Below are 72089 nucleotides of genomic sequence, written 5' to 3' on the forward strand. Positions count from 1 at the left end.
AGTAAACATCCTTCGCATGTTAGTCTCAATTTATTTCTTATTATCTATCCAACTTCATTCAACTTTTTCTTAAAGACCCACTAGGTACCAATGACACTCTTTTCTTTTGGTATAGGGACCGATTCCCAAGTGTTACTTTTTCTCTATCTAATCTAGCTCTTCATCCATTTCCTTAATCCAATGTTTATCTTCACTAGCTTGATTAAAATTTTTAGGTTCTACTTGAGATAGTAGTGCCAAATTTGCATGTATGAAGGTGCCTATGAATTTCCTTATAGTTTGAAGATCTAATTTTTTATCTATAATTATTTCACTTTTAGGATGTTGCTTGTGTGCATACCTAGATGGAATTTTGTACTTCTAAGGGGCATTTTATTCTTCTTCTTCTTCTTCATTTTTCTCTTATTTTTCTTCGCACTCTTTAAAAACACTTATTGGATCACCTAGATGTTCCTTTTGTTGATATTTTGGTGAGGATAAAGCTTCATCTACCCTTATATCAATGCATTCCACTATCTTCTTCGATCGTTTGTTGTATAATTTGTAACCTTTGCTTCTAATTGAATAGCCAATAAATAGAGCTTCATTTTCTCTAGTTTTAAATTTCCCCAAATTGTCATCATTTCTCTTTATGTAGCACTTACTTCCAAAATCACTTAGGTGTTTTATTGACATTTTTCTACCTTTCCATAACTCAGGGTGCTTTATCACTATTTGGTTGAGCTAAAGATTGTTTGACAAATATACAACTCTTTGAGTTGCTTCTCCCTAGAAGGCATTTCCAACCTTTGCTTCATCCATCATTGCTCTTTCCATTTCTTGAACTGATTTGTTCTTTCTTTCCACAACTCCATTCTATTGAGGGTTTTTTTCTATTGAGTATTATCCTTTGATCATATGATCTTCACATAATTCCTAAAATCATTAGAGGTGAATTATCCTCCTCTGCCTGATATTAAACATTTGGTTTTCAGGTCCTTTTCATTTTTGACTTGATATTTGAACACTTTGAACTTGATGAGAGCTGCTGATATTTGTTTAGGAAACATTATCCAAGTTTCCCTTATATAGTCATCAATAAATAGAGTAAAATATCTCTCTCTTCTTGGGATTTCAGTTCTTGTAAGACCACACATATTAGTGTGGACTAGCTTCAAGGGTTTGGATGATGAATGCTCTTTTATCTTGAAATGGATCTTTGCATACCTTCGAAATTGGCATGATCTAAATATGGAACCATTTAGCTTTGAAAACTTTAGCATGCTTCTTACTGCTTTTGTATTGTTGATTTTTACCAGATTTCTAAAATTTACATGTCCCATTCTTCTACGTCATAACTAGGTTTCATACAATTTTCCTATGCAACGCTTTAATCATGGATCATCAACTACATACACATTATTGGGAGTTCTAATTACTTTCTAATATTTTTCATAATCAGTTTTCCGTATTTCACAATCATTAGAATGAAATGTTACATCATATCCTTTATCACACATTTGGCTCACACTTAGTAGATTATGCTTCATACCATCCACATATAATATATTCTTAGCCTTGGTATTATCCTCTAAGCTAGCAGTTCCTCTTCATTTTAATTGAAGTGCCACATTATTCCCAATTGTGGTACTTCCTCTTCTATATTCTCTTAGAATGGGAATTTTTGTTGTTGTCCTTGATCATGTTCTTTGAGCACCCATAGTTAGGAATATACTTCCTTGGAGGATTAAAGAATTGTCTTCGAAATTCACTATATTTGTTTCCAAAATTTTTATAGGTAAGGCATTTAATCTCATTCACAAGTGAAGAAAATGTATTGTTCTTAAAAACATAGAAGTTCCCAGATCTAGAATTTGGAAAATAACTAGATCTAACATCTTCATTTATATGAAAGTTATTGACTTTGCAGTTAATAGCCTTATGTCCAAAGTTATGACATGAGTGACAATTTCCATAAAATAAATTTGGGTTCCTGAAATTATATTTCCATTGTGTAGGGGTGGATCTATTGTAACTTTTCTACCTTTCTTTTTGATGCTTCAATATGTGTTGAATATTATTAATGGAAATGATAGGATCAAAACTTTTCTAGTTCTTTCTTTTTTCACCACCTCCCTATTCTTCGTGTTCCTTTCCTTTGAGCACATTTGCATAGCTTAGAGAATTTGCATTTCATATGGACCTAGTTCTTGGCTCACCACTTAAGATACGATGAGCATTTTTATAACACATTGTTGTAGCGGCTATAACCACCCTCCAAAATTTTTCCTTAGCTTCATTTTGGAGCCTCCCTACCAACCTTTCACAACACCTTATCTTGCTTCATCAAGTACACAAGCTTTAGTGTTTTTCTTTCACAAAGGCAGCTTGTCGATCACATATTGATGCATTACCCTCACAATCTAATCACCCGGACTTGGTCCAGCTACAAGCTGGGCAGATCCCCTAGGAAATTGTGCATTTCTAGAGGGCAAACAATGTTCCCTCCAGAAATTGCGCAATCTTGTCTAGCAGCCTGCTGGGCTCCAGAATTGTGAAATTCTGCCAGTCAACACTCACAATGAAAATTGCACAATTTTCCCCATCAGGGTTGCTCAGCCCATAATTTGCACAAATCTGGGGAGAAAACATCTTCTCTGCCCAGAAATTGCGCAAATCTCCTGGGAAGCCAGCCCAGATCCTAGCCAGAAATGCGCATTTTTCTCTAGCAGTTGAGAAGCTTCATGCATGAGTAGTTGGGTTGACCAATTCCACCCGGGACCAAGGAAACTTGACTTGCATGCATGGCTTTCTTTTCCTGGAATAGAAAAAGACAACATGAAAAAGGCATCCCATGATTCAGGGAGCTATTTTTAGCAACTGGAGGTTACATGCAAAGTTGTTTTAGAAACTTTCCTCTAAGTGTCGCTTTTTCCTAGATTTGTGGCATGTGCGTCATGAGCCCAAACTTATCTATTCGACACATCAAAGCTCATTATTTCACTTCAATCTTGGAGCTCTGACATCCCACAACACATCCAGGACTCTTCAACACATCCGACTCAGCTATTCATGGGTAGGTGGCCTTAACTTGTCTTTTTTAGCATTTCTGTCACTTTTTATGTTTTCACTCGTGTGAGTGTTGTTTGTTTGATTTATTTGAATGCTTGCTATCGTTTACGTGTACGTTATCTTGTCCTAGCAATGTTTCAATTTTCGTTTCTATCTCACTGCTATTGCATGCATGAAACTGTTTTGCACGAACTGCCGTTGATTCGACAACTTGCTTCACCCACATGCATGTTGATCTATTTACTGAATCTTTCTTTAATGTTTGTATGCACTGTCAATCACTTCTACTTTCACTTAGTGTCCCCATGCATTCACTGTCATATTTTCTTTGAGTTGCCCATCTGCGAGTCTAGCCAACCTTGGCCCAGACTCTGCCTTCATTGAGATAACATTGCATAATCTGGGGAAGGAAGGCTCTGTTTTCCTCTCCAGAAATTCTCATTTCTTCCCAGCGCTGTACTGTAGGATTGTTTTGTGCATTTCTGAGGAACAATGACTGCTGGCCCAGAAAATTACGCAATGCAGTCCCTGATCCTGTAGTCACTCCTAGCTGGTATTGCACATTGCACAATCCCAACAGCTAGACTTGCCTCCCAGATAGTCAAGACTACCTTTTGTATAGTTCTGGCAGCCAGTCACCCAACCTCCCAGAAGAAATTGCGCAATCTTGCCTATCAGTTCCCTAGGTATGTGTTATGTCAATCTCCAAATTTGCTTTGGTTTTCGCTGACAGATTTCTTGTCATACATGATTACTTGTCTCCAGATATTTTAGGTGTTCATTCACCTCTTAGAATTACAAGATCAATGGATTCCAAGAGAGCGGGATCACAGGACATTGAAGGAAATTCAGTTGGAGCAGGAGTTGGGTGAGTGCCCTCTTGTCTACCGATATATGAAGATACAAAGTTGTTTCTAGATAAGGACATGAAACTGAAGTGGCAAGAGGTCAATGAAGCATTTGCAGGCACTTTTGAGGAAGACCTCGAAGACCGTCAGGTGTATGTGAACATTTGCATGTCCAACTTGTACTGGATTGCATGTACATACCCTACATTTCCATGCGTGGACATGATACACTAGATCGTCTCTCACACTGGTCCAAAGATGATGACCTTAAGCGGTGTCAGTGGGATGAAACTTGCAACCTTCTGGGCATGAGATTATGATGAGATGTATCAGATGTCAGAGCTCATGACTGTCATGAAGGCTCCCTTTAGCTTACCCAATAACAATGCTAACTCCAGAGACATTTAGAAGAAATGGGTAAAGGAGCCGACTCAATTCGGGTTGACACCCAACCAGATCTATAAGATGAATATACTGTGGAAGGCATATCAATACTTGGTCATATTTTTATGTCGACTGTATAGCCAAGCTAGCACAGAAACCTTCCAACAGAGTTGGGTGATCGCACTGGACCAACTAGATAGAGAAGGAAAACCATGTAACTGGTCTGGCATGTTGGCTCATCAGTTGAAGGAACAAGTAGAAAGGGCTTGATAGTCACCCGGAGGTATGAATGTAGATATTTACATGTTCACCTACATCTTAGATGCAACCTGTGCCCAAAAGGAGTTCCCGAGCTTGGAGTGGGCATGGTCACCAGCGAAGACTGTTGTGAACACATATTTCAAGTTGTTGTTTGAATGCAGCTTTAGAGGAGTAATCACATGGTTTCTTGATCATTTTTTCACCCCATTTTACAAGATGATATTTGAACAAGATCCACCCTGAATGTTGAAGGAAGAAATTGAGGCACTGATAGGCATTGTTGATTCAATGCCTCACTGTCCGACACCTTCATCTGTATGTCATCGTAGAGAAGCCTCTGCATGTTCTACCGAAGTTTTCCTTGGACGTACTTGTCTTGTAGGAAGTAGCATATCACATCTTGACAGCATTGACAACTAAACGACATCAGAAGAAGAAGGCACCTTGGCTTGCTCTTCCATTGTCGATTAGGTTATGCGAGATCCAAAGTGTCAAGAAACTAGATGTCGAAGCAGAATATATGAGGAAGTACCCACTAGACCTCCGAAGGTACAATCTGTATGACCCACATTTCATTGTGAAATATCACTACACAAGATTTTAGTTCAACTGGATCCACGGGGAATTTCATTGGGCCGAGGAGGACTCATGGAGGTATTGCTATAGTTCCTCCAGACCCAATAAACAGGTCGGCTTCGTTGTGGAGTGTTTAGCGAAGCAACATGAAGCACCATCATGAAGAGCACTAGCACCAGCAGCTGTGGCAGTAGAGGAAAGCATAACATTACGCGATAAAGGTAAGAGGAAGATTTTTGAATGCATGGAGGAAGAGAAAAGCTGCAAGTTTCAATCAGATCCATTGGTAGACAAAAAAACTATGGCTATTGAGGCAAAGAGGCACCAGTGCGACAAGAAAATTGCACAAAGGAAGAGGGATAAGAAGAGAATGGAAGAAAAAGAGGATTTGCATGAGCTAAAAGAGCAACTCCGAAAGGAACAAGAGCAACGCAACAAGGAGAGGGAAGCACAATAGCATCATATACAACAGGGGGTGCAACATGTGCAAACAGATGAAGTAGGGCCCGTACAACTATTTGATTTATTAGATCAGTTGGCATCAAAGGAACAGGGTGAACCATCGCAGGAGCAAGACTTCACTCATGAGATAGAACAAGCACTTCAACAGTTGGATGTAGACATGGAGCAGCAGGTGTTGGAATAGAAAACCAGCCTCATGCCTCACCACAAAGAGGTTGACTCACCCACTTCAATGCATCCAAATTATGAGAAAGTATTGAGTGACCAAGGAGGCACTGAGATCCTTGGTGATTAGCTGGAAGGAGAGATGCACAACATCTTGTTCGACAAATCTCAACATGGATTTGTGTAGTTTCGCAGGGTGTCAACTCTAGAGGATCATACATCACCTACACAAGTTGAGGAATGAGTGATCATGACTGATGTGCGCAAAAATCCAATAGCCTTGGCTGATGCAACTAGAGTGTATGCTGAAGCCACTAGCTCAAGTGTTTGCTTTCTGATAGTTGAGAACGAGTGAATGGTGAAGGACTGCAAATGGCCAAGCAAGGAGGAGACTTGGTGACAATGTCCACACGAGCTGAACTAAAGAAGGAAATATTAGATGAAGTATTGTCCCTTGGCACAGTTATGTGAGCATTGTACTTCGAGTTTCGTACTGTGCATAAGGCAATCATCCATCTCAATGGATGGCAGTAGCAATGTTCTAGAAGAGCATGTAACTTGATGAACTTGCATGTTGTTATTGATGACATGCAAACATGGACGATGAAATACAAGGGAACCTTGCTTCACTTGACTAAGATGATGAGGGCCAATGCTTTCAAGTTGAAATCACATATCTGGAGTCAGATCCATAACTCTGAAGAGCTCCCACAGCTCATCAACATAAAATATTCCCATGCACGAGTATCCAAGAGTATGGATGTTGTGGTACACACACATGCGATCCCATCTATTGGGACTCTCACCCAAGCGAAGACAAAGAAGAAGGTCAGACTAGAGCTTGACTCATACTTCGATGATTTAATGTGCATTGCCACCAGCTGAGACTCGCCCATCAGTGCAGACATCATGCACAAGTATTTTGTTGCTCTGGCCGCATTGAAGACAATCATGCACATGATTTCAGACGAGTTGGATAGAGGATCCCGAGCGGTGTACTCGAATGCTATGGAGGCAAGAATCAGGTTTCAAACAGATGTCACTACATAGCACACAGACACCATCAAGAACTATTGATATTGGCATCAGTATGTTACTGTTGATCAGCATGAGGATGTTGAGGAGTTGGACTTCCATGGTTGTCTAAGTCAGAGTGATGTCTAGCATGGCTTGCTCAAGCCAATTTGTCTCACATGGGTACATGTGCATTGTAATGTAATGTCATGTTAAGTCATAGAATAGATGAAGATTCATGAGGGTAGTTAAACTGTCACAAAGGGGAATGTCAAGGGTCACCCCACCCTTTGCTATAAATAGTCCCTGATAACTCATTGTAGATGCTTTTGGTCAGCCAAGATTTCGATAAGACTATCTTAGAGAGAGCTTGGACAATATTGTAACGAGCCTTGTCTTGTCCACTACACAGATCTAGTACATCTCTTTGGAGGAGCAGGCGTATGTGGCTGTAACGTTCCACTATTGGGACTAATGGTTGGAAATGGATGTATTGTATGACTGGAACTTACACTTCTTTATATAATAAGAGCCAGCATGTTTCATGCATATGTTGTATTGTATTCTATGCTATCTGGTTTACTCTAAATGATATATGTATTTTATTTCTTATGCATGCATGTATAGACTATTATGTATGAGTATGTATGAATCTTTTTGAAATGTGATGTTGGTTTAACGATCACTTTGGATTTCTCACTAACTTTCCTTCCATGCTGTGTTGTATCTTCACTCATGTGTTCCCTTCCAAGCCGAGTACTATTACAGGTCACCAAGGGGCGCACTCATCTCAACCCCCGTGTGTTAGAACCTCTCATGCACCTTCCTTGACTCACTGTAGTTGTCACACCCTTGCTACCAACAGAGTTATCTTACTTCCCTCTATGCGAAATCGCAGTCAAGGGATTGCTATAAGACCCACTGCTGGGACTCCTACACCAAATAGTCTGAGGTCTAATTGGGACTTCTTATTGGGTAGATCTCCTGACATGTTGGCAGGTCCAACACCTTCAACATATCTGGCACTAGAAGGAGGGCCAAATGAAAAGTTGTGTCCTCTCATCCAGTTTTGAACCTTTTCATATCTTTCATGGATTCTTGCACTCTTCTCCCTCTGTAATGTTTTTTGAATCATGAAGATGTCACCATTGCGAGAGAGTTCTTCGATCACTTGTCCACTTACACGTATGATGGTGAAGGTGAAGTGACCTGACCTGAGTACTTACATGAATTTATTTCCATGCTTCATGAGGAAGATGTGTGTTCTGACGAACAGGCCAATTTCTTGCTTTCGTACACACTTCGCGAATCTCCACTTCGATGGTTGTTCAGCTTGCCGGCCAATAGCGTGCACTCACTTGAGAACTTCTGTGATCTCATTGAAGACACTTTCTATCATTTTGATCCAGGCCATCTTGACCAAAAATTGTTACAACAATGGAAGGATCCACATGAATCGATCATGGATTTTTAGTAGGAGCCAGATGAAATTTTCCTATCTTTGGGATTGATTCAAATATTACCTTAAGAAATATAATCATCCCAAGAAGAATTTTGAAATCAAGCCTCGCTCAACATTCTTCACTGATGGAGCTGCGCAATCTCAGCCGGATGCGACCATTGTCACAACTGACTGTCCGCCATCCCTTCATCAAACAACACCACCACTACCGAGTGATGTTGAGGATCATGCTCACACACTTGTTCAACTTTCACATCCTCCCAACATCACTTCACTTAATTTTCACGTAGATTTGGTTGTTAGTCCTTCGAATTCCCATATGCGTACTGTTCCACAACCTCCGTCTTCGCACTCGGTTGTTCCTCTGGATGATAATGTCTTGCGTTCTTCCATTCTGGACTCTACACTTGTTGTGAACAAGGAAAAAACCGCTAATGGATTTGGTGTTGAACAACCAACATGTGTTGTCATTCATGAAGAGTATGAGTGGGAGCTTGAACATCAACACTCGATGAAGGATGAGTCCCTTTCATCCGAGCCTCCTCTGTTATTTCCTAGCATCTTTGGTGAACCTGCCATCCTTGATTTTGCATGTGTATCCCCATCAATGGATGCACCCATTGTTGATCACTCGCAGGACACACGGGATGTTGGTCCATCATTTAATAATGGAGAGGATAAGTTATTCATTGAAAATCCACTTGATCTTTCATCTGTCTTTTCTGAAAACACAGAGGATGAGTTTGTTTGCTTTTCATCTACCCCTCTATTTAATTCATCTGATCATGAGGATGCTGATGAAATCATTGATTTTCCTGATCATGGCTGTCATGATCCATTTGTTTCCATATTTGATCATGATCATGACTCTATCACAGTTGATCTTTCGAAGCCACCAGTATATGATGATCTATCTGACGATGAAATTGAAACTCCCAAGACTATCGAGGTACTTCTGCACGAGCTGATGGTTATGTCAAGCCCTCGCTATCTTGGGGTTAGTCTCACTTCCGATCAGGAAACTGTTCAATCACCCAAGGTTCCTCATCACTCATCTGTATGCATTGAAGATCAATCTCACACATAGATCATACTTCCTCCACTCGAACTACATGATACCATCGCTGATGAATTGGAGGAAACTTACATTGCAAGTACACATGCACAACCCAAGTTATCATTGTTTCTTTCGTTTTCTTGCATGTCACAGTCAAGAGTGTGCTTATGCTTCAAAGTTTCATGTAGTGTCACACAACACTATTATAAGTCCACGAACTGCTCGTCATACACTTTCACTGACTTATGTCTTGTGGGCACTTTGAAACACAAAGTGTGGTTGTCTTCATGGTTATATCTTTCTTGCTTACGGGTTCGCACAACTGGGTTGCTCGCGGACCAAGCCTTCACCAACATGGGTCAACTAATGTGTTGGTGGCTGCATTGGAAATATCACTTCATGTGACCAGACCCATGCACCGTTAGCTTAGGAGTATAAGTAGTTTTTGCTTTCAGTCAGTTTTCTTGCATGATTATTTTCTTACTTGCTTTGTTTTTCAGTTTGTCTATTTGCTTGTTTGTTTACTTGCTTTGCTTTCAATTTTTCTTCTACTCTTGCTTTTCTTTTCTGTTGGTCAGTTTGATTGTTTTGTTCGTAGGTTAGTTCACATGAAACCATGTATGACTCTTGAAATAATATGGGTGAAGTACAAGAGGACTTGTACAAATATCACTACTTAGTTATCTATCATCTTTCCTCTCTATGATGAGCTTGTTACTTTTAGTCCATGATACGTTGAATGAAAATACGTACTGTTCGAAGTGAACCTTGGTGAAAACACAATGCTTGCACACTAACTAGTGTCACCTTCTCTAGTTGGTTGTTTTTGGGTTAACCCTTGTCAGATCAGTTAAGTAGAGTAAGGTGAGGGGGAAAACCTTAACAAGAATGTCAGAGATTTAATAAACTACTTCTCTATTGGAAAAACCTCTTCTTCTCTCAATAAGTCAGGATCCCTCTTCTGCCTCTGAAATGAATAAGTGTTATGCACAATCATGAAAAAAAAAATGAAAGTGAAAAATTCAAAATGAAAAATGAATAAGGCGAAAGAAGAGAAAGTATTCTTGCGTAGGGAGGTTATGAAAGTAACTTCGCCGAGGTACTGACCATGCTTGCTAGCAGCAGAGCCATGCTTGTGTTCCTATGTGACTCCATTGGGGTACTGTCCAGGCCTGCTGGTAGTGGAGCAACACCAAAGATGAAACTAAGACTTTGAGGACTACACTTCTTTTGCACCAATATATTGCTCAACCCTAATCGAAACAACTATGTTTCCTTGGCTTGGAATATGTGTCAATAGACCAAGATCTTGGTAGATGCTACATCTTACAATCAAGCTAGTGTGAAACCAAGATGAGCTGAGAACTAAACAATACTTCCGTAGTTGTTAGACTTGCTTTTCACGAACAAGGTCCATTCAGAGAGTTGGAGTTCTACCAGTGTGTCACCAAGGGTTGTAGCAGCTAAAACCACCCTCCAAAATTTTTCCTTAGCTTTGTTTTGGATCCTCCCTACCAACCTTTCACAACACCTTGTCTTGCTTCATCAAGTACACAAGCTTCAATGTTTTTCTTGCACAAAGGCAGTATGTCGATCATAGCTTGATGCATTCCGCTCACAAGCTGATCACCCAGAGTTGGTCCAGTTATGGGCTGATCAAATCCCCCAAGAAATTGCACATTTCTAGAGGGAAATGAGCCTTCCCTCCAGAAATTGTGCAATCCTTTCTGGCAGCTTGCTAGGCTCCAAAATTGTGTAATTCTTCCAATCAGCACTCACAGTGAAAATTACGCAATTTTCCCCAGTAGGGTTGCTCAGCCTAGAATTTGCACAAATCTGGGCAGTATTTAGCTGCTCTGCCTAGAAATTTTTCAAAAATCCTGGGAAGCTAGCCCAACTTCTAGCCATAAATGCACATTTTTCTCCAGCAGTTGAGCAGCTTCATGCATGAGCAGTTGGGTTGACCAGTTCCACCCGGGACCAAGGAAAGTTGACTTGCTTGCATGCATGGCTTGATTTTCCCAGAATAGTAAAAGGAAACATGAAAAAAGGATCCCATGATTCAGGGATCTATTTTTAGGAGTTGGAGGTTACATGCAAAGTTGTTTTAGAAACTTTCCTCTGAGTGTCTCTTTTTCCTAGATTTGTGGCATGTGCATCATGTCTAGCGCAAAATTATTTATTCGATGCATTATAGCTCATTCTTTCACATCAATCTTGGAGCTATGACATCCCACAACACATCCAAGACTCTTTGACACATCTAACTCAGCTATTTGTCTTTTTTTTTTTTTTTAGTATTTTTGTCACTTTTTGTGTTTTCGCTTGTGTGAGTATTGTTTGCTTTATTTATTTGAACACTTGCTTTTGTTTACATGTATCCTAGCTTGTCTTGGTAGAGTGTAAGGTTTTTGTTTCTATCTCACTGCTATCGCATGCATGAAACTGTTTTGCACGAACTTTCACTGATTCAACGACTCGCTTCACCCACATGCATGTTGATTTGTTTACTGAATCTTTCATTCATGTTTGCATGCACTATCAATCACTTCTACTTTCACTTAGTGTCCTCATGCATTCACTGTCATATTTACTTTAAGTTGCTCGTCGGTGATTCTGGCCGACCTTGGCGCAGACTCAGCCTTCACTGAGAGAGCATTGCACAATCTGGGGAAGTAAGGCTCTGTCTTCCTCTCCAGAAATGCACATTTTTTCCCAGCACTATCCTCCATGGTTGTTTTGCGTATTTCTGAGGGACAATGACTGCTAGCCCAGAAAATTACGCAATGCAGTCCCTAAGCCTGTAGTCACTCCCAGCTGGAATTGCGCATTGCACAATCCCAACAGCCAGCCTTAACTCCCAAATAGGCTAGACTTCCTTTTGGGCAATTCTGGAAGCCAATCACCAAGCCTCCTAGAAGAAAGTGCGCAATCTTGCATATCAGTTCCCTATGTATGTGATGTGTCATTCCCCGAATTTGCTTTGTTTTTCGCTAACAGATTTCTTGCCATGCATGATTTATTGTCTCTAGATCTTTCAGGTGTTCATTTGCCTCTTAGTAATACTATATCAATGGCTTCCATGAGAGCGGGATCACAGGACACTGATAGAAATGCAGCTAGAGCAGCAGTTGAGCAAGTTTCCTCTTGTCTACCGAACTATGAAGATATAAAGTTGTTTCTAGACAGGGACATCAAACTGAAGTGGCAAGAGGTCAATGAAGCATTTGCAGGCACTTTTGAGGAAGACCTCAAAGACCGTTAGGTGTACGTGAACATTCAAAAGTTCGGCTTGTATTGAATTGCATGTAAATACCTGTGTTCCCATGCGCGGACATGATACACTGGATCATCTCTCACACTAATCCCGAGACGATGAACCTGAGTAGTGTCAGTGGGATGGAGCTTACAACCTTCTGGGCAGGACATTGTGATGAGATGTATCAGATGTCAGAGCCTATGGCTGTCATGGATACTCCCTTCAGCTTACCCAACAACAATGCTAACTCCAGAGACATTCCGAAGAATTGGGTAAAGGGGTCGGCTCGATTCAGTTTGACACCAAACCAGATCTATAAGACGAAGATACTGTAGAAAGCGTATCAATACTTGGTCATATTTGCATGTCAACAGTATCATAAAGCAAGCACCGAAACCTTCCCACAGAGTTGAGTGATCGCACTGGACCAACTGGATAGAGAAGGAAAACCATGTAACTGGTCCGGCATGTTGGCTCATCAGCTAAAGGAATAAGTAATGTAGGCTCAAAAGTCTCCTGGAGGTATGCATGTAGAGATTTACATGTCCGCCTACATCTTAGATGCAATATGTGCTCGACAGGAGTTCCTGCGCTTAGAGTGGGCATGGTCACCGACAGAGATTGCTGTGAACACATATTTCAAGTTGTTTTCCGAATTCAGCTTTAGAGGAGTAATCACATGGCTATCTGATCATTTTTTCACCCTAGTTTACAATATTATATTCGAACAGGATCCACTCTACATGTTGAAGGAAGAAATGGAGGCACTAATAGGAATTGCTTATTGCTATGCCTCATCATCCGACACCTTCATCTGAATTTTCAATGCAAAGAAGTATCCACATGTTCTACTGAATTTTGCCTTGGACATACTTGTCATGCAAAAAGTAGAATATCACATCTCGGCAGGATTGACAGCTAGACTGCACCTTGGCCTGCTCTTCCATTGTGGATTGGGTTATACAAGATCTAGAGTATCAAGAAAGTGAATTTTGAAGCAGAACAGATGAATAAGTACCCACTCAACCTCCGAAGTTACAATTCGTATGACCCACATTGCATTGTGAAATATCATTGCACAAGAGTTCGATTCAATTGGATCCACGAGGCATTTCATTGGGCCGGGGAGGACTCATGGAGGTATTGCTACATTTACTCTAGACCCAATGAACAGGTCAACTTTGCAGTGGAGTGGTTAGCAAAGAAACATGAGGCATCATCACAGAGAGCACCAACAACAGTAGTAGTAGTGGCAGTAGAGGCAAGCATACCAGTGTGCGATAAAGGTAAGAGGAAGATTTTCGACCACATGGAGGAAGAGAAGAGCTGCAAGTTTAGAGAAAATACATTAGTAGAGAAAGAAGCTATGGCTATAGAGGCAAAGGGGCACTAGCGCAACAAGTGAATTGTGCGAATGGAGAGGGATAAGAAGAGAATGGAAGAAGAATAGAAGGAGTTGCATGAGCTGAAAGAGGAACTCCGAAAGGAACAAGAGCTGTGCAAATAGGAGAGGGAAGCATAATAGCAGTAGATATAGCAGGGGTGTAACATATGAAAATAGATGAATTAGCTCCCATACAGGTAGTTGATTTATCATATCAGCTGGTGTTAGGCGAATAGGGTGAACCATCCCAGGAGCAAGACTTCGCTCATGAGATAGAACAAGCACTTCAACAGTTGGATGTAGACATGGTCTAGCGACAGGAGTTGGAACAGGACACTGACCTCATGCCTCACCACAAAGAGGTTGACTCACCCACTTTAATGCATCCAGATGATGAGAAAGTCTCGAGTGACTAAGGAGGCACTGAGATCCTTGGTGATCAGTCAGAAAGAGAGATGCACAACGTCTTGTTCGACGAATCTCAACATAGAGTTGTCGAGTCTCGCAGGGTGTCAACTCCAGAGGATCATACATCTCCTACGCAAGTTGAGGAATGAGTGATCGTGACTGATGTGCACAAACATCCAACAGCCTTGGCCGATGCAACCAGAGTGTATGCCAAAGCTACTAGCTCAATTGTTCACTTTCTGATAGATGAGAATGAGCGAATGGTGAAGGAACTATAGACGACCAAGCAACGAGGAGACTTGCTGACAATGTCTGCTTGAGCTAAAATGAAGAAGGAAATACTAGATGAATTATTGTCCCTTGACATAGTTATACGAGCATTGTACTCTGAATTTGATATCGTGCATAAGGCAGTCGTCCATCTCAACGGATAGCAGTAATGATGTGATAAAAGAGCACATATCTTGAGGAACTTGCATCCTGTTGTTGATGACATGCAAACATGGATGATGAAATACAAGGGAGCCCCACTTCACTTGCTTAAGATGATGAGGGCCAATGTGATTGAGTTGAAAGCACGTATCCGGAGTCATATTTGGAACTATGAAGAGCTCCTGTAGATCATCACTAGCATACAGGCTTCCCATGCATGAGTATTCAAGAGTATGGATATTGTGGTATGCACACATGTGATCCCATCTATTGGGACTCTCACCTAGGCAAAGACAAAGAAGTAGGTCCAGCTAGAGCTTGACTCGTACTTTGACGAGTTAATGTGCATTTCCACTAGCCCATAATTTCCAATCAGTGCAGACTTCATGCATAAGTGTGTTGCTGGTCCTGTCTCATTGAAGACAATGATGTGCATGCTTTTAGATGAGTTGGACAGAGGAGCCTAAGCAGTGTACTCGGATGCTATGGAGGCAAGAGTCAGGTTTCAGAAAGATGTGATTGTGGAGCACACGGACACCATCAAGGACTACCAATATTGGCATCAGTATGTTGCTATTAATCAACATGATGATGTTGAGGAGTTGGACTTCCATGGTTGTCTAAGTTAGAGTGATGTATAACATGGTTTGCTCAAGTTAGTTTGTCTCACATGGGTACATGTGCATTGTAATGTAATGTAATATCAAGTGTAATTCAAGTGTCAATAGTTGGATGTAATAGTCATAGAGTAGATGAAGAGTTATGAGGGTAGTTAAATTGTCACAAAGGGGAATGTCAAGGGTCACCCCACCCTTTTCTATAAATAGTCCCTCATAACTCATTGTAGAGGCTTTTGGTCAGCCAAGCTTCTGATAACACTATCTTGGAGAGAGCTTGGAGAGTATTGTAACGAGCCTTGGCTTATCCACTACACAAAGCTAGTACATATCTTTGGGGGAGCAGGTGGATGTGGTTGTAATGTTCCACTATTGGGACTAGTGGTTGGACATGTATGTATTGTATGAATAGAACTTACACTTCTTTATATAATAAGAGCCAACACATTTCATGCATATGTTGTATTGTATTCTATGCTATCTAGTTTACTCTAAATGATATATGTATTTTATTTCTTATGCATGCATATATAGACTATTCTGTATGAGTATGTATGAATCTTTTTGAAATTTGTTGTTGGTTTAACCATCAATTTTTATTGCTCGCTAACTTGCCTTCCATTTTGTGATGTATCTTTGCTCATGTGTTCCCTTCCAAGACAATTACTATTATAAGTTGCCAAGGGGCGCACTCATCTCAACCCCCATGTGTTAGAACCTCTCTTCCACCTTCCTTGACTCACTGCAGCTATCACACCCTTGCTATCAACATAGTTATCTCACTTGCCTCTATGCAAAATCGTGGTCAAGGCATTGCTATAAGACCCACTGCTAGGACTCCTAAATCAAATGGTCTGAGGTCTAATTGGGAATTCTTACCTGGGAGATCCCCTAACATGTTGGCGGGTCTAGTACTGTCAACAAACATATATGTTTTGATTTCTTGATGCCTATTAATGTTGAGAATGTTATCTAATGTTTTAGATCCTTTAGCAAACCTAAGTTTAAATCCATATTATCTTTTTATTTCTCTATATATACCCTTAAGGAAACAACCTCTGCTTCTAGCTTTTGACAACTCTTTTCCTGTTTTGTCAACTAATTTGTGAGAATTTCCTCTTTTCTCTTTACCTCTTAAATTCAAGTTTTCAAGGATATAATATCTTTTACATATGCATTTGAACGTATTTTCTTGATTCTTGGATAATTCTTTATGAAGAGATGCATTCTCATATTCTAATTTATCATGACTCTTTTTTTTATATTTTAGTTGTTGTACAAGAATTTATTTAACTCAATTTGTTCCTTCTAATCACATATTTTGAATGTTAAATGTTTCTTCATCAGAATGATAATTAACTTCTTCCACTCTTAACAATTGTTTATTCTTCCTCCTTTTCTGATTTAGTGCAGTCAAAGCACTAATAAGATCTTCTTTGAGATTAACTACTCCTCCAACTTCTTCCTTTATCTCTAAATTATCTTTCTATTTGAAATTAGAATCTAAATCCATGAGAAAAAAATTAATCATGCTCTCTATCAAATTATTTTTCATTTATTTCTTTAGATGAGCTACTGCCTTATTTAGTTTAGAAACTCTTCTTTCTTTTATTCTTCCCCTTCTAATATTTATTAGGTTTACTTCCATTCTTTTGGTTTTTTTCTTACTTCTCAGCTTTAGCGTAAGGACATTTCGAAGCAAAGTGACCAATTCTACCATAATCTAAGAATTTAAGGGGTAAATTACCTTTATACTTTCTAGATTCTATTTTTAACCTTCTCTGAAATTGAGCCATCTCCTAATCTAACTCATGACTTGAGAAATATTGATGTTCTTTAGACTTCTTTGAAGATTTGAAGACAACCTCCTTTGGTTTTGATTTCTCCTTTCCAATTCTCATTTCGTAAGCTATAAGAATTCAATGAATTTGTTTGATCAAGAGAGCTTTCAGGTTCTTCATCTCTTCAATGGAAGATATTTTGGCGTTGAATTCATAGGAAGATATATTAATACATTTTGAGCCATTACATATTGATTAAGTTTCTCATTAATGCCTTTAATCATGTTATTTACCTCATCAACTCTAAGAAATTATTTTGGAATACTTTCATCCTCATTCATCTTTAAAATTTGAAACCTCATTATATGAGTTTGAATTTTGGCTTTCTTTACTTTAGCATCTCCTTCATAATTATTCTTAAGTTTATCTCATACCTCCTTAGCAAATTTGCAATGCATCACTTTGACTAGCTCAAATTGGTTAAGACTGAACAATATTGCATTTCTAGCCTTTGCATTATTTGAGTAGGCTCTTCTTTTATTTGGATCTATAGGGGTAATTATTGTAACTATGTATCCAACTTGTAAATATGCCCATACATCAAAACCAAGAGAGAATAGGCAGGCTTCCATTCTTATCTTCCATAATACATAATTGGCTCCATCAAAGATTAGTGATATGTTTGTAAAGAATCCATCCTAAATGCCTATGATTCACTAAATATCTACCTTCAAATTGTTAAATTATTTCTAAAGGAACCCACTTTGATACCAATTGTTGGGAATCAAATAATATTGATAAGGGGTTGGGTGAATCAATATTATACAATTTTTTACACTCAATTATTCAAGCAAATGAAATCAACAACTAATGAAACATCATCCACATGAATTGTTGAACATAGTAAGTAAATTGGTGATCCAGATTGGATCATTATAATGATTTTCATCCATCTCGATGATTTTAGAGTGGAAAAAGTGGAGGAGTTAGCTCATGGGACCATTTTTACTAGTGGTACCCAAATTGGAAAAACATGGTTCGAAACATTTCGGGAGTGTTTTGAGGCATCAAAAAAAAATTGGGGGTAAAAAATTATCTCCTTAGCATAGAACCTTTTCATGTTATTTTACACACATATTCCTTTCCAAGGGTGCAATAATCACGTCAGTCAGAGTCTATATGCGAAAGTTATGCCACTCAGAAGTCGACCTTCTTGTTTTCACCATCATAATTGGAGAGGATGCCATGTCAGCCCCATTAAATATTCATGGAAAGGGGTTAGCCACGTGATTATGATGTATAATACTCTAGAAGAATAATATTGTAACTCTGGTTAAGAGTTGATGTATTCAAACCTAACCATGGGTAGGCTATTAGGCAGTGTTATAATCGAACCACTAGGAGGAAAAGAGATTTCATTATTTCGAGTGCATTTTTTCCATAGATGAGAAAAGGTAGCAAAGAGGGATATGAGGTATATCACATAGAGATGAATTTTGCACTGTACTAGCCCATGGGCTAGGGATCATACTTCTTGTACTCCCAACCATATTTCCATCTAAAGAAAGAGAGTGGAGCAGCCTCACCTTCCTACTAGGTTTCCTCCCAAAAGGGTTTTCCAGAGAATATCTTTTGTCAAACGTGTGTGTGAGATTTTATTTTTTTGTTCTCTATTTTGTACATAATGTTTAGTGCATACACTAACTATTAACAATAAATATATATATCCCAAAATATAATAAAACTATAATAGTGTAGAATTTCAGATTTTAAATATAATTTTATTAGATTTGTTGTGATAAATTGTCCATAGGAATATCCATGGTAGCTTAAGGATCACATGGAAACCCATATGGGAGAAAATGAAAAATATTTCTCTATTATTGTGTAAATTCAAGCTTGAACCTAATATTTCTCTGCAATCCACAATTTGCTAGAGGAACCAACCTAAAACATCCAATCATTTATATTACTTCATCTCATTTTCAAACTAAGATCTTTGAAAATTAATGTACCTCTAAATCACTAATTTATATCAAAATTAATCTCTCTTTATTTAAAAACATTCTCTCTTCTTTCAACCAAAAAGTTTCACACATGCACATTCTATCATAGCATCCCCTCTTCCTTTAATTACAAATATCATCACTGACTTCCAATATACATCTTGATTCCCCTCATATGTTTCTTGTACAAATTGAACTAGCTGATCAACTCTACATGGACAATGGCTCGGTCTCTCTATGTTTACGTTAGTAGTTATCATTCTTGGTTGTGCATGGGAACCTCACCTTTCTCATGTTGTCTTACTATTTATTTATATATCTTTCTTCCTTTTCTACACTCTTGTAAACTTTAATCTTTGACCAAATTTAGCACCAAAATACCAAATTTTTGTCTTAGCCTTTATTGCTTATCTTTCGATTACATGTGACCATAACCTAGAACCACAATATTCAACCTTTAGGAGCTTAGCACTAATTGGTTAAACCACTGAACACTTCCATTGATACTCCATGCATTTAGATTTGATCAACGAATGAGAAACCATTTCGAGCCCCCTACCTAATTGATTGTTAACAAATGGACGGGGGGGTGGGATTTGTCATTTGTACAACTTAAACAATGATAACTTCTTCGATCACACCAAACAATAACTTGTTTACTTTTCATAGAAAATGAAAATCAATGTACTTCAACCCTAATCCAACTCATCTCCACATACATTCCACGATTCTACTAGATTGTCACCTATGCTCCACCTATTGTCACACATCTACCTATCATGCAGACACCTACGCACCAATTTCTAGGCAAGAGACTAAAATTTCATCTAACTTACCTACCATGTCACTAACACATTTATCCAATGTCATCTTTCCACATGGAATCCTCTGGGTGGTGCTACATTTCACAAGTAAATAGCTCACTTGGCCACCCAAAAGGGATAATTCTACTTGCCACCTGTCACGCTAATGGTATTTTACTTCTTTTGCTCATACACGTAACTTATGTGCCACATCCCTCGAGGCCATTTCAATAGTTGAACTTCACATAAACTTAATGCCACATTATTTGGATTAACCTCAAATTGGTAGGGTGCATCTTACAAGGGTGCTTGGAAGCAATGGTGGGAGAGAAAAAAAATCTAAAATTAAATGGAGTTTAGCACCAGTTATTTGTTGGGAAATATGGTTCACAAGGAATAATGAAATATTTCAAGCCAAGGCTTCCACTCCTGACATGGTGGTTACACAGGTCATTGCTACTTTTTCTCTACTTTGTGATGTTATGACTATACACCACCCCCACAACATCATTACTGAAGAAGTAGACTACTCTTATCCCTGTGATTTTTTTTTTTAGGGCTTCAATTCTTGGGGGTGAATGTTGGGGGGGTGGGGGGGGGTGTTGTTTTATATCTTTAGGGAAATTAGTGTGTCGAGCTTCATATTGGGCTAGGAAGAGGCACAAATAATTATGATGTGTTATTCAGCCTCAAGCTTCTCCTCTTCTTCTTTTTTACGAGAAGGTATGTCATCATTTACAGATCTTTGGTGACTCAAAGATTGCTCAAAATAGGTTTAATGAGATTTTATGTCACATGCACACAATACACCCAATCCTTGAAGAGATCTTACAATTAAAACTCTAGTGCAGACACACTATCTAAACTAGGTGCTACACAAATGACCAAATTTCAGCCAAAAATAATCATCCGAGTGAAATTTGCACTTTGGTAGACAATGATGATATTTTGTTCATTGAGATCTTTATAAGGAATGATTTAGCTCATTTTTGAGATTTAGGCACCAAGATATGGCCCTCAAAAGATTTCTTCAATCCTTACAAAATGTTGTTTGTACCTTGCACACATGCCACATGACTTACCATTCATGTGTATCACACCAATTACTCATTACATTTAATACACATAAATAGGTAATAGAACCATTACTAAAAATTTCCCCTAAAGGTGAAAATATACACTGAAGGAATATAAGATTTGGGAATATCATCTTAGAAAACTAAATCACTAAATATAAAAACTCTTATTTCAATTAGATTAAATATTAGATAAATATTATTTGAAAAAAAAAATTTAGAAAACTATATTATGAAGAGATATCGTCTACTTCAATGGAATTTTTTTTTATATGATCTCTCTTGGAATTTGGTATACCAGGAGTTAAGATCAGTCTAGGTTAGTTATATATCAGTAACCATCATATGCATTGGTCAACTAAATATCAATTGTTTTTTATATAAAACATTTCTTAGGTAATTGTGTAGTTTGAGGTTTCATATTTTTTGTTTTAGAACTGAATTGCTTCTCAATGTGTGTCATCTAGAACAAGAAAACCAATTTTAACAAATGTTGGGGTTTTCATCTAGGGTTTTATTAACATTTATATAAATTTGTCAACCAAGGGGTTCTCGATGTGAAGTCCCAATTAGACCTCACACTCTTTCGAGTGGGAGCCCCATCCAGAGTATCAGCCCAACCACTATAACTCTAATGTTTTCCTTGGTTTCCATGAATAACATAAGAGAGAATGCACATAAACTTTGAAATAATCAAGTAAGTTGACATTGTGAACACCAATTGCAATGTGTAAAAGGAGGCTTTCATGATAGGGAAGAAAAGAGTGAGTCTTTAGAAGGCCAGTAATAGTACTATCCTAAGAATGGCACATGAGAACAAGGAAAGATTTATTAATTATCTAGTGAAGTAGTTCACATAGAAACAATGACCATCAAAGAAAGTAAAACACACATTCAATGCAATGAGCACCAAATTGAGTGAAAGAAACAGCTACACAATTACAATGGTGAGACACTAGCTCCAATAGTGGAACATTAAGTCACTACTTTCTCCTCCAAAGAATGATCTTCTCTCCTATGCCAAACTAGAGGAGCCAAGGATAGCTCTTAAAAGTCCAAGCCTCCCAAAAGCACTTTTTTTTAGTTATGAGGATGTATATATAACAAAAGGAGTGACCTTTTATATCCCCATAACTCTTGAGCTTCCCTCATGACTCATGGACTTCCAACTGACCTTTGAATTTCTACAAGACTCTTGGACTTTTTCTAGTCACACTTTTGTCCACTTGTGACTCTTAGACTTCCTTATACTTACATTTTATCATTTTTTTGAAAATATATAATTTCATTCCACATCATGTGGCAAGGCCCATTGACACATATGGAATTGTGATGAAACTTTTATAAATCATAACTTGACAACGAAAACATGGAATTTCATGATGGTGTGGCAACGCCAAGCTATTATCTTTTTTGTTATTTCTTTCTTTGTTCATAATAGATATGATGTGTATATCATATTCACCCTCCAAAGGGTCTAGATTAGAGCTAGAACCTTCCAAGGAAACATGAGATGTCATCTCTCTCTCATGGTTCAATATTTATTTAGGCCTTCATGATGGTTATTCTTTCTACTTCTTCTCTGCAAGTTCCTCCTTGTATCTTTTCCTTGACATGTTCCATGAGCATCACCTTTCCATGTTGATATGATACACCTACAAATGAAGTTTACTCATGACAAGGAAAGATATGTCCATAAAAATTCTATTCTAACTCTACTTTTCTCATGGAAGAGGTTGATTGTGATGGTTCTGTGCAAGAGATGAGAGGGATACCCATAGTTGCAGGAGGTAAGTAGGGAGTGAATGTGCACTAGAAATGTGCATTGTGCTAGGGCAAGAGAAAGAGTTAAGCATATGTGTGCCATTCCAGAGGCAGAAACTAGGAGGATAGGTAGTGAAGTTTCCCAAGAAATAAAGAGGGAGAGAATAACACATTTTGTAGTTGTAGTGGTCTAGGGGTGTAATACTATTGACTAGAAGTCTGCATTGTGTAGTAGAGAGGGAGTTTGAGTGGATGATCTATCTAGTGGGAAAGTCTAATGGACAAGATTTGATGAATTTTTTTATTAAAACTATGCAATGCACTATGAATGAGAGGCAAGCTCAAGTTTGTGCATAATTTTATTTTAGTAGGTGTAAGGAGGCTCCACTACTGAATATAAGTGCACACTATGCAATGGAGGAGCGATATGAGCAAGTATCCTTCTTAGTACGAAATTTTAGCAACCAAGGGTTGAGAAGTTGTTGATTGAGACTGCATAATGCACAATGAAGGAAGGGAAGGCTTAGTGTATTGCATAGTTCTCTTTAGCATTGATCTAGGAGAGATTTCACTATCCACTAGAAATGTGACATGTGGTATGGAGTCAAGTAGGGGTCATGCTTGCGCATAATTTTCAAGGATAAGTAGGGAGAGACTGAGAGATTGTAATTCAAGATTTTGCAATGTGTTTGTGGAAGAGGCTTCCCTTAGTATGATGTAGTGTGTGTTTGCAAAAAGGTAAGGTATGTGCCTCTATTAACTAGAAATTTACTATGTGATCATCCACTAACTCGGATTCTAAGTGTGCAAGATACTACTAAGGTAAGGGAAAGCCTCAAAATGGCTAAGTGTGGGATCAGTGAAACAAGAGAGGAGAGAACATGCAAACAAGTTCCAAAAAAGGATCACACACATTAATTCTATCAAATAAAATCTAGGAGGATGCATAGTACTTGAAATCATCATGTTTATCTTGAAACGACAACAAATTGACACTTATTTCTAAGTGCAATAGATAAACCATAGCTTTGCGACACCTAGAATACAAGTTGGAAAACAAGTGTCGATTGTAGTTAGAAAATGTGTTAAGTTGTGAGAGAGAGTCTAGAACATATTATTATGACATATAATATCAAAAAATGTGGAAGATTGTGCTAGATGTTTCTCTAGTAGTATGCCAAAGTGTGACACATGTAGGAGTGGAAACAATCAAAATGGCACCTACGACAATGAGAGTAAGTGAAAATGACAGTTGTAAAAGGTAAAGAAAGTGAAAGTGGTTGATTTTAGAGAAAAGATAAAGAAAAAACACTTGATAAATTGAAAGAAAGAAAAAATAACAATTGTGAAAGTGAAAGTGACACTTGTGAAAACCAAATCGCGCAAAAGCGACAATTGAGAAAACTCACCCGAATGATGGTACAATTGCAACTTAAATTGAGAGAGACTATCAACTAAAGCTATGCATTGATTGTCTATTAGGATTTTGCAGTGCACTATCTCTATGGATTGCATAGGCACTATCATCAGGGACTGCGCAAACACTATCTTCAAATGCTTTGTAAAATCTATTTCTATATACTGTGTAAGCATTGTTTCTAAGGACTACACAATGTCTGTCTTCAAGGATATACATTGATTACTAATATTTCTTGGAAGAGGTGCACTTGTGAATGTTTCAAAAGTTACGCATCTTTAAGTAAATGGTTTCAATAGTTTGGATTATAGGAAGAAGAATTAAATAATTTTAAAACATGAACTGAACATGAAGCAATTATGATCAATTTGGAATGACATATTGTAAGATCATAAGGAGGCTCCAAAATTCAAGTGTAGGAAAAATTTTGGAGGGTGGTTGTCACAATGATAACACTTGATGACACACTAGTAGAACTCTAGCTTCTTTCTTTTAGGTCTTATATTTAAGTAAAATGTCTCATTCTATCAATAAGTATTGATTCTCCATGTAGATTATGCCATATTTTCCACTTATCCTGGATAAAATTATATTCTTATATTCATTGCTCAGCTTAAAACACATCAACATGAGACTAGTCACACCTCAATTGTTTCGATAGGGTGGAAGGATAATAAGTATATTGAGCTTTTTATATTCAAAGTTAAGAATATTTCCTGATGTTGCTCTGCTTCTAGTGAGCCTATTAAATACCTCGACAGAGTCACCTCAAGGAATCACAAGCATTGCTTCGCTTCCAGTAACTATGTTCAGTACCCTGATGAAGTTGCTTGCTTCACCTATCTACGCATGAAGCATTTATCTTATTCACCCTTTTATTTTACTTTTCAAAATATATGTTTGAATCATTAATTAAACATTTATAATACATGGGTGCAAGAGTGATATCAACTTATTTAATTTGCAAGAGAGGTTGTTCCTTACTTAAAGGATTTGAAAGATAACTAAATTTAATATACTTGTTTTAAGTTTCCTCCTTTCCCTTATCTACTCTGTTGAGTCGAAAGGTAAAAAATACATTCAAAACAAGTATGATTTAGGAATAAAGGTTTTCTTAAAGATATAGGCTTGATGGTTTTGTCAAAGGTTTTTTGTTTGGAACAAATTGTATTTTCCATTCAGACATCATTGTCTTTAAATAAATTTAAACCAAGACAAAACAAGGGATTATAGATTAGCCAAGCATTGTTTGTCATCACAATTTCCCTTTTCAAGTTTTGCCACATTATCTTTTGAGCCAAGCAAGATAATTTTCATGTCGAGTCTTATTAAACAAAAAAAAGAGAGAGAACAAAAGGCATAATAGGAAAAAAGCAAAAGTAGAGTAGAAGTAAACCTTAATCGAAAAGTAGCATGGGAAATAGACAAAGAAAACAAACCAAATGCAAGGACTAGATAAGGGTAAAATCCAGGGTCATGCAATGCAACTAGAGAGTTGAAATGCACTTAGACCTACTCCTAACCTAATACACTAGAAGGTTAGGGATAAGTGTAATGGAATTTCCAACGTAACCATCGTAAGTTGTAACAACCCCTCCTCCCACATCTACCCAACTAACCAGCCAACTAGGGTAAGCATGTGACAAGAGAGACCACTATAAGGGATTCAACCTCCTTGGTGACCTTAAGAAAATGTAATCAATGGAACACATTAGCCAAACCTTCTACATTAGAAACCACACACCAAGGAGACATGTTATCCACTCAGGCATCCTATCCCTGGGTCCTACCGCTGTTTTAAGCCTCCCAACCTTTGGTTTCTCTCATGTTATAGGCATTCCAGTATCTAGAGACCTCTAATCGCTCTCATAGGCTTGTGTGCGAGTTTCTGATGACTTTTCCTAACAGACCTGTGCCAATGTCCACGAAATTCAAGGCACTTTTTTAGTCTTGAATTTCGACCACTGCCCAGAACTTGTAACAACTTCCAAAATCCATAAAAGACATGATGACAAGACTAACAAATCAAAAATCAACCTCAGGACTAGGCTTGATCATCCCCAACCAAGATTGACATTCTGTCAAAAACTTGGCATCAATGCAACCTACATGTCTAAGATACAAGATAGAGCATGAATGAATGAAAACACCTATGAAACATAACAAGAAGGATCACCACCTTCTCCATTGAACTATTATAATATCAACAAGGTCTTTGAGCCATCATTTTAACAATTACAAGTAAATGCATGAAATAACCATGACATGAACCAGTTATATAACCATGTTTATAAACAACATTAAACCATGAAAATAATACATATATAAAAACCATTAAATCCACTTATAAACAAGTGTAAAATCAAGAGAACATAGATTTCATTAATCATAGGAAAATCCGACCAGGTTTGGGACTTCCATGTACCACCCGACCATAGACGTGGTTGAACCAAATCTTTCTTTCAGCCAGTCACCCCCATGTCATATTCCAAGCATGAATGTGGGATCTCATGGAAAAAACAATCCAAGAACAACCAAGGGAATCTAGAGGTTAAACCACCTCCACCCTCACCAAACTGTGATCACACCAAAACCGATGTTATGATCACAACCAAACTAAACTTGGAATTCCATCTGGAAAACATCATTATTGTTGAGGAATGTTCTGTCTGCTTGTCTCTCAGGCTTTACCACAATCCAATCTCAGATCAATAGGTCATAAGTTGAGACCATTATCTCAGGCTTTATCACATTCCAAACCTGGATCACTAGGCCCTAAACTCACACTCCTCCCTCAGGATTTACCGTGTATCCTGCCAAAACTAGTTGAGAGACTCCTAGGCCTTTTGGAATGAAACTTGAGATCACCTCCACACTAGATTTTGAAATCCATACGGAAAACAAAAGCTCAAAATAGAGATAAACATCCCAACACACCATGGCATCTGGAAAAAGGAAAGGCTAGGCTGAAAGCCACTGTCATAACCCAACAAACCCATGCCACCGATAGCAAGATAACCATACACCAACATGAAAATCCATGCATTCCAAAACTAGCTAGGAAATAACACATGCAAATCCATGCATGCCAAAACTAGCTAGGAAATAACACATGCAATATGTACCTGCAAGTCTTCCTACTGAAGTTTCCTGGTCCTTCTCTTCCTCGATCCTTACTTTCCTTCCTTTCCCTTTGCTTTTTTTTCCTTCCTTCATCCACATCTAGAGTGCTCTAAGAAAACTCTAAGTGATCAAGATGAGAGAGAGAGAGACAAAATAATGAGAGAGCTCCAAACTTGAACTGAAAAAAGGTTACCAACTCATCCTCAGAAGCCTTTTTATTAATGAGGCCTCTATTTTCTTCATTTTCCATTATTTTCCTTCAATTTCCTCCTCACATGCAAATTGTGACCTTTCACCTTACTTTTCTCCTAATTTCCTTTATTTTCATAAATAAATGTGCCAAAATGCCTGTTTTCCTTAGCCTTTGCCAATTTTCCTTAGCCAAAAACACATTCAGTGATGCCCACTAGGATATTTTTGTCCAACATTCATCTTGGAATAAGTATCCCTTAACCGTGGTCTTATTTTTCCTTTATTAACTTTTATTACACGAAATTTTCACAAGGGTTGTTACATAAGTGCTCCTTACCTGCGAAAATAAAGATACGAGAAATTAAAACCATATAATGAAATGTGAAAAAGTAAATATAACATATTAAATACCTTGCACAAGAAAATGAAGATCATGGCTAATGCGAGAAAGATTTGCCATAACAACTAGTTTTAACCAGTTCATAACTTTACCTTTTTGCTTAGAACAATAATAATGCAAACCTGGAAAGCTTCTTGTGAATGTGCCTTCATCCATGTTTTCAATTCTAGCAAGCATCAAGAAAGATTGAAACGTTTTACTAACTATGGATCTTTCTAATTAAAATTTCTCTAATCATTCAATGATTGGATCATGGTATTTAGAACAATGGATTTGAAACCCCTGGAATTCTTGAGAGAGTGAACTTTCAATGAACTCTGTCGGGTTATAAAGAGAATTTTGTGAGGACAATTCAATCTAATCTCATCCAAAAAAAATTTCAAGATGGGGAGAACCTCACATAACCATCTGTGAAAGTCGGTGTGCCTCAACTATCCAACGAGTATCTAAATAGTGAAATAATGAATGGTAAGAATTATTGATCTCCAACGACGTAAAAAAAATATCATCACATGAACCAATGGGAAAATGATTAATTGAATGACAATTATTAGGGCCAATGTTATGATGATATTGGTGAGTATAATATCCTCAATTCTCCATTGGTTCCCTTTGTATCTAATTAGATACCATCCCAACAATATGAAAGATTAAGTTATTAAAGACCATTGCTAACATTATAAATCTAGGAAACCCAATAAGATATGGGACTTGTTGGAAAATATTTCACTACTGAGAGAGGGGTGAATCATTAGTGATGGAACTTAATAATTTTTCACTAATTAATTAATTGTTAAACCATGCATAACTGAAACACATAAAGAGATATCATAGCATCAAATATAAACAAAAAACCATGAAAAAATTCAACATAAGGGACATAAGTATTTAGGGTGGAAAACCCTCCTCCTGAAAAGAAAAGAAAAAACATCCTTACTATTGTTGCGTTGCTCAAAATATTTTATTACGTTAAGAAAAATCTTTACATAGAGATTTAGCTAGCTACTATTAAATGATATCTCTTTCTCATGCAAGTCTATGTTCAACCATCTGTTGGAAGCCACCACGACCAACAATCCTTACATGGTTATTGCTGAACCATCAAACAACTTTATAGACTCCTATTTGTTGGAATCCACCACGACCAACGAGCCTCACCCAATTTATTTTGAACTATCCAACTAACATTGGATTGAGAAAACTATTCACTTATATTTATTTCGATGGAGTCCTCCAACTCCACTCCTCTATGTGGTTCTCGTTTCATAAATTTTGATACTGGAACTAAAAACTTCTCAACATGATCACCACAAAAACAATCTCTTCAAGGCACACAATCAAAACCCAAAACTACACCACAAACTACAACATAATCTCACCAAACACTACATAAAATAATTTGATCAACTCATCATCTAAAATCCTCTCTACAACTAGTAAAACTGATCACAACTAAATGTTGCACTAAAACAATAATTTGGAAAATATAATAGGAGAAAACAATCTCCAAATACACCTACAATCAAACTCTATTTCATCTCCTCACTCACTATACAATATGTTAGTTGAAACATACTTATGATATCTATTGCAACACTTGCAAACTACTTTAGAAAATTCACATCATAACTCTCACAACTTGCACACTTTTCTCCACTCTCAAACTCACTCAACACATAACACCTCCAACTAAACTATCATTGTTCTCTCTCCAGTATATAGATGAACTAAGGTTCTCAACTCAATAATTACCATGAATTATTGAGCTCCACAAACTCTATTCATGAACTTGATTTGCTTCAGATTCACCTCCTTTACTAGATATTACCACTAACTTCATTTCATGAAGGATATTCTTCAATTTAATCATCTTCTAGAATCTCAATAACCTTTTTCCGACCTTTACACAATGAGTCTTGAACAAGGCAAGCCAAAAAAAAAATAAACACTCAACGTTTGCGAGGAATGCAGAGAAAAACTCACTTTAGGCCTCAACTGCATCCACAAAACTGTTGAATCTAGGTTGTAACCATAATCACACCATTGTCTCCCAGTGGTTAGAGCCTTTTGACCACATGCATGAGATTGTCTCCATGCAGTTGGGGTAGAGGATGGATAAAACTCAATAAAATCAGCTCAAAGCTATTTCAAACTTTAGAGACAACTTCATCAACTCAAAAATACACCTCCAAACCTTTGTGACAAGTCTAAAACTGATGACATATGCTAAGAACCTTTGTAACAATTCAGTGACATGTAAGCCCTAGTCTTCCAAACTCCTCATCATGACCAACACCTCCATCTCCTCAAGTAGCAACAACAACATGGAGGGGCATAATGAGCCGCAATGATTGGAATATGAGAGGTAGATGAAATTGTAGTTGTGCCTAATGTTGGAGGTGGCAAAGGTGGTGGGGTTCTAACCTGTTGAGTTGTTATAAAAGGAGTATGGATAATAGTCATAATAGGGATAGTAGAAAAAATAGGAATCAAAGGGGAGGTCAATCATGGAGTAGAAGAAGAAATGAAAATTTGCTAAACTATGAATGGTATTTTAGCAGCTTGACTCAACTGAGTTACCAAATTTTTAAGATTTTCAAACTATTGTAAGATGTCTTTATCAGATTTTGAAATAATAGGCCTTTCTATTGAGATGTATAGTTTGAAGTTGGTTTCATCAATGATAGTTTTAGATACAAGGCTTTCGGATCTGGTTCTAAAAATACTATGTTCGAAAGGCAATTAAAATTCAATACCCTCACTTGTTAGAAGGCTTTCAGGGAGTGAGTGAGATATAGGCAGAGGGCTATTGCTTGATTGACTTTCTTCAAGGTTCTTTTTCCTAATCAACCTCTCAAGATCATTCACAACTTTAAAAGGATCAAGATCTAGATGCGATCTTGTGTAAATTTTTCTAGAAGCCATATTTCCAAGGGAACTTGTCACAACTAATTTTAAACATGAATTTTGGGTGAAAATTCAGCCTAATGATTTCTACCTCACTGTCACCCACAGGAAATAGGTTTAAGCCTTTGAAATCAATCTTTACCAATGAATATTTATCTTTTATGTCCCTAGTATGGTCGCCATAATGTTAGCACTCTGTAGTGTTCCTAGGTTGAACAGGAAACTATAGAGGTAACCACAAACCACTTTTAAAGTTGGGATCTATCCCTTCTAGCTTCATAGAGGGTTCTCTCTATATGATTTTCATTTGTTGTTTAAATCATAGGCAATAGATGAAAGGTAAAACATAAGTTTTTTCAAAGTTTTGGTTGTAGGATGAAAGAAAATTCTATTGGGCATGGAGTCATGAAAATCTTCCGTAATCAATCACAAATAAATAAAGTAGTTGAAATAGGGCGAGGTAGGAAAACTCATGGATCTCATGAATTGTGTTTGGTATGGATAATATGAATATGTCGTGAGGGTCAATTAAATATAAAGCATACTTTAATAAATTTTTTATTTAATCTGAGAAAGAAAACATTAAGATTGTTTAAATAAGCTGGAGCATAGTACTGTAAGTAAATTCAAATTGTAATCTTCTTGTAACAATCAAGAAAGAACATCGATGTGAAAACTTAGAAGAAAAAACAATTTGACAGAGAGGAAAACATCACCATTTATCTGATAAAAGTATCGTGAAACAATATTGCCTCTATATTTTTGAATTGATTACTTCAAAATAAAGTCCACAACTTATAATCAAATAAAGATCTTCTCTTTTTCCATAATCTGACCCTTTCTAATTATTTTTACAAAATACTTATAGAGTCTATTTCGAACTGATTCAGACTTCAAATAAAATTTCATTACAAAATAACATCTACGAGAAGATGTAGATATTTCAAAAAAAGAACTAAATGATAGCAATCTTGAACTGATTCAGATGTTCTATTCACACTTTGAGGAGTGTTGTTGATGATTGCAGCTATATTTTTTCTTCTTCTATTTGACTACTCCTAATCTATAGGATTTCTATTTTATTTCCCTCAACGAGATCCAACAGTTTATCCCATCCCTTTTCACTACGAATAGAGAAATTTACCATATTTTGAAATCTTTCGTCCACTTCTGTGTATCTTTGAAAAGTTGGTTTATTGAGAAGCATATGATGAATTTCATGCTGAATGAAGAGGTTATATTTTAGGCCTTCCATGAAATATTCTCCACTTATTATTCCTCTCACTTTGATGAATTTGATGTATTTTCAGCTATATTACACAATTGGTCCTGGTAGTTCTCTAATGGAATCAATTTTCCATTAGAAGCTTTCAAAGGTGGAAGCCCTTTCTCCTACAACAAATTATTTTTTTTGTTAAATCACTTTACTTGTAGTACTAACTCTTTACACTTGTTTTCAAGATGTATCATCAGGTTTTTCTTTGTTAGAATTTTTTTTCACTTCCATGGTTGTGCCTATTTTTTCTTGAATTTGAATTTCTTCGACCTCGTCCTTAGTCTTAGAGTTCAACATCTTGATAATTTTGTGTGCTTCTGTGGGCCTGTGTTCAATTTCAACCTTTGTTTGTCCAATTGTTGCTTTGATATTTTGTACTAGTTCCTCCTACTCAAATATAATTTGGAATGATGACAACAACTCTGTGATATTTTCATTTATATTATTCCATATGTTTTACTTAGTCCCTACCAACATTTGTTTTGTTAATGACTAATTTTCATACTCTCCAAGTTGCTTAGTAAGCTTGAATTTTTTCTACACTTCTGCTAAATATGCATTGTCATATTTAATATTATTTCCCTCCATTCTTTTCAATAATGCTAACAATATTTCATTTTCTTGGTTAGTCAATGATAAACATCCCAGATATTTCACTACATTTTAGAAGAATATGTGGTGGATGTTTCTACCCTTTTTTTTGAGGTTGTTGCTACTATTTTTTGTACTATTTGTTGCGTTGATGTACCTGTAGTTACCAACAGTTACTTTTGTTTCAAAAGTTCTTCCATGTTTATCTCCATTTTCTAAATTTGAATGTTTTGTTCAGGTACCAACTTGAACAAATTTTCTTTCTCTACTTCCCGCTGAGTGATTTCTTTGGTCTCTAGGTGCTCTGTGGTTGGAAGCTTGAGAAAAAAAGAATATTTTTTTAATTATAAAATGGCAAGGTGTCCAAGAAACATAACTTTTTTTTATTAATTTGAAATGGTCCCTTACAAGTGGTGAACTTCTCTTAGTAATAAATCATGGAAGGATGTATTAAAATATGAATAGCTCCTTGTAACTTGTAAGGTGTGGGAAAAACGTAAGTTTTTTAATTATAAATTGGTTAGGTGTGATAAACACAACCTTTTTAATTAATTTGAAATGGTCATTTACAAGTGATGAACTTTTGGTAAGTAATAAAGCATGAAAAAATGAATTAAATTATGAATAGCTCGTTGTGACTTATAAGGTGTGGGAAACAAATAAGTTTTTGAATTATAAAATGGCTAGTTGTGAGAAACACTTACCTTTTTTTAGTTAATTTGAAATTGTCACTTACAAGTGTTAAACGTCTGGTGAGAAATAAATCATGAAGGGATGAATTAAAATATGAATCTCTCGTAAATTGTAAGGTGAAAGAAACGCATAAGTTTTCTAATTATAAAATGATGAGGTGTGAGAAACACATACCTTTTTTAATTAATTTGATACTGTCACTTACAAGTGGTAAAATTCTCATTAGTAATAAATCATGAAAGGGTGAATTAAAATATGAATGATTCCTTGTAACTTGTAAGCTGCGGGAAACACATAAGTGTTTTAACTATAAAATGGTCAGGTGTGAGAAACACAACTTTTTAAATTAATTTCAATTGGTCACTTACAACTGGTGAACTTATCTTGAGTAATAAATCATGAAAGGATGAATTAAAATATGAATGACTCCTTGTAACTTGTAAGGTGTGTGAAACACATCATTTTTTTAATTATAAATTGGTTAGATGTGAAAAACACATAACTTTTTTAATTAATTTGAAATTGCCACTTACAAGTTGTGAACTTCTCGTGAGTAATAAATCATGAAAGGATGAATTAAAATATTAATAGCTCCTTAAAACTTGAAAGGTGTGGGAAACACATAAGTTTTTTAATTATCAAATGGTCAGATTTGAGAAAGATATAATTTTTTTAATTAATTTGAAAATTTCACTTAGAAGTAGTGGACTTTTGGTGAGTAACAAATCATGAAATGATGGATTAAAATATGAATTGTTCCTTGTAACTTGGTGATTAATAAATCATGAAAGGATGAATTCAAATATTAATTTCTCCTTGTAACTTGTAAAGTGTTAGAAACACATAAGTTTTTTAATTACAAACTGGTGAGGTGTGAGAAACACAATGTTTTTAATTAATTTGAAATGGTCCCTAACAAATGGTGAACTTCTCTTGAGTAATAAATCATGAAATGATGAATTAAAATATGAATCTCTTCTTGTAACTTGTAAGGTATGGGAAACACTTAAGTTTTTTTAACTATAAAATGGTTAGGTGTGAGAAACACATAACGTCTTTAATTCATTTGAAATGATCACTTACAAGTGGTGAACTTCTCATGAGCAATAAATCATGAAAGGATGAATTAAAAAATGAATTGTTCCTTGTAACTTGTAAGGTGTGTGAAACAAATGAGTTTTTTAATTATAAAATGGTGAGGTGTGAGAACACATGCCTTTTTTAGTTAATTTGAAATTGTCTCTTACAAGTAGGTGAGCAATAAATCATGAAGGATGAATTAAAATATGAATCTCTCCTTGTAAATTGTACGGTGCAAGAAACACATAAGTTTTTTAATTATAAAATGATGAGGTGTGAGAACACATATTTTTTTTAATTAATTTGAAATTATCACTTAAAAGTGGTGATTTTTTAATAATTAATTTGAAATTGTCACTTACAAGTGGTGAACTTCATGTGAGTAATAAACAATGAAAGGCTGAATTAAAATATGAATCAATCCTTGTAACTTGTAAGGTGTGGGAGTAACTTGTAAGGTGTGACAAAGACATAATTTTTTAATTAGAAAATGGTACAAGCGGTGTACTTTAGGTGAGCAATAAATCATGAAAAGATAAATTAAAATATGAATCAGTCAATGTAACTTGTAAGGTATGGGAAACACATAACTTTCTTAATTATAAAATGGTGAGGTGTGAGAAACACATAATATTTTTACTTAATTTGAAATGATCACTTACAAATGGTAAATTTCTCATAAGTAATAAATCATGAAAGGATGAATTAAAATATGATTTTTTCACTATAACTTGTAAGGTGTGGGAGACACATAAGTTTTGTAATTATAGAATGGTGAGGCATGAGAAACACACAACATTTTTAATTAATTTGAAATGTTCACTTACAAGTAGTGAAATGGTTACCTCATATTATTATATGTGGATGAGACTCTTATTTTCACCAAAAATGTTTTCCCAAATAAAATGAAATACATCCACTCCATAATATAATTGGAATATATCTTAATAATTGGCTTTATTTCTATAAATCAAATTTTGAAATATTCCTAAAATCTAAGATTATATTACATGTAATAATATTAAAATGAAAAAATTCAAAACAATCCAATAAAAATAATATTAAAGAAAATGGTGGCCCAAACAAAACAAAACAAAACAAAAATGAAATTTTATAATAATAAAATCTCATCCATTTTGTTGGTAAGGATAAGATTAAAAGAGAAAATGTGAGGGTAATTTTTAGAATGTCATGGTTCATGCCTGTTGTGGAGGTAAATCTCCTCTGCGGACAGAGGCGATCCCTACTAGTCCAAATAGGGTCTAGCAACAATCAAACAACGCTAACACGCAGGTTCCTAATTGCAAATTAAAGACCAATGATGAAGGCCTACCTGGATTCCAACGCTAGTACTTGCAGAAGAGTCGATACTCCCGTTCCTTTGCCCTGGCTGGACACAATCCTCACGATCCTCATGCACGGACACCTGCACATGCAAAGAACGATACAAACACGAGCATAAAATCCAATAGATGCAACTATATATCAGTCAGAAAGGATATAACTCAAACACCATCATAAAGACAATAAGAGTGGAACCATAATGATAGTCGTCTATTATTGATAAACAAATAAGAATACAACCATAGTTCTGACGTCAAATCCTTCTCAAGAGGGTCCAGCCAGCAAGTCTCTCAAGCATTCACCCTTGAAGGTAGATCTCCCAAGACAAAAATCCCTCTCACACAAGTTTACACAAGATCAAAACACTTCACAACCTTCCTTAAGCTCTATAACAATCCCACACTTGTCACACCAGCTACCTATCAAGCTCACATACTGTCAGCAACACTCCAAACACTATGAATTCCAAACTAGCAGCTCATGGCAATGGTGGAGGCTTAAATAGGAGAAGGAGTCTCCATGAATGGTGGGGAGGATGAGCTTATCTCCAAGGAAGGTGGCTTAAATGACGAAACAGACATGCCAGAGAAGGGAGGGCGACATATACAAGGCCAACAACCAGGTCTGGAGGCATCTGGAAGGCTAGATGTTAGAACAAACTCGCCCAGACTGGATCATCACGGGTGAATAACTGCACTAGAGCGCTGACATCGCTGTTGAACAACGAAGAAAGTCATGTCAGCGCGATCAAATATGAGCAATAGTCGCGCTGTCTCATGATATTCGACCATCGCGGGAATCACGTGTACTTCCACGCTGGTAGCGCGTTCAGTCTGTTTTGGAGCGCTCATCAGCGCATTTATTTTTACAACAGTCGCGATGATGGAAAAACTTTGGCAAAGTGGGTCATTTGGCAACATTAGAGAGCATGAGCATGGATGATTTGGACTCATGACATAGTAGGAAGACTGATAGGAAGACAGTGACAAATTACTGTGTAAAAGATGCCCCCTAAAGCATGAAGCCTGAGAGAGTGGGAGGGGTGAAATGCTTTATGAAACTGGCTGAACTGGAACACCACAGGGAAGAACCTACACGCAAGTACAACTGATATCTCTGATAATCAATTACATGTAGCCTAGGCATGGGCGCAGCCATCCAAAAGACATACGAAAGAGGTCTGTGGTATGGACGCAGCCACCCAGCTAATGAGACCATGATGATAATAAAGGTATGGTCGCAGCCATCCATGAAGACTCAGGTATGGGCGCAGCCATCCATCGATGGGTAATGTAATGATCATAATAATCCACAAAATCGCAACCTGGATCTCTATAGGCAAAATCCAGGGTCTTGCACTCCATCTCGACCCGAACAAAGTACAAGTCCAAGCATACGAATATAGGATTTGAGGTCGAACATGCAAGAACATCGTCTGATTACCAGTCGATGATGAAAACTGTTAACAGACGTGAGAGATACCACCAATAATGACAATGGTCCTCAAGGTACTATAGGTACAATCTACAGCGTGTGAATCAATGAGCTGGCATTGAACACCCGCAGAATCATTCGATCAGAGGCCAATGATGAAAACCTCACGTCGAACACGAAGAACCTGCCATTGAGGCATGCAGGCTCCAAGACACCTGAAGGGAGTCTCTAGGTCAACTTCCTGGATAATGAGCTGAAGTCGACAGGAAGTGACCTTGATCGAAGGTGGGCCATAATGTCTCCCACATCATCGACACGAGATAGAGGAGGATAAGATATTTTGTGTGAGGTATCAGAGGGAGGTTGAGTATTCTTGCAGAGGTCAACTTCTCTTAAACATATCGGCAGCACAATAGTGGACTTGGCAGTATTTGACATTAAATGATCAGGGGTCATGGCGACAAGGCAATGAGCAGATAAGAGGTCAAACAGGATAACCCAAACCCACGGAGGCAAGCGTAAAAATAAGATGAGATGTTCCCACCCAGACACGAATGCAGACAAGTGCCATGTTCAAGAGCGACATACTGCCGACACGACAATGATTGTGGTTCCATTTTCCCCACCATTGCTGGCGAGTACCCCGGTTATTTTTTGATGAAAAGCTTGACGGGGATAACATATGCTTGAAAGGTGTCATGTCGACAGAATCTGATGTCATTAAGTTTTAACGAGTCTGACAAAGGAAGAACTCGGCGTATTTTCCTGTTTAGAGAGTCTGAAAAGACAGCAGAAAAGTGAACTCCAGGGGGGTCCTTTTTCGTAAAGTTGTGTCTCTGGAGCCCGAAAAAGTATAAAACAATGCCCGAAAGAACCGCCTAACCAATGTGATCGAGGAATAATTTTCATAAGTAGTGACTTCGACTTGAAAAAGTAGAAAAGCGGTCAAAATCACGTCGTTTTGTAGCCAATAATGAGTTCGAAACGACAAAAACCCGGCGATCTTTTTAAGTTTAAACGGTCGAAAAAAGAGCTTAAAGGCGACCGCCTCTCGCTTCTTTTAACGAGTTGAGAGGGAGACTTGGCTATCTTTTCTTGTTTCATGTCGAAAAAGAGCTTAAAGATGAAGTTTCGGGACCAAGTGTGAATAGAACTGTCATAATTCCACCAGCTGAGATCCTGCACAAGGAGCACCGCACGCGTAAACCCGTTCGAGATAATATAGATAATGTGCATAAAAACATAGTAAAACTATATCGGAACCAAGCATATGGTAAAAACCATCATAAAAAAACCATATTTATGAAAAATAATATTTAATTTTTTTAAAATTTACCATAAATGGGGGGGTAAACAAATTTTTACCATTGTTACCATTTGGAGCTTTGTGGAGCAACTTGAAGCTTTGAGGTTGACGAGCGAAATTCCACCTCGTACGTGCATCATCCATCCTGAAGTCAGTTCCAGGTAGATACATCTTGCCTTACGCTCCATTTTGAAGTCTTTTTTCTGCATTTTAATGGTGGGAAGTGGTTGTTTAAATTTTTCTTAACTCCACGCCTGTGAGCACAGCCTGACCTTCTGGAACTCTTGATCAGAGCCTGGAATCCCACTGATGGGAAGTTCGTGATCCAAGGCCGAGACATTGAGTTTGATTACACAGACATCTATTTTTTGACCGGGTTGTCTCGTCAAGGTGAGATGCCTATTCTGGAGGGGCAGCGACCCGGTGATGATACTCTAGACATGCTAATGGCTCAAGTGTGTCCACGGGCACGCAATTCGCGGAGCGGAAAGATAGCAATTCCTACGGTGGAGGACATCATCCTTCGAACTATGCTCTTCATTGTGACACGGGCAGCAGGCTCCCAGGCCCAACACGAGGCCTCGAAGACCCATCTTCGACTAGCTCTCGAATGCTTGAATCCTACAATATTTAACTGGGCAGGGGCAGTAGCGGCAAACATGAAGAGACAACTGACCAACTACCGTCATGGTGAGTTGAAGCAGTTTGGCTACAGATCGATCTTACTCCCACTCATGCTGGAGCGGGTGCCGGCATTGCAACTGCAGGATATGGTCTTGGACCCACCTAGGCCTCGTGAGACGAGGGCCACTCGATGGGGCCATGTCATGCCACGAGGAGGTGGCGGTCGACCAGTGGCATGGGGGGTATACTTCCGAGAGTGGTTGGAGCGGCAGACTATCTTTGTGGAGGACTGGCCGTATGCTGACCTAGACTTCCGTGGAGAGCTAGACATGCCGCTGCCTACTGGAGAGCAGTGGGATGACAGTGGTAAGACACTTGATCTTATTTTTGATTTTTTATTTTTGTGATGTTTTTGATTTTTTCATGTACATGTCCTAATGACGAACGCTATGGTATGCAGATGTAGGACCGGAAAGACCCCTCGGCCTGGCTCCAGAGGCGCGGAGGGACGCGTAGGGCATTGGAGCTCTAGCCCTGGCTCCTCCGGGAGATGACGCGATGGAGATCGTGATACGGAACCTTGAGGGCTTGTTGTCAGGGATTCTAGATTACCAGGGGATAGAGGAGGTCCCCATAGCATCTCAGATCCATATAGTGGGAGTAGAACCTAGGATGCACCGCCTTTTGAGGCGGGTGGCCCGAGCAGCTGTGCAGTATAGGGAGCAGAACCCGCCACAGTAGATATCTAGGTCTTTATTTCCTACTGGTGATTTTTTGAGAGACATGTGTCTTAGATGTACAGAGAACACAGGCCCTATTTAGACATGTACACTTATTTTTGAGCGCCTTGGTGCGCCACACGATATATATATATATATATATATATATATATATATATATATATATATATATATATATATATATATATATATATACACACATATTCCTATGGTTTATTATTGTGCTTTTATGTGCTTGCTTGTATGATGTTTCGATTATATGTTACGCAAATGTCTATCTAATACATGATTAGCCAATGCATCAGATAATGTGTTTAATCGTCGTGGAATATGCTGATATGTAATGAAATCAAAATTCCTTTCTAACAATTTAACACGTAAATACAACCTTAAAATGTGACGGTCTCTAACGGAATATCGCCCATTGAGCTGATGGACGACAAGTTGAGAGTCCAGGTTAACAACCAATGTATGAATATTGAGATTAATTGCCTCAGACAATAATTCAATCACAACACTATATTCAGCGACATTGTTTGTGGTACAGCCTAAACACACACCTTGAAGATCTATCAACTCACCGTGAGGATCGTAGATCACCCACGCCGTAGAAGACAAACTGTGAGTGCTGCAGCAGGCACCGTCAGCGAAACCAACATAAGGTGCACCAGACATCTGCACAAGAAGCGAAAGACACAATAAGCGGCAATCTCGCCTTCACACCAAGCCAAAAACATGAAAACACACACACACACAACACACTTGCTAAAACACACGCATGTACAAACCGAAGTGCATGGAATCATGCATAGTACTTTTTCAAGTACAGCCCGTTACGGGGCTTATCAAGAGGATTACCTTCGTAGTCAACTAGCTCATATTCCCCTTTCTGCAAAACTCTCTTTACAATATAAGGGCCCAGCCACATGGGCTCGAGTTTGCCTGCCCCCAGCTTGTCATTTGCTTGATCGTATAGCAGGACCAAATCTCCCTCAACAAAGGAACGAGGATGGATAGTATGGTCGAAGTGAGTTTTAACTCTCTTCTTTTGTGCTTCGATAGCTAGAGAGGCTAGGCGACGGGTCTCGTCCAACCCTTCTAGGTAAAGAAGACGTTCCTCTACCGGAGTAGTGTTGAGAAGCAACTCGACGGCCAATTTTAACGAAGCGATTTTGCATTCGATAGGAAGGGTAGCCTGCAGTCCGTAAACTAATTGAAATGGAGTGAAACTGGTGGCATCCTTCACAGAGGTTCGGTAGGCCCACAAGGCGGGAAACAACATCAAATGCCAATTAGACTTATGCATGCCAATGGTACGTTGAAGCATCGTAACCAAAATCTTGTTGACGGCTTCAACCTGGCCATTGGACTGAGGATAGTACGGGGTCAAACTATCATGTCGTAAGCCTAGTTGGGTTGTTAGTTCGGTCATCATGTGATTACGGAAATTCTTCCCTTGATGGCCTGAGGAACTCCGAACTGTGAAATAACATGGTTGAACAAAAACTGCGCCACTGTGTGACCGTCTTTAGTTAATGTGGGCATCGCCTCGGCCCATTTTGTAAAGTAATCGACGGCAACGATAATAAACCCATGCCCCCCGGCCGAGCGAGGGTTACAGGTCGTATAATCAATGCCCCATTTTGCAAAAGGGCCAACGGTGACAACAGGGTGCAGCGGAGCTGGTGGCGCCCGCATCTTCCGCTGGTATATCTGGCATGCGTGACACGAACGGACGGCAAGAATGCAATCCTTAAAAATGGAGGGCCAGAAATAACCGACGCAGAGGATTTTTTGAGCTGTGGCATATCCGGACATGTGACCACCACAGGCGCTAGAGTGGCAGTCATTCAGGACTTGCTCAGCTTCCTCGAGAGTTAGACATCGGCGGAGGACTGAGTCAACGCCGAGACGGTACAGGGTGTCCTCGATAATACGGTAGGGTTGAGACTGATGACGGATCCGTCGCCGAGCATCCTTGGACACAGTGGGACGAAAATAGGACATCTGCAGATATACAATGATATCCCCGTACCAGGAATCGAGGGTGCTGATTAGGAATAGAGTTTTGTCCAGGAGATGGTCCTCTGAGTGAGAGGGTGCGGAAGGAGATGACAAAGAGCAAAGTAACTTAGCAAAGACCAGGGACTTCTTAGACTTGGCAGCAGTGAATTCCAAGTCAAACTCTTGGAGGATGACGATCCACTTTGAGTATTTGCCCCCCAGCAACTGACGTGACAAAATGTACGTCATCGGGTTGCAATCGGAAATCACGGTCATGGTACGCAATAAGATATAATGCCGGAAATGTTGGACGGCACAAATGACGGCCAATGCCAACTTCTTGACATAAGCATATCAAGTTTTCGTGTCTAAAAGGTTGTGGCTGAGGTAGTATATGACATGCTCAGTGTCATCATCATCGTCTTGCACGAGAACCATGCCGATAGTGGTATCAGCGACGACCAAATACAGAGTATAATCGCGATGGTAATTCGGAGGACACAATAATGGAGCAGAAACAAGGAGACCTTTGAGACGCTCGAAAGACTCCTGAGCGATAGCATCCCAATGAAAATGGGTATCTCGCTTCAATAACCGTGTGAAGGCTTTAGCCACTTCAGCATAGTTCGGAATGAATCGTCTTAAGAAATTTGCTTTGCCCTGCAAGCTCTACAACTGCTGCAGAGAAGTAGGGGGAGGAAGATTCAGAATAGCTTCGAATTTAAGGGGATCCAGCCGGATGCCCTCTCGGGAGATGATAAACCCGAGCAGTCTGCCTGATTCAACGCAAAAGACACATTTATGAGGATTAAGCCTGATGTGGTAGTGTCGACAGTGGAGAAAGATTTCACGAAGATGGGAAGGGTGGTCTTGGCGTTTGACCGAATGAGCTGGTAGATCATCCAGATATGGTTGTACAATGTGATGGATGTCATGAAAAGCATAGGACATTGCACGTTGGAAGGTAGCACCAGCATTCTTCAAACCGAAAGGGAGCTTTTTGTAAGCAAAAGTGCCTCAAGGACAGATAAAGGCAGTATTCAGCTGATCAACGGGCGCAATATTGATCTGGTTATACCCAGAAAAACCATCCATAAATGAATAGATTTCACTCCCTGCACACTCATCAATGAGCTGATCGATGAAGGGTGTGGGGAAGTTATCCTTAGGACATGCTCGGTTGATGTCACGGTAATCAACACAGACTCGAATGGTACCCTATTTTTTGTTCACAGGGACGATGTTAGAAACCCAATCCGTAAGTGGAAAGGGGTAAATGAAACCAGCCTTTAGAAGCTTTTCAACTTCTGCTTTAATGGCTGCAGCCTTTCGGGGGTGTACGGGGCGTAGGCGCTGGCGAACAGGCTTAGCACTCGGGTAAGTAGGGATCTCATGCACCACTATGCTAGGGTCAATGCCGGGCATCTCTTCGTAGGACCAAGTGAAGACATCACGAAATTCGCGAAAAGGATCGGTGTAGAGCTGAATTTCCTCCGAAGTACAAGTGACTCTGATGTGAATGTGCTCGACAATCCCTAGTTTCATAGAGATGTCGATGGGTTGGGTCTGCGTGATGTTTCCCATATTTCCTTTAGAGGACACTTGATAAACTTGGATAGGTGTTTGAAGGGGCTGAGATGGGAGACAAGGAGAAAACTATTCGAGACAGGTGATCATTTGCTGATGGGCGGGGAGGAACGAGGAACGGTGGTGATGATCAGACCAAGGAGGTTCCTCGAGAGACATAGTCTCGATAATGGCTTCATCGAAAGGAAATATTTCCTTTAACGGATCCGAAGTAGCGTCATCTCCAAGCCAAGGGGAATGAACATACGAGTCGGGAACGCTGCTCGGAGGAGCAGGTTCGGGAAGGGGAGCCGATGCAGCAACGATTTCAACGTAGTTTAGCTCGGCAGCATTCAACGACATCATATCACCCCAAGATTCTATTTGATTAGCGGGAGGAAGGACCCACGGATTAAAGCGCACGAAAATCATATTAATAGGAGCGAGATTAGGAGGTGGGAGGGAAAAGACACCCATCAGGGTGGGATCTTTAAAAAGTCCAGCTCCCACACTCTCACATGATTTGGAGGTATGCTCCACGAAAGGCACGTTGCCTTCGGAAGAGGAGGCAAAGAAGGAGAGCTAATCCACGGTGACAATCTTCCCCTGATGAGGGAAACGAATGACACAGAAAAGAGACGAAGCCACGCTTGCATGGCATATGTCCAGCTACGTCCGAGGAGGAGGTTGTAGGTAAGATTAGCATCGACAACTTCGACCTCCACTTCGACCGTCTTCCCTTCCAAAGAGATGGGCAACCATTGGAGGATACCATAAGGACGAGACTCTCTTCTGTCAAAGGCTTCCAATGTTGTAGGAGACTGGCTCAGCGTCGGAGAACCAATAGCTTTCCAACAGGCAACAGACATGATGCAAGTCGAAGCACCTTCATCAATGACTATACCTTGAATCGTTTTAGTGTTGATAATGACCTGTATGAGGAAAGTGATTTAGTGAGGCAGTCTCGGCGTATGGCCTTCGAGGTCAAAAGAAATCAGATCTGAGTCAGCGGGGTCTATGCCACCGATGGCCGATAGCAAGGACTTCCTCTGGGAGGGGCAACTCTGGAGCACTTTTAAGGCGGACATAGCAGACGGAGCCTGAGCTAAGTCCTCAACAATGCTGTAGTGCTGAGCAGCACGAGTATTAGGGTTGTAAGAAGACTTCCTGAGTACACCTTTTGGAGGGGGTCGGATGGGTGTCTCAGCACTAGGTCTCTCGATATGGAGTGGACCAGAACTGGACGGAGGAGTACTGGAGGGAACCTTAGGCTCTTTCCTGGCATGCGACGGATATTCTTTTGCTCGAGTGCTGATGTGGACGGGAATCGTCCCAGCCATAAATACTTGGGAGCCAAATGAAGAAGAGGGTTGCGATGGATCAGCCACCATTTGAGTTTGCTGTGAGGGGAAAGGTTCTTTGAGCACAGCAGGAGTCCCGGGAGCACCTTTCAACAATCGACTAACTTCGGACCGCCTGGGGCAGTCTTTAGTATAGTGATCCTCGTCACAGATAAGACAAGGATACTTGGGTTTACGTTTGGCTCCTTCCTCGGGTGGAGGTTTAGGGGAGTCCTGTCTGGGCTGCTCAGATTTATTCTTAGCTTTCCCCTTCTTCTTTCCTTTCGAGGATTTATCCGCCGTGGTGGACTGGACGACGTTAACCTCGGAAGTGTTTCCAGAATTAGATTGACCCTGAGAAGTGTTTTCGTTTGAAGCATTCGGTTTTTGCTTCCCAGGGTTCGCGGATGATTTCTTTGAAGATGCATTTACAGAGCCAATAACACCGTCAACAGAGGGCTTTGGCGAAGCTTTGGATGTTCTGGGTCTCAGGGCATCAGGAAAATAATCATATAAGGTACCTGACTGATAATAAACTAAGTCGAGGTACTGAGCACGCGCGATAGCTTGCTCTTCAGTCGCACAAGCTCCCATAGCAATGTCTCGCGCGATTTCGGGGACAAAGGAGGTTGTAAACCAATCGGTCAGGAGCTTATCAGGAATCCAGAACTTGATCAAATGACGATGCCGTCTCCATTCATGTATATGATCGGATATATGCATGGCCGTGTCCTGTTTAATAGACGTGAGGAGATGCGTTCCTGTATCATACCGAATGGGTAACTGAAAGTGAGTTAGAAATTCCATTGCCAACGAGTTGAAATCTTGAAAGGATCCGCGATTCAACTCAATGTACCACTTAGCAACCGAGTCGGTGAGAGTCCTTTGGAAAAGGCAAAGCTGGATGGAATCGTCAAGCCATGAATTTGACGAACACCAAAGGTGATAGGTCATGATGTGGGCTTGAGGGTCCTCTCCAGCTTTTCCATCAAATTTGGGACAATCACCGGGTATCTTGGTTGGAACTGGTGGCCAATATGGATTATGAAGAATGGGATCATTAGTCAATTTGGACACATCTGGTAGTTCCAGTGTTGCTAAGAAAGGTAATTGAGGATTGAAGGACATCTGTGGCCGTGGATAAGAGGTAATACCAGAGTTCCAACCAGGTGGTGGTTGCCCCCATGGACTTTGTCCAGACGGGCCTGGCCCATAAGGGTTCTGCCCATAGGGATTCTGTCCATAGGGGTTATGTCCATAACCGGATGGTTGACTCTAGATCTGCCCCCCAACACCCCATGGATTACCAACTTGACCTGCAGGAGCAACATACTATTGCTGGTAATTCTGATAGGGAGTGACCTGCATTTGTTGATAATTTTGATACGGGGCCAACTGAGTTTGCCCCTGGGGTTACTGGTAACTATACGGTTGCTGAGCTCCATACTGAGCCTGCTGACCAGGCTGTGCTTGGTAATAAGGTTGGGACTGCAACCATCCTTGCATCTGAAGACCAGTTTGAGTCTGGGGCCCAGAAGGATGTCCTTGAACAGGTTGAGCTTGGACCATCTGACCGGAAGGTTGTCCTGGTTCGGTTTGGGACAGACCCGTTTGCCCAGAAGGATGAGCTTGCTGGGTATTAGGTTGTCCTTGTGCAACCGAGGGTTGTCCTTGCGGAACAGATGGCTGAGCGGGCTGGATGGCCGGTTGACCTTGAGGTTGACCAACTTGTCCAGATGGATGACTAGGCTGGGCAGTGGGATGGCCTTGCTGCACGTAAGGCTAACCACCCTGCCCAAAAGGGTACCCCTGCTGGATCCCAGGTTGTCCTTGTTGCATATAAGGTTGTCCTGCTTGTCCAGATGGATAACCTTGCTAGACACCAGGTTGACCTTGTTGGATGTAAGGTTGTCCCGGTTGCCTAGACGGGTAACCTTGCTGAATACCAGGTTACCCCAGATTACCAGAAGGTTGAGTAAGATAAGTGAAAGAGGGGTCTTACGTGTAAACCCCCCAAGGATGGCTGGCCTTGGTTAGGCGGTCCTTGAAGCTGTGCAGGCATTGCTTGGCCACCATGGTAAGTGGTGGCACCCCAAGCAACGGATAATGGCACCGAGACCTCAACAACAGGTTGAGTAGGCAAGGGTCTGGAAAGATAAAGGTACTGACCAGTAGAATCGTAGTAAAAGAACGGACCTTGCGTGCTCGGATCCTGGATAGCTTGCATATATTGATCATATGGCCCCCCTCCTGGAGTGGGACCAGAAGAGGGCGGTGCACTTTGTGCAGGATGAACAAATCTGGGTCTGTGTGCCGGCTGGCCACTACTCACTTGGCTGTGAGATGGACCAGCACCAGTAGTCACAGTTGAAGATGCCGTAACGGCACTAACAACCGGTGTTGAATATGCTACACAAACAACCGGAACAGTTGGAACTGAAGTGATGGGTGTACTGTGAACTTGTGAAACAAAAGATCCCGTAGTGGGAGTGATGTGGAGATCCCACATGGTACTTGAAGAGGGGATCCTAGCACCCACATTATCCCTCAAGGACTTATAGCGTGAGGGTACCGGAGATGTGGCCGGGATAGGAGTTTCGATACTTGACAAAACAGGTGTCTCACTCACTCTAGGAGATGTATCATCCATGTCAGAGGAAGACATTGGGGTCGAAACACCAGGAGGGGTAAAAGGAATATCGTCTTCGTAAGGCTCCCAAATGGGGTTCCAGTGAATTTCGTAATCCTCGTCGTCTGGAGCACGAGAGTTAATCGGTTGGATACTCAGGATAACAGGGAGAGTATCACTCACAACCGGTACCTCAGGAGCAACAGAAGACGGAGACCCTTGATCACTTGGAACGGGAGACGGGATCGATGATTCAGCCAGGATGACAAACTTCAAAAAAAATCCTAGGGAAACTAACGAGAAAGGACCCTACTCAAACTAACGCAAACAAGATCTAACCGGGTAAATGTTAATTGCGGCCGAATAAATTTTAAGACGCAAGGACATAACTTGACCTTTTCATTTTTTAAGAGTCGAGAAAATGACAAAAATATGACTCTAGTCTCCTTCGAATGTTTAATGAGCTCGAAGTGACAAATGCTCAGATGAGCCTTTTCTTTTAAGGAGTCTAAAAAGGATCAAAAGTGACTACTCTGGAGAGCTAGGCAAAAAGGTTTACCAAACAAATCCGTAAAACTGCATATACACCTTGGCAATCATATGAAAACCAAGGACTTCCCGTACGGCAGTCAATCTTCCCGAATGCTGTGTTTGGTGCATTACGGCTTGTAAGGCGGCAGACACGACTTCCTATGGATAAAGGATGATAACCTAGTGGGGTCTCCCCATATACTCGACGGTACGTGGGATCTCAAGTCCGTGCTAGACCACTATTGCATCACGGAAGGAGGAATCACCCAACCTTAAGTGAAACAAAAGTGACTAGGTTTAACGACGCCGGAGCATGTCTCTAGCCTAGACCTCTAAACAGTGAGCGTTATGTTCCAATGCGTTTTTAGGTTCATTCAGTTCATTTTAAGGTTGATCTTGTATTAGGTTTCGGTTTTCAGGCCTTACCGTATGAAATCTCTCAAAATTGCCTAAATGCAAACTATATGCCAAAATATGTCATTCCATTCGATGAATGCTAGTTACGAGAGGGTTAGAGGGCTTTCACACAAATGAAATGATCACAAAACAACAAATAGCTTCCCTAATGCAGCTAATGGAAATTCACAAACTTTTCTTCGAGATCACTAATCACTAATCAAAATGAAAAGCTTCTAGTTCTCATTAACTAATACAAAGCAAAAGAGATTTTTCTTTTTGTTGATGGCAAAGTGCATTAAACAAACTTTGAGAAATAATAACAAACAAATGTGAAAAGAACCGGTTGACCCCAAACAACTGTGATCCGTGTCCGGGTAGTGAAAAGAAATTGAAACAATGTCAAGACTGGTTCAACAACAATCACTTAAACAACCAAGGAAAAGCAAGCAAAGAGGAAGGCTTCACCAAACCAATAGCAAGCAGTAAACGAACCTTTGCAAACGAGTAACCAAGCAAAGCTGATCCAACAAACTTGGAATGATAAAACTAGGTCACAAGACAAAAAGCAAGATTCGCTCAACAAGACTCACAAGAAAGTGCTTCAATCTCCAGACAATGAAAATCAAGTCATAAACCAAGTGAGAACAGCAGGGGATAGCAAGACCAATAGGCTCAGGAGGCAGAATTGAAGAAATTCAATTCTACAGGAATCAGCGTGGGTGGTACACAGCAACAATGCGCTGATAAAGAACTACGCGTAGCAACAATGCGATGTCAGCGCGGAAGTACACGCCTTACCCGCGATGGTCCGATTTACAGAACTGTCGCGACCATTTGGTGTATTAACGCGATGATCAGGAGGTCACAGAAAGGGTTGCGCGATGATAGCGTGACTGTTTTATTATAAACCGCGATGATGTTCAAAAACGGCCACAATCAAGCCAAAAACTCCCAAACCAAGATAATCAATCTTTAAACAAACAAGGCACCTCCCAGACCGAACCAGGAAACCAAGAAACAGAGAACTAATCCCCAAATTTTGAAAAGAGAGCAAAAACAAACTCAAGGAAAGAATGAACAAAAAAGGACAAAAGCCAGCTCCAAGCTGTTCAGTTCGTAAACCAAACCGGAGATTGACTGAAGTGGCGTTGATCTACTTCGCTAATGCAGAGCAATAGCGTTTTGAAGGCTATCTGGCCGTGCTTCAGGCTCCGTCTAAAGTTTACAAATCAAACAACAAGGTAAACTCCCCAGCGGAGTCGCCAAATTGTTGTGGAGGTAAATCCCCTCTGCGGACAGAGGCGATCCCTACTAGTCCAAATAGGGTCTAGCAACAATCAAACAACGCTAACACGTAGGTTCCTAATTGCAAATTAAAGACCAATGATGAAGGCCTACCTGGATTCCAACGCTAGTACTTGCAGAAGAGTCAATACTCCCGTTCCTTTGCCCCGGCTGGTCACAATCCTCACGATCCTCGTGCACAGACACCTGCACATGCAAAGAATGATACAAACACAAGCATAAAATCCAATAGATGCAACTATATATCAGTCAGAAAGGATATAACTCAAACACCATCATAAAGACAATAAGAGTGGAACCATAATGATAGTCGTCTATTATTGATAAACAAAGAAGAATAAAACCATAGTTCTGACGTCAAATCCTTCTCAAGAGGGTCCAGCCAGCAAGTCTCTCAAGCATTCACCCTTGAAGGTAGATCTCCCAAGACAAAACTCCCTCTCACACAAGTTTACACAAGATCAAAACACTTCACAACCTTCCTTAAGCTCTATAACAATCCCACACTTGTCACACCAGCTACCTATCAAGGTCACACACTATCAACAACACTCCAAACACTATGAATTCCAAACTAGCAGCTCATGGCAATGGTGGAGGCTTAAATAGGAGAAGGAGTCTCCATGAATGGTGGGAGGATGAGCTTATCTCCAAGGAAGGTGGCTCAAATGACGAAACAGACATGCCAGAGAAGGGAGGGCGACATATACAAGGCCAACAACCAGGTCTGGAGGCATCTAGAAGGCTGGCTGTTAGAACAAACTCGCCCAGACTGGATCATCGCGGGTGCATAACTGCACTGGAGCGCTGACATCGCTGCTGAATAACGAAGAAAGTCATGTCAGCGCGATCAAATATGAGCAATAGTCGCGCTGTCTCATGAAATTCGACCATCACAGGAATCACGTGTACTTCCGCGCTGGCAGCGCGTTCAGTCTGTTTTGGAGCGCTCATCAGCGCGTTTATTTTTACAACAGTCGCGATGATGGAAAAACTTTGGCAAAGTGGGTCATTTGGCAACATTAGAGAGCATGAGCATGGATGATTTGGACTCATGACACAGTAGGAAGACTGATAGGAAGACAGTGACAAATTACTGTGTAACAATGCCTGTGAAGGAATGAATCCAAAATGACACACGAAAGTGAGGTTTTCATGTTTGTTTGTTTTGTTTGACACACAGAGGTGAGGTTTCCATGTCCCATGAGGGCTATAAAACGTGGGTGTCACAATAAGCATCACAATAATGTTTGGAGTGATTATTAACATAGGTAATATTATTAGCAAAGGTGATATCTGTGGCGATGAGGTCATTTGGATTTGCTACTCCTCTAATGTTACTACTACTATTCGTGGTTAGCGATCCTTTCATCAACATTATGTGGAATATCTTTGTCTATGAATTCCTTTAGCCTGTTTTCTTCCAATATTGCCTCCATCATGTCCTTCCAAGCAATATAATTTGAACTACCCTCAAGGCCATATTCGAGTCTCAATCCGTAGAACAACATCATGTTGGCTCTATAGAATGATATTGCAAATTCGATTTCACCTGCAAAAGGAAAACTCGTATTCTTCTCTTCTAGAGTGATATCTGCTTTTATACCATGTAGAAATTCCTTGTAGATTCAAACTGCTAATTGTAATTTACTAATGCAATAGACATGAATTTACTCTACTCATCAATGGAAAGAATTAAATGATCACGAAATCACGAAGCATATTCAATCAAGACATTACAAAATGATCTCTTGGGGAAAGCCATAGCTAAAAACCCATGTTATCTATATAAATAGTCAGAAAATATGAGAATATTACAATGCTTTTCTCAAGCCCGAGCAACCTCTACACTAACTCTATTTGTCTCATAGCTTCCTAAACAAGCCCAAGCCAATGCTTAACCAAATTTTGGCTTGCCCAAGTCCCTATTTCCTTGGGTTGGTTCCTTGGGAATTAGCCCCTATTAATTAGGGAAATTCCTCAATTGGAATTGCACAATCCTCATAGGCCTTCCTCTGACTACATGCACCACCTATATAGTTCATATTATTATACAATTGATAGTACATTGTCCCTAAACTCCAATCTCAACTGGGTAACTCTCAAATCTGGAATGCATGAGTTATTTATGAGAAAGTCACCAGTTAACTGGTTGAATACGTGAAGAAGCACCCCACTATCTGACCTCCTACTAGTTCCTCCATCAGTTGGAACTAGTTTAACTGACTTTAACTCAATTAAATTGAATTAATTAATTACAACTAAAAATAAACTCAACCAGGGCTCCTATAATGTATGAGACACTCTACATGACTCAAGTTAGACCCTCAATTTGAATTAACTAAGCCAACTAAGTCAATTTAGCTTAGTTAACTCGTACAAGTTGTTTTGTGATGTGGAATTAGAATTTTATTCCTAATTTAATTCAAGAAAAAAATAAAATTAGGATTTTCTTGTTGCATTTTCAAGAGGCAACACATAGGTTTTTCTAATTATAAAATGGTCAGGTGTGAGAAACAAAAAATTTTAAATTAATTTGAAATTGTCGCTTACAAGTGGTGAAATTCTAGTGAGTAATAAATCAACAAAGGATGAATTAAAATATGAATTGCTCCTTGTAACTTATAAGGTGTGGGAAACACATAAGTTTTTTAATTATAAAATGGTCAAGTGTGAGAAACACATAACTTTTTTAATTAATTTCAAATGGCCACTTGCAAGTGGTGAACTTCTCTCGTGAGTAATAAATCATGAAAGGAAAATAAAATATGAGTCACTCCTTGTAACGTGTAAGGTGTGGGAAACACATTAGATTTTTAATTATAAAATGGTTAGTTGTGAGAAACACATAACTTTTTTTTAGTAATTTAAAATTTTCACTTACAGGTGTCGAACTTCTTGTGAGTAATAAATCATGAAAAGATGAATTAAAATATGAATCACTCCTTTTAGCTTGTAAGGTGTAGGAGTAACTTGTAAGGTGTGAGAAATACATAATTTTACTAATTATAAAATGGTCAAGTGTGAGAAACACATAATTTTTTTAATTAATTTGAAATGGTTACTTACAAGTGGTGTACTTATACTAAGTAATAAATCATGAAAGGATGAATTAAAATATGAATTACTCCTTGTAAGTTGTAAGGTGTGGGAAACATATAAGTTTTTTAATTATAAAATGGTGAGGTGTGAGAAACGCATAACCCTTTTAATTAATTTGAAATGATAACTTACAAGTCGTGAAATTATCATAAGTAATAAATCATGAAAGGATGCATTAAGTTTTGAATGGCTCATTGTAACTTGTAAGGCATGGAAAACACATGCGTTTTTTAATTATAAAATGTTCATGGATGAGAAACGCACGACATTTGCAATTAATTTGAAATGGTCACTTACAAGTGGTGAACTTCTCATGAATTTTGAGGAGTCACTCTCAAACTGTGAAGTCAATAAGAGTTACGTGGTGTTACTATTTTTGGATGAGACTCTTCTTTTCACCAAAAATATCTACCCAAACAAAATGAAATACATTCATTCCATAATATAATTGGAATATATCTTAATAATTGAATTTATTTTTATAAATAAAATTTTGGAATATTCCTAAAGTTTAAGATAATATTACATTTAATGATATTAAAATTCAATACAATCCAATAAAAATGATATTAAAGAAGATGGTAGGTCAAACAAAATAAAGATGAAATTTTATAATAATAAAATAACATTCATCTTTTGGGGAGGCAAGAGTGGGAGGGGTGCTTTATAACCTCGATGGAACAATAGAAATAATGTTTGCGTGGGGACTCGAGAAATCAATGAACAATCAAGTTGAAGCCTTATCGCTCTAGCAAGGTCTGAAGATAACTATCTGTAAAGGTATAAGGCATCTGAATATAGTTGGTGATTCAAGGTTGCCATCCAAGGGTGTTCAAGGTTCTTCGAGAACAGGCACCATAGAATAATTCGTGTGCATGGAAGGATAGCTCCCCAAATGGCCTCTATAAGTCTTAACGGAAGTGGCGATAGTGCAGAGGAGAATGGAAATATAAACAATTAAAATATCGCAATCGTGGTAGAAAAGACATGAAAGCAAGTAATTCACGAGGTGTTGGATCAAATCAAAGTAGTTTGGACTCATCTTGTAGGGATTGGCAAGGATTTTGATCTACTTTAGAAATATGTGGGGCATCTGAACACTGGAATGATTAACTCGAATTTTAAGTTGTATGATATGGTCTATATGTTTTATTGTTTTGTCAAATTTTGTGGGGTCTTTTGGAGAAACTATAGTAAAAATGTTGTAAGTAAAATAGTTATAAAGAATAGGGGTACTACTAGATAATCTCAGGATTTATCTCTACAAATATTTGAATCTGAGCAAATTTTGAATGTAAGGGACCTAGCCCATTTCCAAGTTTGATATATAAAAATGCTACCCGTTTCCTTGGAAGATAGAAAAAAATGAAAAAAATCACATCCATGCAGTTGGTAAGAATAAGATTAAAGGAGATAATGTAAGGTCAATTTTGAGGATGTGAAGAAATGAATCCAAAATGACATAAGGTATGAGAAGCACACAACTTTTTTAATTATTTTGAAATGGTCAATTACAAGTTGTAAATTTTTGGTGAGTAATAAATCATGAAAGGATGAATAAAAATATGAAAGGTGTGGGAAACACATAGTTTTTTAATTATAAAATAGTTAGGTATGAGAAAATCATTCCATAATATGATTTAAATATATTTATAAATCATGAAAACATGAATAAAAATATGAATAGCTCCTTGTAACTTGTCAGTGTGGAAAACACACATTTTTTTTAATCATAAAATTGTGAGGTATGCATTTCATAATATAATTGGATTATATTTTGATAATCTATTTTATTTTTGTAAATCAAATTTTGGAATATTCCTAAAACTTAAGTTATATTATATTTAGTAATATTAAAATGCTAAAATCTAATATAATGCAGTAAGAATGACATTAAAGGAGATGGTTGCCATGAAATTTGATAATAATAGTGAAATCACATCCATAAGGTTGCATAAGGATGAGATTAGAAGAGACAATGTAAAGGTAATTATTAAGGATAAGATTAAAAGGTAGAATGTAAAGGAAATTTTGAGAATTTCATCATTCATGTGGGTGCAGGAATGAATCCAAAATGACACTTTTCTTATTTGTTTGTTTAAGTGATTGTGACTAACACTTTTCAATAAATCCAAAATGACACTTTCACGTGGATGCAGGAATAAATTCAAAAAGAAACTTTTATGTCATTTTCTTATTTGTTTGTTTGAGTGATTGTGACCAAAAAACCATGGCACAGGGATGTTGGCACACAACAACCATGACACACTTTTGACACACAACCACCATGACACACTTTGGTAAGCGTGGCACACAGAGGTGAGGTGATATTATTAGTCCCTGCCGCAGGCACGACTAGGACTATTGTAATCGATTGGCGATTTTAAAACATTAATTCACCTATTTATTATTATTCTTGATGACTTATAACTAAAAATTTTAGTCACATATCATTTCACTATCTTATTCGGCCTCTTCCTGAGGCGGAGAGCCCAAAATCATATATTATGTGTACTTATTTCGAAAATTTGTTTCACTATGTAAACTAATGCTAGCATTAGTTTCACAGTTTAACATATATTAAATGCTATAATGGTAAGCTAAAGCAAGTTCCCAAGTTGTGGTTTCCAAGTTGTGCATTGAAGTTGCCATGTGGTGCTTGTTGTTGATGTGCCAACTGTTGAAGTTGCCAGGTGCAACAGCTACCAGGGGGTGGTGCATGTTGTTATTAGTTGTCAAGCATACTGGCGGTGATGCATGAAGAGTGAGTTCGAAAATTTAATAACAGGATGACTTCAATAATAGGACCACTTTCAACATGCCTAGAAGTTGATGGTTGGACGCTTCCGCATGCCTAGAAGTTGATGGCACTGAAGATGAAGATGACAATTTTGTCACATCACGCAAAGCATCCCTGTGCTTCCTGAACAAGTTTAGGAGTTCAATTAGGAGTTGCAATTTCCACCAAAGGTTTACAAATTTCTAAAATTTCGGGCAGATTGCAGTAGCTAATAAATGTCACAAAAGCTCCGGTAGATTCCAACACCTAACATGATACCTGTCTGGGAGGCTTATCCTTCTGTCAGCTATAATGAAAAGCCTATATCATATGCTCATCTGTGATTAGAAATAAAATATTTCTCGTATAATAGCAACATGCATTTTGATTAGAAAATCTTTGTTGTAGGCTTATCTTTGTAATCTTTGTAAGTCTGTTGTAATCTTTGTTGCAGGCTTATCTTTGTTGCAGGATTTAGCTCCCCTATCTTTGTTGCAGGCTTATCTTTGTTGCAAGCTTCAGCTCCCCTATCTTTCTTGTAGGATTTTTGTTGTAGAGGCATTCTTTCCTTGCTAGAGGCATTGAGTTATCACAATTAAGGTATGCTCATATGTTTTATATATACAGGATAAGGTTATAAGTAGAGACATATCTCCCCATCTCAACTGTAAATAAGAGAAAGACACACGTTAATGATTCATGAAGAGTAATACATGTCTTCCCATAACATTTTCCAGCTTCTATCTATTTTCCTTTTGTTGCAGGAGGCATTAGCTTGGCTTCTTCAGAAGTTTGAAGAAATATGCTTCTTCGGAAGCTTGAACAAAGCTGCAAGCACACCTGCACTGTCTATTATGCCATGCTAACTGGTTTAAAGGTCAACGTTTATGCTGCCATGCTAACTGGTGTAAAGGCCAACATTTCTGCCTCCACCAACAACATTTTCATCAAAAGCGGGATGGACGTGCACTCATTATAGAGATGTGAGTCTCAAAAATCTTTGGAAAAATGCACTGCGATAGCTCAATATTTGTCACCTGGTATAGACTATGTGGGGGCTTACCCCCTTGGTGGTGTTGTAGTTTCTATTTGTCCCCTAGTAGCTTATTCAATTTAGATGAAGTTGGAATATTGTCCAATAAACTTATTTGCGCGTCCTACCCTGGCCGAACTTAAGGCCAGGGATAATAAATAAAAATATTAATGTCTAGCGGAAATGCCAGAAATCAAATACAATATGGGGAACTTGCAGATTAATTAGAGAAGCTCCATGTCATCCATGGAAATCTTACTTTACAGGCTACCTTTGCTTCTATCCCCGTATCTGTAACCTCTGCAGTGGCCTTTCTCCTGCTTTTAGACCTTGCTACATCTTGAACTACTACTGGTGGAACTACTCACTTTGATTCTACACCTGAAAACATGGCTCTAGAGCTACTGCTGCCGAACTGTTTGGTATACCACTGGTACTGGGCGAGATGGTGGCTTACTCTAACAACTATGTATCTCTCTTTAGTCTAGTTCAACTAGCTTTCTTTCAACTTGCCTTTATCTAACCGAAGAATTGAAATCTCTATCATAGTTATTCTCTCTCTATAACGACTAACATTTTCTCTTTAGTGCCACTAATATTTAGTGATTGATTTATTCCCCACATCTACTAAGAGGGATTGTACTTAGTGGGTTGGATGGGTGTCCTACTTGGTTGGACCTTGCGTATTGGGTGGACTTTTTGGAAATGCATTTGTTTCAAGGCTCACAGGTTTCTTCCTTCTGTTGAACTTCCTTGGTTGGCATGTCTAGCGTTGAAATCTAAAGAGAATAGGTTCATGTTTACAGGTTTCTGTCTTTACTTCCGTACAAGATTCTTTCCAAATATTAGTCAAATCATAAGCTGACTCATCCTCTTTGCATACATCTATATATGGATCCCTCATCCCAGAGATCCAGAGGCTGGAATTTTGTACATTGCAGAGAATTGTTGTTGGTTTTGAGATAGAGATCAGTGTATTGGGTGATTTATGCTTTGTTGGAGGTGAAGAGGGGATTCCTTTGCTGGGGGGTTGATGCTGGATCAGGAATCATCGGTTGTAACTCCTCCTGGACCTTCTTGTTATATCAATAAAAATATTTGAGTTTCTCCTACATGCTTGTGTATCAATGATGTTTTGTTATATTTGCATGTTTAGCTTAAATCTGATCCTAAGCTATTTATGAATATAAATCCATGTCTTTGTGTAGTTTTCCTCTTCTGTGATATTGCAGGAACTTGGTGAAGCTGGGCAAGTAAGGGAGCAGGTAGCAATAACTTGCTCTTCTGTGACGACTCCCCCTTTTGCCACATCTTCCGTGATTGGATCAAAGGACTAGCGCAAGACACAGGTTGGTTCATCCTATTCCTCTTCGTTTATAGTTCATAAAGAAGAATACAAAAGTAGTTTTCTCTGTTTGTTTCTAAGGTACTGTCACACCTTAGTGGGATAGGGGCGTTCTGAGTAGACACTTTTCCCGTTAACAAAATGGCGACTCCGCTAGGGATCGTGTCTAGTTAGTTTGTTTGTGTTTCTCTTGTTGTTTGTTTCATAAACATAGAAGTAGCAATCGAATTGCATTTGCCATTATCAAATGCAAAGTAGACACCTGCTACTTCAATCCATTCATTGGATTTGTTTATGATTTGAACAATTGAATCACAAATGATCTGATTGCCCTTTGTGATAGCTCTTAGACCTCCTTTAAATCCACCCTCTGATTGTGCATTACTGATTGCTTTTACTCGGCCAAAAACCATAGATTAAACTGCAAACCGTGACCCAGAACCCAGAAGGAATTCTCGTTTCTGCCCCAGAGTAGGCTCTGTGAAGAGATTCTGCATTTCAACGCAGTTCCTGAGAGGGCTACCTGCGCTGCAATTCAGTTTCTCTGTGTAACAGGTGCGCTGATTAGCCTTGCCCTGTGCAGTTGAGGTTCTTTGCTTCATTTTTCAGTTTTTTCTCTGATTTTTGCAGCCTGTAATCAGTGTGTGTCTGTTTAAAAACCCCTTTTCTTTGCCTTAATTCTGCCTCCTTTGTACAAAAATACTGTAGATGTTCTTTGTGTGTTTGTTACATCATTTACAGTTTTCCATTGAAAAAGTAGAATAGTCATACTGTCGTCCTTGGATTTAGATCTGTCGTAAGTGTCGATTTTGATCTTAGGAGAAAGTTTATTTGCTGTTGACAGTCGATTATGCTTTTAATTTTGCCTTTGGTTTGAATTTGTCATTTTCTAGTGTCGAAACGAGTGTTTATTTCAAAATCATAAAGTGTCGTAATCTTCTCTACCTTTTGATTTCGAAAAGAAGCTTGTTTGTGTTTGTCGCTTGAAAGCAAATTCAGATTTGTACATCAACTTTCTTTTTAGGCATCAATATTAAGAAAGTGAAAACAAATACATGCATATGTGCATTTGCATATTGATAGTATGTTTGGCTTGATTTAGGAAAAGTGCATTTACAGTGTGCTCTTTGCTCTTTGAGAAAAGATTGTGTCTTTCTTTTCCCCTTTGTAGCTAGGATTTTCATTGCTGAAAAGAGATAAAAGTTTGCTTATCATCTTAAGATTGCATTTTAGGAATTACATCTACATCTCGTGGTTATCCCAAAAGGAAAACTTCTAAGAAAGATCAACTTAAAATAAATTGAATGAATCTAACAACGCTTTGGAACTTAACGCACAACATTTAGAGGTCTAGTCTAGAGACGTATTCCGGCGTCGTAAAGCCTGGTAACTGTTGTCCTCACTGATGGTTGGGTGATTCCTCCACTTTGAGATGATAAGTGCCAGTACGGACTTGTGCTCCCACGTACCGTCGAGTATATATTGGGAGACCCCCATAGGCTTAAAACCTTTTATCCATAGGAAGCTGTGTCGGCTGCCCTACTGATCGCAATGCACCGAACACAACATTCGGGAAGATTGACTGCCGTACCGTAAAAAGTATTCTGCAGTTTTGCGATTGGTTTGGTACTCCCTCTACCTAGATCTCCAGAGCAGTCCCTTTCGTTCCTTTTCAGACTCATTAACGGAAAAGGTCCATCTGAGCACTTGTCACTTCAGGCTCATTAAAAATCGAAGGAGACTAGAGTCATCTTTTGTTTTTTCTCGACTCTTAAAAATTGAAAAAACAAGTTGTGTCAAATCGTCTAAAATTTAATTTAAACGGAATAATCATCACCATTCCCTCGTTGGTCTTTGAAGTTAGTCTCTTTTCATCACAAGTTCTTGTAGAATCGCTAGAAAATCTTTTAGATAGACTAGATATGTCTGAACAACCGTCAACATCCAGGACTGTGTCATCCGACGCAGCAGCGGCAGAGCCTCCTGCTGCTACTCCAACGATGTTCGATGGTATATCATCTGTCCCGGCAAGTTATCAACAACAAGCCGGAGTCCAATCAGCGACTGTTTCAACGACATGGTCAGTTCCTATTTCTTCATCCGGATTATCATCTGGTATTTCTTATGTTGAAACTCAACAAATCGATCCAATGTGTCTTCAAAGGCCAATATACCCTTTAAGTACTGGATTTCCACCATATGGAGGGCAGTATGCCTTTTCATTGTTCCCTCCCCGGGAACAACCATATGGGAGTTTACAACAAAGTTCGGGTCAAACTGGAATTACATCCAGCGGTTGGGTACCAATACTGCCTCAGCAATCAAGGGTTGCATATTCAATGCAACCAGTCCACCTTGTGTCGAATATTCCCACTATACCTAGTATGGTGATTGCGTCGCAAGTACAAACGCTACCTGTTGTATGTCAACCCCAAGTTTCTCAGGTTGCAATATAACAACCTCTTGTCTCGACAACTCAATCACAACCTCAGGTTAGTGCCTCATTATCTGGAGCGACTCAGGCTCAAACAAGTACTATGACTCCTCATCTTGGTCAATCATCCAGTATTGGACAACAGCAAATGGTCCAACAACCAAGGCTGCTTCAATCTCAACAACCGCAATTCCAGCAATCATATCAAGGACCTGAGCAACAAGTCTTTGTAAGTAATGGGCAACTGCATTTCCAAAGCGGTTATCAACAACCATATGCCCATCAACCTTGTCAAAGTTGCCAGCATCAAATACATTATGCTGGTATGCAAAGACCCACTGCTAAGGCGATTCCATCTTATCCTGGGTATGCTTCGCCTAACCTGAATCAACAGTTGCCCTTTGTAGCAACTCTAGAATTACCAGATCTAAACCGACTGACGAATGATCCAATTGCTTATGCCGCTTGGTGGCCAGCGATTCCGCATAAACTTCCATCAGATATTCCTAAATTTAATGGAAATCCGGGTGAAGATCCGTCGAATCATGTGATGACCTTTCATCTGTGGTGTTCATCAAACACCCTAAACGATGATTCGATTAGGCTTTGCCTTTTTCAGAGGACGTTAACTGGTCCGGCAGCAAAATGGTATATCGAATTGCCTAGAGCTTCATTCAACAACTTTAGTACCCTAGCCACAACCTTTTTAACCCATTTTCAATTACCGATAAGATATGAAACGGGAACGGAACTCCTTACCAACTTCAAACAAACAACGGCCACTCACATATCTGATCATATACATGAGTGGCGACGTTGTCGTAGAATGATAAAAACGTATGTTCCTAATCAGCTTTTAGCTGAATGGTTTATCAAGTCATTACTACCTTCCATCATGGAAGATGTGGCAAAAGGGGGAGTCGTCACAGAAGAGCAAGTTATCGCTCGTGCGCAATATTTGGACTTGATTTACACTCAGTCCGGCACGCTCTACGATAAAATACTTGACGCCCCTAGACCGGAATTCTCAGTTCCTCCTCCTCCTAAATCAAACAATGACTCTCATGCCATCAATGGCGTGATTGGCGCGACAGACACGAAATCGACAAAGGCTACATCTAAAAAGGCTTGTAAGATTTCTAGTCAAAATGCAAATGAGGAACTTCTTGCCTCAGAAGTAAATGTCGTGTCGACTGACAAGGGCAAACAACTGAAGCAACCAGGGGGCAAGAAGAAAAAGAAAGGGAGAAAAAGGAAGCAAGATGAGTCATCTCTTGAAAAGCCTTCTACAAACCTTTCTGGGCAAAGGAAACCCCCTGCGGGGTGTCATATATGCGATGAGGATCATCGGACGAGAGATTGTCCACATAAAGCTGAAGTTAAGAAACTCTTTAAGAGTTCAAAAACCTCAGCAGTTTTGACTGATCCGTTTCCAAGCCCGGGAACCAAACTGGTTGCTAATCAAAATGCTTCCCGATCCCAAGTGCTTATGTTGTCTATCTCAAAGCAGCAAAATGATGCTTTGGCAAGGAATAAAGATTACAGGAATCCACAGGTGTCGAATAACAAGGCTAATGAACAACCTAGTAGTTCGACAACAACTTTGACCAAAGTGGTGCCACCCATCATTCCTGAACAAATGATAAAGTCGCCAAAGGGATTAGTGCACAAATCGACATTTAATCCTCGTGCAAAAATAGCACAGAATTATAATATAATAGAGGACCTGGCCCAATCGCCGTCCGCTATGTTGACACTTTAGGTACCGCAAAATTGCCTCTCCCAAGAGCAAGCTTTATTATCAGCAATAGGTGGGGTTGACCCAATGGATGCCAATCTTGTGGCCTTTGATCATAAAGGATATGACCCTCAATTACCAGCTCAACTAGCTTTCCTTATTCAAGTGAAAGCCCTCAACAAAACTGTTCATCGAACAATTATTGATGAGGGGTCATCTACATGCATTATGTCAATGAGTTTCTGGAAAAATTTAGGATCTCCAACCTTGTCGCGATCTTCGACGACATTAAAAGCATTCGACGGAAGGACATATACACCATATGGTATCCTAAGTAACTTGAAAGTTGAACTAGGAGGGAAAACAATAGAAATTGATGTTGAAGTAATTGACGGAAACCTTGATTACAACATCCTATTGGGAATACCCTGGATATATGCCATGGCCGCAGTTGTGTCGACCTACTTCAGGAAGATTGCATTTCCCTTCCAAGGAGGAATTACAATCGTCGACCAACAAACATTTCTCCCCAACAGTTCACAAGTTACGGGAAGCATTCCAATGATCCATGGAAGCAATCATTCGCTCCAAAATATCGGAGTAGGTCTCCTAAAAGACCCTGCCTTAATGGGTACTTTTGCCCTACCGCCTCCGAGTAATCTGGCGGAAGTGGCCACAGTGGAATATGAAACCTTCTATATCTAATGGATTTGGACTCCGAGGACGGTTCTTATCTCGTGTCAACCTCGTTAAAAAATGAAACAAGGAGTCATGAGGACAGTTCTTTTACTGTGTCAACCTCATTAAAAAATGAAACAATCCCCTTTCCAAATCTCAAAGGTAAACCTTCATTCCAACCACCAAGTTGAATGCAATGAAGCTTGGGGGGCATGCACCTCGAACAGTGTTACCGTTTGCGTTATTATGCCGGGGGCATACAAACTTATCACGAGCAGTGTTACTGCAGGGTTCAAGCTCGTTAAAAAATAAACCCGCATCGAGCAGTTTTACCGCGAGGTTCAAGCTCATTAAAAATAAACCCAGACTGAGCAAATGTTTCCACCCGCGTTTAAGCTCGTTAAAAAATGAACTATCCCCCGGTAAATAACCACCGTGAATGTAGTACTTCAGCCATTAAAGCCTTGGTCATGTTTGCACCATCACCTCCACTTTTCCATTGGCCGATCATTCACCTCCATTTGATTGTTTACCCATTTTGGGGAAAGGCTGCGAAGAGTGATTTCACTAGCCATCCTTGTGACACTGCCGTGATTTGAAAATTCCAACCCTTACCTGGAATCAGTTGCTACCCATTTTATCACTCGTTCCTCAAAAGATGAGTCTTCTTTAAGCTCTTTTCAACTGACTCGTAAAATATGAAAAGATTGCCGAGTTTTGGCCTTCCAGCTTGTTAAAGCGACCGGAAGTGCTATCCCTCCTCTAGATTTTAATCTTTTTCGACCTGAGGGATTATTGCACAAAAAGATCAAGCGCTTGTTTTGTTCGGCTCGTTAAAACTATCGAAAATTCATCCCTTCTGTATTGTTTTATACTTTTTCGGACTTAAGGGATTAGATGACGAAAAAGGAATTTCAGAGTTACCTTTACGTACCTTTTCAGACTCTCTAAAAATGAAAAGGACCGAGTTATCTTTGTCGTTAGACTCGTTAAAAAGATTAATCGCGACAAACTTGTCTTTAGACGAGAATGAGTTTCACTATCGCTAGGCTCGTTAAAACATAGCAATGGGTTTGCCCGAAGGGAAAATTATAGAACAAGCACATGTTATCCTCCTCAAGCTTGACAAAAATAAAGAGGTACTGGTCAGCAATGACTGAGGAAAAATTGGGAAGAAACTCAAAGAATCTTTATTGGTAGCAAGTCGCTCTTGAACATGACACTTCCACTCTGTGCCTGAGTCGGGTTGGGTTGTTTCATTCACCGGTCACATCACCATGGTCACGCCATATGATCCACATTTGGGGTAAATGCTACCAATCCATCACATAAGTGTCGCCGAAATGTTCAAGAGAAGTCATCCGTGTCCCATCCACTACCATACATTATACTTCATTCTTTCATGACCGCCATCCTGAACCATATATCATCAGATCGTTTTCACCTCTATCAAAATCATTTGATCCATTCTGTTTCATTGATGTGGGATTCATCAAGGCCCTCCTTTGACGGATCGCTTCTTGTCGACATCAGCTCATTATCCAAGAAGTTGATCTAGGAACACCCCATTCAGTACTTTGAAGCTTGCATGCCTCAATGGCAAGTTTCTCACTTCCAACGACAGGTATACATCAATGACCTTCGACCGAAAGATTTTGCGTGGTGTTTGACGCCAAGTCCTTTATTCACACCACGTGAATTGTACTGCAGTACCTTGAGGGTCATCATCATTATCGGTGATTCCTCTCGCGCTTGTTAACAGTTTACATCACCGACTGGTAATCAAGCGATGTCTTTCCATGTTCGACTTCAAGACATTTTTCACATGGATCGACTTGTACTTCGAGTGAAGATCGGACGAGATTGAAGACCCCAGATCTAGTTTCATCCATCCGGGCTGCGATATATATTCAGGAAAAATAAAGACATTGACATGTACAGCATTGCAGCACAGATAATCATCCTACCAAAAGGATGATGACTTCATCAGAATCATCAGTCTACCATCAGATGATTGTCTGTCCTGTGTACATAAAAATGAATTTATAAAGCTGAGCATGGGAATGCCCACCTCAGCTAGATCATGAAAACAATATGAAGATAATGTATTGTATTGTATCTTAGTACAGGTCTCCTCCCAGCATTGTAAGAACTTCGGATCCTCCTAATAAAGCATTTCACCCGATAAACGGCCTCATACTTTAGGGGGCAACTGTTATAGACATTTTTGTGCCTTACAGCTCTAAGCATGAAATTTCCATAAACCAAGGGATCCTAAGTCCCTAAAAGTGTTGTTCCTACCACTAGAGGAACAAGGTCAACCAATTACAGCTTCTCCCAGAAGATCTCCACTAGAAACTGCTCAGAATCAGTCAAATCAGGATCATTTCAGCTGCTCCACTAGCTAGCTGCGTTGCATAGCACCCCAGTACACTAGCTAGGTGCGTTTCAATGCACCTAAATGCACTACCAGGGTGCGCTGAGCGGGAAATGACAAATGGAAGTGTCATTCCGTGAGGTGGACAGACAATGGAAGCTTCCAGAATCTTCCCCAATGACACTTGCCTCACTGAGTTCGACCAAGGATGAGTAAGAGGCTCTCAGTCTCCAAGTGGAAGCAAGAACTGACAGAGAGAAGCCACTAGTCAAATCATAAGCTGACTCATCCTCTTTTCATACATCTATATATGGATCCCTCATCCCAGAGATCTAGAGGCTGGAATTTTGTACATTACAGAGAATTGTTGTTGGTTTTGAGATAGAGATCAGTGTATTGGGTGATTTATGCTTTGTTGGAGGTGAAGAGGGGATTCCTTTGCTAGGGGGTTGATGCTGGATCAGGAATCATCGGTTGTAACTCCTCCTGGACCTTCTTGTTATATCAATAAAACTATTTGAGTTTCTCCTACATGCTTGTGTATCAATGCTGTTTTGTTATATTTGCATGTGTAGCTTAAATCTGATCCTAAGCTATTTATGAATATAAATCCATGTCTTTGTGTAGTTTTCCTCTTCTGTGATCTTGCAGGAACTTGGTGAAGCTGGGCAAGTAAGGGATCAGGTAGCGATAACTTGCTCTTCTGTGACGAATCCCCCTTTTGCCACATCTTCCGTGATTGGATCAAAGGACTAGCGCAAGACACAGGTTGGTTCATCCTATTCCTCTTCGTTTATATTTCATAAAGAAGAATACGAAAGTAGTTTTCTCTGTTTGTTTCTAAGGTATTGTCACACCTTAGTGGGATAGGGGCGTTCTGAGTAGACACTTTTCCCGTTAACACTTATCCAATTCTGCTACTTTCCAAACCCTACTTCCTTGCGTAATTCCTGAGAGAATTATCCCATATTTAATTGGGAAAATCCCTCACCACAACTGTGCAATCCATCCATAGGCATTCTACTGCTTGCATCCACCATTTGTACAACTCAAAAAATTATAAGATTGATAGTACATTGTCACTGAACTATAATCTCAACTGGATCTTCCTCCAAACTAAAATGCATGAGTTATTTATGAGTGAATCTTTGGTTAACTAGAGGAGTAGTGAAGATGCATTGGTGCCCATCTCTACTACTAGACCTCCTACTAGTTCATCCAATAGTTAGAACTAGTTTAACTAACTATAACTCAGTTGGACTGAATTAATTAATTACAACTCAAAAGAACTCAACCTAGCCCCCTAAAATTTATGGATCACCCTATGTGACTCTAGATAGACTTCCAACTCAAATTTCCTAAGCCAACTAAGTCAATTTAGCTTAGTTAACTATTACAAGTTGCTATGCAAATAGAATTTTGATTTAATTCCTAATTTAATTCAAGGAAAAATTAAATTAGGATTTATTGTTGCTATTTTTAACGCTCCCTCTCAAAAAGAAAGGGATTATATCCTACCCCGATCCTGCCTCTGTGAAACTTGAATTCGTATCTTGACAAGGCCTTTGTCAAAATATATGCATCCTGTTCCTTAGTGGGAATGTACTCCAAGAACATAATTCTCCTCTGCACATAATATCAAAGATGATGATACTAGATATCAATATGCTTGGACTGATCATGAAAAATTTGATATTCAGAGAGTTTGATACAACTATGACTATCACAGTTGGATCCATCTTCTAACCAAAAAAACCAACAACAATCTTCCTCATCCAGATAGCCTCATAAGTTGCTTGACTAGCAGCCATGTACTCTGCTTCTGCTGAACTGAGTGCAACTTATCTTTGTTTCCTGCTATACCAACAAATAGTTGCTAACCCAATACTAAATATCCCACCTGATGTGCTCTTCATGTCGAATGGACACCCTGCCCAATCTGCATAGGTGAAGCCTTGAAGCTTCATTCCCTTTGTCTTTCTATACCAAATACCATACTGAGTAGTTCCTTTGAGGTATCTCAACACATGTTTAGATGCCTTCCAATATAGTTTGTTTGGCTTAACCATCGCTTGACTAAGTTGGTTGACTGCATAACACATGCCCAATCATGTGTTCACTAGATACATGAGTGAACACACAAGCTACCTATAAATAGTATCCTCCACTACTTCAATGGAAGTAGCATCCTTCTTCCTTCTATTACCTGCTAGAGGAGTCTCCATGGGTTTATTGCTCTCCATGTGGAACTTCTTGATTATCTCATTAGCATACTTGCCCTGAGAGACAAACAGTTCCTCATCACCTTGCCATGCTTCCATACCCATAAAGTAGTGCATGAGCCCCAAGTCCTTCATTTCGAACTTTCTTTCAATATCCTCTTTGCAAGACTTGATCAACTTATCATCACCTATCAAAATCAAATTGTCAACATATAAAACAATAATCAACAATTTACCTTCAACCACAATATGGTAAAGGTTCGTATCTACTTCACTTTTGGTGAATCCCAAACCGTTGAAATAGATATCAATCCTAGTGTACCAAGCATGGGGTGCTTGTTTCAGTCCATACAATTCTTGCTTGAGTCGGCACACATGTGACTCTCTATTGAAGGTCTCAAATCCTTTAGGCTACTTAATATACACCTCTTCCTCAATCATGTCGTTGAGGAATATTATCTTTACATCCATCTAATGTATCCTCCATCCCATTTGTGTTGATAGTGCTAGAATGGATTTTATTGATGAGTACCTTGCAGCAGGAGAAAAGGTCTCATCATAATCAATCCACTCCACCTGATAAAAGCATATGGACACAAACCTGACCTTGTGTTTATCCACACTACCATTTGTTCTTCATTTACCTTGTAAATCCATATAGAACTTACCACTATCTTGTCTGTCAATCTTGGGACCACATCCCAAACATTGTTCCCGAAAATGGAGTCATACTCCTCAACCATAACATCAACCCGAACTAGTTGTTGCACTGCTTCCTCAAAATAGGATGGCTTAATCTCTACACATACGCTCATCAGAGCCAAGTAGTCAGTGTACCTCTTCAGTGACCTCCTCTTCCTGGGTTGTGATGTGGGTGCTCCCACATTCTCTCTAGCATCATGCAATAACCTGTCAGTCTCTCTAGTGCACTTTCTCCCATCTTTAGAAGGCTTTGCATGAGTGGGTGTCTCCACTCCCCACTCCTCTGCATGTGGCTACTCCACATCAATTTGAGTTTCCTCCTTAGGAGCTAGAACCTCCTCAACCACATGTAGCTGAAGCTCCTTCTCAAGTGAACATTTCATGGCCTTCTCTTCATCAAATTTTACATCTTTACGAACCACTGTCATCTTGTTGGTTGGAAGGTACACCCGATAGTTATAAGGTGTATTAGTGTACCCCATAAATATGCCCAACTCAGCTATTGCCTCAAGATTTTTTTGTGCATCTTTGGTTACATAGTAGTAGACTAATGAACCAAAAATCTTGAAGTGTGCCACGTCTAGTTTCTTCCTTGAAAAAGTCTCTTTCAGTGTTCTCATCCCGAGAATTCGATGAGGGATTTTGTTTTGCAAATAAACAATTGTGTTGCAAGCTTCAACCCACAAGTCTAATGGTAGGTCATGATCATGAAACATCACCCATTCCACTCCCACAATAATTTTGTTCTTCTTTTTAGCTACCCCATTCTACTGTGGGTTATGAGGTTCCATCAACTATCGTCGAATTCCTTCTAATGCACATGGATTTTTGGACTCATTCAATACATATTATCCACTATTATCACTTCTGAGAGATTTAACTTTCCTACCATTATACTTCTTGACAAGTGCTTTAAATTCACAAAACTTTTCAAAATTATGATACTTCTTCTACATGAAGAAGATATAACACTTACGAGAACAATCATCAACAAATATCACATAATACTTGTGCTTGGTCATGGATGTTATCGAGAATAGTATACACACATGTGAGTGAACTTGATCAAGGATCGCTTGTGCTCAACTGTCTTTGTCATGAAAGGAAGATTTGGTGTAATTTACCAATGTACATCCTTTGCATGTATCTATCTGCTCTAGTGCACACTTGGGAATACCAGTAGAAATTTGTTGCATGATCTTCAAAGTGCCATGGTGCAAGTTACCCAACCTTTTGTGCCACAGATCACAAATTTTTCACCTCAGTACCTTCTCTACTTTCATTCTCAAGCAAGACCAATATTATACCTCCAACTTATAGAGCTTTTTCACTTGAACCCCTATTCTCTTCACCTATGCTGTGGATATGTGACGAAGGAACGCCTTTCCCTTACTAAATATCACATCATAACCTCTATGATCCAACATGGAAACATATACCAAGTTCTTCCTTAAACTAGGAACATACATAACATCTTACAAAATGAGGGGAGAACCCGACTCCCTCTTAAAGGTAATTGTACCAATACTGGTAGTGCTATACCTCCCATCATCACCCATATCGATATGAATCTAGAGATCCTTCTCCTCTAAGTTACTGGAGAGTTATTTGTGACCAGTCATCTGGAAAGAAGCTCCACTATCCAGGTACCAAACACTACCCATCATCGATGACACCATACAACTGATGAGGGTAATGTCACACTATTAATAGAATGATACATTATTTCGATTTTAGTGGGAGCTAGAATTCTAACTCTATAACCCATTTATTCTTTGGGAGTGTAAATGAATGGGCCCAATGAATTCTTGTGCACAAATTTCCAACTGGCAGTTCCATTTTTTGCACTATTGATTTTGAGAATATGGGAAATGGGGAGTATGAACATGTTACTCATGACTTTGGGACCAACCATTTCCTCCATCCACCACTATAGATTATGAGATTTGACTTCCATTCTCCTGTAGCTCCTCAACATCTCGATGAACATCTGATTTATTCTAACCTTCTTGAAAATTTCATCTGGGAATCATCCATAGATAAGAGTCTCCACCTTTTGGAAATTATAAACGAGCTCGAGCGAAAACATGACCGAAGAACTGGACGATGGATAGTTCTAGGCGTCACCTCCGGGAATGGTGGGGAAAAATTTAACAACCTGGTTTTTGTTGTAGTTGAAGAGGATGGAATCTTTATTAGAAAATATAAAGAGATTTCCATCAGATGAGAGATGAAGAAACGAATAGAGATTTTTCTCCTCCCCTGCTATGCTGGTCTTCAACAATAGTGGAAGTTGGAAGGCTCTTTCCAAAGGGATTTTAAGAACGAATTCATAATTGAAATATTTGTGCCCTCCTACAATCATGACATGATCGTTAGGAAATATCTAGTTTCAATTGTACCATCGGTTGGCAGTGATGTGGGTGGTGGATTTGACCCAATGTTAGGTCACATTGGAGCATGGGTGAAATAGCATATTACTCTTGTCCTATCATTCCATTTGTTGGTGTTTCCATGTTGTTAAAAACTGCTAGATGAAGGACAATGAAAATAGAGCTCCGAGATTGCCTGGGATGAAGAGTGTTTTCCCATCCCAACCTGATAGAGTAAACACCTTCAGTGTAATTAGTGGTGGAGCGTTTTCTAATAATAATGACTATGACAATATTTAATTACCAAATATTTTTATCAAGGTAGCCCATACACATTTTCCAATTTACTTAATTGACTTTATTATTTCCACCTAATAATACCATTAGACTATGTCCCCAAAATTTTTAAATATGATATAAATATAAACTAACAAATCCTTATTAATTAAATGACTGGTAAATGTCGATAAACATCTAAGAAATTACTTCATGCTACATCTTACATTGTTAAATTAAAAAATCATAAAACTAACTTAATTATAAATTTATTATTATTATTATAAATCTTATTATTAAAACTAACTAAAATAACTAATATATAAGTTAAACATATGTACATTTAAAAATAATATAGAACAAGATTATAACCATGAAAATTTACCCCACCTTACCATGGAGATTCTTAATATGTAAATAGGCTTTGTTAGAAACCATGGGCCAATACTATGACTTGTGAATACCACAACCAAAAATCACTTCATATAACACTTGTTCATATAACATTATGTATTTAATCGGGCAAAAAGGGTATAACTACTTTGGAGAAAAAATTTAACCTTGTATTTAATTATTATTATTATTAATTAGAAAAAGAATTAATACATGGGTTAATGTTATAAGAGTTTTTTCTCGGTTAGAAAAATTAGAAAACCATCTTAGGTTTCTCGGAACCTAAGGCAGAATGACTAAGGGATCTACTACAAAGAAAATAGATGCATTGAATTAGATTAGCAATAGATTAAATTGACAAAGAAAGGGTGAATGACAACCTACTTGTCCTTATGCACAGCTCAAGTGGAACAATCATCATGGTTTGGAAAGATTCATCAACCAATTCCAAGAGAGGAACATGCACACAAGATAGACAAATGTGATATTCACAACATTTATACTTCACCAATCCAAAGCACTAGAAAGTAAACAACATGGTACCATTAAACACATCAACAATAATCATAATCCAAATCATTACAACATGAACATAAGAAATGAAATCTCAATACAATGATATGGATGAAATGATAGTGTATATATATATATATATATATATATATATATATATTCATTGAAGGAAGATTACAACCATAGGTGGCTACAACATGACTTCCTCCAATTCCCATGTCTTAAACCTCTCTCTCAATCAACAACTTAGTGGCATAATAATGCATGAATTCTTATCCTCATTAGAATTTCCTAGTTGCCTCCAATATGTAGGAAATGGGAGGCTCTCATTTTACCAATTGCTTCACCAATTCACTTTGGGAAAAATCCAAAAGTATGGAAGATGTTTCCTCTGCTTTATTGCTTTCTCCTAGT

The sequence above is a fragment of the Pinus tabuliformis genome, chromosome 4_2 (assembly GCF_031772625.1).
Source record: "Pinus tabuliformis cultivar Carrire ecotype Pingquan chromosome 4_2, CPIR1, whole genome shotgun sequence".
Taxonomy (NCBI): domain Eukaryota; kingdom Viridiplantae; phylum Streptophyta; class Pinopsida; order Pinales; family Pinaceae; genus Pinus; species Pinus tabuliformis.